Source organism: Alligator mississippiensis, chromosome 3, assembly GCF_030867095.1.
Source record: "Alligator mississippiensis isolate rAllMis1 chromosome 3, rAllMis1, whole genome shotgun sequence".
Classification (NCBI taxonomy): domain Eukaryota; kingdom Metazoa; phylum Chordata; order Crocodylia; family Alligatoridae; genus Alligator; species Alligator mississippiensis.
In genome coordinates, this window is record NC_081826.1 from 119,240,875 (window position 1) to 119,312,963 (window position 72,089).

The window sequence follows — 72,089 nt, forward strand, 5'->3', positions numbered from 1 at the left end:
CCGTCTCTTCTTTAGCGGGGGGATGTGGCCAAGCCCCAGCCTGGGACCGGCACACTGATGCCAGGGGGAGGGAGGCTTTAAAGCCCCCTCCATGTCCCACATGAGACTCCAGCCTATGGCCAGTAGCGAGGGGGTGCCTCTGTCAGGCTTATCCTCCCTGCTCCCTGCCCCTGGCCAGGGCCACCATGCTGAGGGGGGAGAGGTGGGTTTAAACCCCATCCATGGCCTGCAGCAGACCCCAGCCAGGGTCTGCCTGGTGGGCAGGAGGGGCAGCCCCTGCCAGGCTTTTGCCCCCCTGCTTCTGTGCCCTGCCTCCCCACTTCCCACTCAAGGCAGAGGGAGGCAGCTCCTGCCAGGGTTTTTTTTCCCATGCGCCTCACTCCCCGCTCAAGTGAAGAGCAGGGTCCATGGCCATGCCCTGCCCAGGGCTGGCAGGCTGAGGTGGAGGGAAAGGGGTTTAAGCCCCCATTCTGGCTGCACAGGATCCCAGCCAGAGTCTGCATGGAGCTGCCATGCTTCTGCCCCCTTTTCCCCTCCATTCAAGCAGGGGAAGAACGCAGCTCCCACCAGGGTTTTCTCCAAGTGGAGAGTGGGGGGCATGGACACACCCCAGTCCAGGACTTGCATGATGAGGTGGGGGGGGGTGGTGTTAAACTCATTTCCTGGCCCACATGGGACCCCAGCCAGGGTCTGCTAGGGTTTTCTCCCTCTCTCCTCACTGGAGTGGAGAGTGGCAGGCATGGTCATGCCCTAGTCCAGGGCTCGCACTCTGAGGTGGGGAGGGAGGGGATTTAAACCCCTTCCCTAGCCCGCATGGGATCCCAGCTGGGGTCTGACAGGGTAGGGCAGCCCCTGCTAGGCTTCTGCCCGCTCCCTCTGTGCTGGAGCAGAGAGCATGGCCAGGCCCCAGACCAGGGCTTGCATGCTGAGGTGGGGGGCAAGGGGGTTTAAACCCTTTCTCTGGTCTGCACAAGACCCCATCCATGTCTGCCTCGGCTGGAGGGAGTGGGGAGCGGGCAGAAGCCTGGCAGGGGCTGCCCCTCTCTCCCTGACCCAGGCAGATCTGGCGAGGGTCCTATGCAGGCATGGTATGGAGTTTAACCCCCCCTTTCCCCACTCCCTCAGTGTGCCCCCCACTCTCTGCTTAAGCAGGGAAGGGGAAAAAACCTGGCAGGGGCAGCCCCCCAAACTCCTAGAGCATGGGGAGAAGAAGCTTAGCAGGGGATGCCCCACCCTGTCAGACCCCAGCTGGGATCCCATGTGGGCTAGGGAAGGGGTTTAAATCCCCTTCATCCCCACCTTAGTGTGTGAGCCCTGGACGAGGGCATAGTCATGCCTGCCACTCTCTGCTCCAGTGAAAAGAGAGGGAGAAAACCCTAGCAGGGGCTGCCCTCTCTCCCTGTTTGCATGGGGAGTGGGGGGCAGGGTGGGGGCAGAAGCATGGCATCCATGCATACAAAAGAGGGGGTTTAAATCTCCCTCCCTCACCTCAGCCTGATGGCCCCAGGCTGGGATGTAGCCATGTCCTCTGCTCCACCTAAGCGAGAAATGGTGGGGGGCAGCAAAAGTCTGGCAGGGCCTGCCCTTCCCAGACAAACTCCAGCTGGGGTCCAGGGCCAGGGAGGGGGTTTAAACCCTGCTCCCTCCCTGATTCAGCATGCAAGCCCCAGGCTGGGGCATGGCCACACCTACCCCCGCCCTCCACTCGAGCAGAGAGTTGGGGGACAGGCCTGGCAGGGGCTCTCCCCTGGACCCATGCTAGGGTCCCACATGGCCAGGCAGTGGGGTTTAACCACCCCCTCAGTCTGCCAGCCCCAGACAAGATGCGGCCACGGACCCTGATCTCTGCTTGAGCAGGGATTGGGGGAAACAAAACCCTGGCAGGAGCTGCCTGCCCCCCTCCTCAAGTGGGGAGCAGCTGGGGGGCAGAAGCCTGGCAGGGGCTGGGATCCCACATGGCCATAGAGGGCATTTAAGCCCCCTGCCCCCACTCAGCCTGCCAGCCCAGTTTGAGCAGAGAGCAAGGGGGGGAGCCAGAGGGGAGCAAAAGCCTGGCAGGGTCTGCCCCACCGCCCTGGCAAACCCCAGCTGGGATCCAGGGTCTCCCTCACCTTGGCCTCAGCATACCAGCCTAGGGCTGGCATCGGACCATGCCCTTTGCCCCCACTGCTGCAGTGACAAGCAGGGAAAAGTCAGGCATGGACTTCTTTGCCCCTGCCAAACAGACCCCAACTGGAGTCCTGTGTGGGTGGGAGAAGGAATCTAAACCCCTCTCCCTTCCCTCTGCTTCAGGTTGCTGGCCTTGCTGTCTTTTCTTTTAAACACATACACAAATCCCTTCAGAAGTATCTTATAGTAATTGTAGGTTCATAGGTTCATAGAATCATAGAAATTAAGGGCTGGACGGAACCTCAAAAGATCGAATCCAACCCCCCTGCTTTGGGCAGGAATATTGCTGAGATCAAATGATCATCCTGTGATCACCCATAACACCAAAGTCCCTTTCAGCCATTGTGCTGACCAGGACATCTCCTCCTAACCTATATTCATGTTTCTGGTTACTTCTCCCCTTTACTTCTTATTGTCCTTGATTTTGGCCACCAACCTGATCTCAGTTGCTTCCCTTGCCTTCCTTATCCTCTCCCTACAAATACAGGCTATACTTGTGTATTCCTCCTTGGTAACTACCCCTTGTTTCTACTGTCTGTAAGCCTCCTTTTTCTTTTTTAAGCACTCCTTGGCTCCTCTGGTAAGCCAAGAGAGCTTCCTGGCTCTTCTACCACCTTTCCTGCATACAGGAATGGACCTTTTCTGCACTCTGAGGATGGCGTTCTATTCTTTTTCTAGATACCTATACAACTGGATTTGGTTGCCAGCATGGATGTCCAAATCCAAAAAATGCCACTTATGCACAGGTTAGCATTCAGTTTCTAGGCATATATGTAGCCATTCACATGAGCAGGGTCAGAGTGCCAGCCTATGTATAAGTGATAATTTTGGCATCCAGAAAAGAATAGAATACCACCCCTGCATTTTCTTCCTTCAGAAGTGAGGAGACTCCTTTGGCCTGGTTTTAAACTTAAACCTGATTATATCAGTATTTTCAAATTAAAGGATTTTTACCTTCTTTAGTATGGTGTTCTAGAGCTCTTCTTACACTGAGTTATAATTAATACTCTTCCGGCTGTTTAATATAAGTAATAGCCAGATGGAGTAGGGACACAGCTCTGTATGCTAGGAAGGAATTATGGCTTCTCAGTTGAGTTGATCCAAATGCTAAGTAAACTCATTTTCACAAAACAGAAATAAAACTTATTGGGACATTTTCCTACTATTATTATTCTGTAAGCACTATGTAAGAACAGTGGGAAATGAATGGGAATATGACCAATAGGTGCTTGTAGGCACTTAAAATGCCTCCCTGAAGATAGTATGTGAGGGGCTGGCTGAAACCTTGTATGTAAATAGATATGAATAGACAGAGAGCAAGCCTGTGTTACAAGAGTTTTATGAATATTCCTCATTCAGTGGAAGCTTAATAAGTCACAGCACTGGGAACCATGTCATCCAGTTAGATGGAAGAGCAGGGAAAGAACCCAGGTGCCGGGGCTGCCAGCACCAAAAACTTCCTTGGCAGTGTCCCTTCCTGCTCTTCCTGCCCTTTCATTTTTAATTCTTATAGGTTTATCTTTTCTTGGGGGCCCATCTTTAAGCAGAGATATCTCAATAAGCTACTATTTGTTCGGAACTAATTCAGGTATCTTTGTACAGCACTGCACTGTGCCATGTTTAGAGTCCCTAAGGGCACATACAAACATTCAGGGAGTTTAGGGGGAGGTTAGATCAAGTTAAAAAAGAAGAGACAAACAGTATCTGTGGAGAGGATCAGGGGGGGCTAACAGGGTCCACAGGAGCTTGGGAGGATTGGAGGGGCTAGTGGGGTCTGCAGGGGGGGGGTTGCTGGGGATCTAGGAGGGTTTGGCAGGATCAGGGAGGCTACTAGGATCCATAGGGAGGCTTGTGGGGAAGAAGTGTGCTCTCTTTTGCCCAGGACCAGGGGCTATTTTTAGCACCCTGACCCCCACCTCCCGACACCCCCAGAAGAACAACCCCACCTCCAGCAAACCTACCCCCCAATCCTGCCTGCCCCCCCACCCCCGACTTACTTCCTTAGCTTCCAGCACCAGCAAATGCTGGTAAAACTAGCACTGGGAGCAGCTTGTGGGATGGGGGTTTGGTGGGTTCAGGGAGAACTGATGGGTGTAGGTTGTCCATCTGGGGAGGGGCTAGAGGCTGGGGAGCTAAAAATAGTCCAGTGCCGGAGGAGCTTGTAGGAAAAGTGAAGCCATGGGACTGGTGCCAGTAACTGGCCTTTCCCAGCCCTGGGGCTGCTCTGGGAACTGTACAGAAGTTCAATTAGATCAGTCTCACCAGACCCAATCTAAGTTAGACTTCCTCTGAGGTGTAGTTAACTTAGATCAGGTTAGTCATTTTGAGACCAATCTAACTTTGCTGAAATGTACAGTGCACACATAGATCAACCTAACTCAAGATCTAAGCGTAGGGTCTGCACCTGGACAAACTACGTTTGATCAGGTGGCCATTTTGCACATGATCTAACTTCCCCCTAACTTCCCTGAATGGCTGTATTTACTCCTTGGGTGCCTCAGCCCATTTTTTTGCTATTTAAGTAAATCTGGTCTGGCTATGGATTTCCTTTTCTGGCCATGCTATGAACAAGGCCATTTTGGCCTGGCCAAAAGGTGTTCAGCCAGCTGAAGGCCATGGGATGCCCAGCTGTTTTTAGGTCACTGCTGCTCTATACTGAGTGAACAAAGTTTAAATATACCATCTGTTGAGCTGTTGTGACAAGACATATCATTTAGGCTCTTTCTTGCCACCAGAATTTAGAAAAGGGTTAAAGTATACAACGTATTAAGTCTGCCTCCTCCTCTCTTTAAAACCCCATGAGGAAAAGAGTAATGTAAATTTTGCATTTTATTTTCTTCTGTGTCAGTAATTTTTGGCCAGCACACCCTGTTAAAGCAGAGGAAGAAATGGCATTTTCTCAGAAAGGGGGTATTGCATGTGCAAAGCACAGCACAGCACAGAGAAGTGTCAGCTCTTTTTCAGGGTGTTTGTGTGTGTGCATGGGTACAAAAGATGGAGAGAATGAGAATCAGCACTTTCTTGGGACATATGAACAAGAATATTGTTTCCAGGCTTGCCTGTAATTTCTGCTAGGCTGATCAAATTTGCAGTCTCTCCAGCTGGGACTCAATATCCAATGGAAAAGGGAAGGGGCGGGGAAGTCCTTCTTTGAAGAATTGGTTTCGGACACAGGGAACATTTCCATTTTATGGTTCTGAGCAGCAAACATCAGCTTTAAACAGACAGGACCCCAAGACTGTTAATTAGAAACTGACAAAACTGGGACATCTGGACACCTTATCAGAGGTTTATCAAAATGACTACTATGATCCATACAAAGTTTTAATGGAACTCAGCTGTCAAACAAGTGAAATAATTTACACAAAGACAGTGGTGGGGGGAAGGGGGGAAGTCATCACTACAGTGTAATTAATACATGTTTGGATTTTGGATACTGTCATATCTCACCTACATTTACTCATTCTCAAACACCCTGAGCCAGAAGAATGCCAAAATCAGAATTTGTCTGCCTGGTTGCCAGCCTCTGTTTGTTTGGTTTTTAACAACAACATAAGTTAGAGATTTGTTGCCATTGCAGTCTTAGTTTTCAAGCCATTTCCCACCTCACATTTCATTACTCAGCCAAAAGGAATATTCAAATAAGTTACGATAAGGAAAAGTTAGCTTGAAAAGCAAAAAGAACCAGCAACATTTTTGGTGCCAGATCCTTCACAGGTATAAAATCTAGCTCTGATGGAGTTCACACCAGTTTTCACTAGATGAGGAATGTGAAATGTGGCCCATCACATTTGAAGAAGCATACTAAATTCAAGCATCAGTTCAGATTCAGGGAGGCTGTAACCACATATAATGCCTCTTTTCTTTGCATAGGAACACATCAAGATATGTGTAGAAATATCTTGTACCTATGGCCTGAGCCCCAGAAATCAGAGGATGAAATCATAGAAATCTTCTTTTTAAGGAAATGCTCTTTCCATTTCCCATGAAAGCCAATATATACAAACTGTGGTGAGCTGCTTAAAAGAGGTGAACTGTTCTGTTCATGTTAGTTCTGAAGTCTGATGGCAACCCAAATATGGACAAGACCACTGTTGGGCCTGGACTGATACCCAATTAGGAATATGGCCAGGGCTCCCCTTGCTTTCTATTCTCCTTGTCTGGATCTCCATTTTGAGAAAACTACTATTATGCACAAAAAACCAGAGTAGATTCTGGCAGTTCCTTGGTGTATGAATGTGCTTCAGGTATCTGGGAGCAAAACTGAGCCCTAAATTTATAACACCGAGTGATATTGATACTATGGGGTTATCCAATATTGGTTCTGATGGCTAATTTCCCTTCTGTATAATTAGACTTTTCAAGGGAGCTGTGGTACATACTTGTCAGTTCTGTTAGTTTCAAATTAGCATCTGTGAATGTATTGTGCTTCTCTGGGGTGGGTGAGACCAGAGTAACGCAAATGGAAAAAAAGGACCTGAGTCATCAACTGCATGCAGACGTTAGTTGAAACTGTTATCAGTCCTTCTATGGGCATAAAAGAAGATATGACAACACTTCTCCCTTTGGAAAGATAGGACCCTTTCTCCTGCTTTAGAAATGCAGCATTCCAGACAAGTCTTTGGGGAGTACTAGTGCTCAGAATGTTCTGTTTTGGCAAGCTCACCTCATCCAAGAATTGTAATCAGTACAGCATCGGTGCTTTAAATGGGGACTTTGAGGGGGAGGCACTGGTAACGTTCTGATGAGATGGCTAGTTTCCATGCACTGCATGTGTTTTTTCTTACTGCTTACTTAACTGATTTTGGTACTGTCCGTATGTGTTACATTTTCCCATACACAAAATAGCCCATATCCTTCCACTCAGAAACACCTCTATTTTATATTAAGAGAGCACTAAAACAGAAGAGAGCATAAAAGAATGTTTCTGTGAAAGGGCACACATGATATTGTCAGCCTTGTTCTCACTTCTGCTAAAGGTCTTTTATGCTTCTCTGGCAGCATAAAGAGGCTTTTTAGTGGTGAAATGGACCCTTGAACATACGACTTGCCTATGGGGCTGATGTAGTGCTGACATGAGGGCTCTATTCCAAATCTCAGCTCCAGGCAAAGGGTCATGTTGCCAGCATAGCTAGATTGTAATTACTGTGGCTTCCGTTTCTAGGGCTTATAAGCCATGGGCAGCAACACATAAGTTGAAGTAGCCCTAGGGCTCAACTTCTTGGCTCCCTCAAATTACTGAGAACCACCTTGTATAGGTGGTTCATATACAAGGTTTCTTTACTAAGCAGATTATAGGCTTGTCTACAGAGAGCCATTGACTGGGAGGGCTATAGAGGTGTAATTATATTGGAGGTATAATTATAGATATATAATTATATATATAAATAAAATACTATTGGTAGGATGAGAGAACTCTTCATGTGGATGGTATATTACGTTATAATTGTAATTACGTTGCTTTGGGAGTGTTATTAAACAAAAATAAATCATTTACAAAATATGAAGAATAAATAAATATATTATACTTAAATTTGCAAACACACACATAGATCTGGCCCTTTCTCTGATCTTAAATTGAGTCAAAATCTGATTTCAAAAGAACATATAGTGGGACTAAAATTTGATCTTTCCCAACTAGAAATATTTATTTTGGAGCTCATCTTTTTGCTTTATTCCAAACTGGTAATTGATGTTGGAAAATATCTGAAAATGAATGTGTAATTTCTTTCTCTTTCTTTCTCTGTCTCATAAGTTTCTCATTAAGAAAGCCAAATGTTCAGAATGTGTGAATTTTCTCTTGGATTTGAAGCTTCCTCTAATATAAGAAGCAGTCAGGTAGTATCACTGAATCCGATGCAGCACTGGGTACCAGCTGGGATGTTCATTCATCAGTCCCTGTCCTTGAGCACTTTTTGAGTGGAAATACATTTTATCCTTCCTGTGGTTTCTTGGTTCATATGATGAATATCACAGTTATGAAGTTGAAGAATGTGAGCCAAGAATCTTGGCTCTAGAATGAAAGTATCTGCCATAGCAAGTTTAGTCGGATTGGACTGGCGTTGCAATTGTGATGATCCAGAAAATGTGTGAGAAACAAGGGGCCTTTCAGGGGGTAATATCTTTTATTGGACCAACTGAATAATTGGGAAGGATCAGTGCACATAGTCTCTTTCCTTTGATCTGGGGAGGGGTACTTTGTGCCCAAAAAGCTTGTTTAACCTCTCTTCCAACCATTCAACTGGTCCAGTAAGAAAAACATTCTCCCCAGAAAAGCCCTTGCTTCCAACATATTTAATTAGTGTTCTCAGGTCTCTTTTTCTTTCTTTTTGATTGTTGCCACTAAGTCCATAAATCCTATGTACAGTGTATGCTGCTTTCAAAACTCCTTTGTCTACATTAGAACACAGCTTCATCTACTAAGATGTTTATTCATGGCCTTTCAGCAGTTCCAAAGGTTGGTAACAAAGGGAACAGTTTGGAAGGGGGTGGGGGGGCAAGGAGCATAAATTACTGATATTGGGAAATTATCAGAAGAGATTGCAGGGATTTTATCAGCACCTGGATTTCCTGAGGGATAGCGATAGAATGTGGGTAACTCACATAGTAAAGTACCTACAAGGATGCCTCACGTTTTGAAAGACTGTGTAGTTTCCTGCACAGTGACAAGACCGCTCTGCAGGTATGTATATATATTTATAGATGAAGTATGCAGTAGGTGGGTGAGGAAGGCATCAGCCCTGGGCATCAGCTGTATTAATAGCATGGGTTGAGTGCCATGGACCACACTGAACCCATGGACACCCAGCAAGTAGAGGACTCATTGAGTCCCACCTTTCCCCCATGCCAGATCCAGTGCATGCTTTTACTGCACTGAGACAGGATTGCATGCAGTATCTGCTCTGAGATCTGTGCTGGCTTGGATCAGCTAGAACAGGTGCCATGTGTAGTGTAGTCTCGGACTGGCCAAAGTATGTACCACAGGCATTGGATTCAGCGTGCAGGGGGATTTCCAGACAGTACCTGTGCAGGGCCAGCACAAGAGGTCAGATGATGTGGGCCGTATCTTTGCCACCATGGGTGTAGACCAGTGGCCCCGTGGACCAGATCCCATGCCACCCCAATCTGATACCATGCCACCTGCCTACCAGATCTGGACATACACCAGCACAATCTACTATGCAAAACCCTGTTATCTAGGCTGAGGGGATCCCCACAGGTCCAGAAATTTTGCAGCAGAGGAGCAGCAATGAATAATGCCACCAGTCCCTTGACTCCAAGTTCCACACTTCAAATGATACTGCTCTGTGGGCCAAATTGCGGGGTGAGAACCCTGGTCTATACACTCTGCTTCTTGTTGTTTTGGAGGATTTGGGCTGTCACGACTTCTGATGGTTTGGTTATGCTGTGGACTTCACACCTCCCAAATCTTTCTGTGTAGAAGTTGGTGATACCACTTAAAGTGCCAAATATTAGCAGAATCTGCTGAACTAGGAATTGCAGAAAACATGAATACTGAGCATGTTCAAAAGAAGACCTGTAAGACAATGTACAGTAAACCATTTGTAGGGAGCTGTGCTTAATAAGTGAAATGTCAGCTAGAGTGGATACGAAGGGTAGGGCAATCAAATATCTTATCTTTGGGTTTACAAAGATTGCTGTAAGAATTAAGATAAGTAGGAGACCCCAAGTATGCATGCACATGCAGTACCCACCCCCCAAATATCAGGGACTGGCCCACCTGCCCTTAAACTGTGTACAACAATGACTAGATTCAGCCTGCCAGTAGGCTGATCTGATACATCACGCACACACTTCTACAATATCTCCTGTTGCCTCCACAAGGAGAGGGACTCATACCCATTTTCTCAGAGAAGTCTGCAACATAGTGGGGAGCAACTGTACTATTTATCTTTTGGGTCTGATAGTGCCTGATGGTCTTAGAGGCTTATAACTAGTGATGCAGAATTAAACCTGCCCACTCCCAGAATGTAGATAGAACACTTCCACTGCCTCCCCCTAGCGGGGACATGCTACTCCTTTTGCATTGCTTTTCTTCTTCCTCCTTCCTTTACTCCCTGTGACTGACAGGCCCAGGATGATGCCAAAAAATAAAAGCTGTATACGAGCTTTATAGGAGTAGGGCTAATGGAGGGATGGCACTAATGGGATCCATTCTGGTCAGATGTAAACCCTCAGCATATTTGCAATTGGGAAACTGGGAAGTGGTGCAGGTGCTAAGGCACACAGTTAATAACCCAGAGTTCACAAGTTTGAGGCTATAACAAAGGTACTTATGGTGCAGTCCCATCAGATTCTAGCTTATCTGTGAATTCTGCTAAATACTTTGTCACAAAGACATGAAAAAGGAAAGGACTTGGCTAGGTGTGTGTACAAATTACTGAGGTGCCACATACAGTGTGGACACAGTTCACATAGCTTTGCTTTTCAAATATTTTTTCATCTATTAAAGTGGTTTAAGAGCAAATCATGGCAGGCCCCTAGGATTGCCCTGGAGGATGTCATGTTGCCTATATTGTATTACTTTGTTTTACAGGTGTCCCAATTTAAGCCCTTTGTGCATCCAGCTGCAATCTTGTACTCAATCCTGTTAACATCCCTGTTATCCAGTTCAGATCAAGTCATGGATAAGGACTGTTTGGCTGAGCATCCCTGGGAAAGAAAAGAGGTGATGTTCATGGACATGAAGAAGCAGTGAAAAATACTATGAAGATTTATTTGCTCTTGGAGTGAGGGTATGTACTGATTTGCTTACCTTTTGCATTCAGGATTTGGGATTAGATACTCAGCTGCTGCTTAGAAAGTCAAATTGCAGCAGCCCAAGAGAGCTTATCTAGTATGGAGGTTAAATCTGTTTTGGATGTGGTTAAAAATGAAGCCTCTTTTCCAAAAGAAATTCTGTTATTTTAACATTTGGTTTTGTTTCAAATCAGAACAAAAAGTCAACACTTCTCACAGGACCAAATTAAAAAAATATATATTTCAATGATATTTGGTTCTTACAGAAATATAAGATCAAATGATAGTCTAAGATTTTCTTAATGAGTCTAAATCAATAATTTTCACTGCTCCCATTAGAAGTTTTATCAAAATTGACATTTTCCATTCAAGGAATCTGCTTAAACAACAAACAATGTTTTCCCATAGAAAATATTTCTGTCAAATGTTTCTATTGGGTCTAATCTACCTGAGGTTCATCTGTATGTGTGGCTTTATTATCAGATGTAGTCCTTACTACTAGAAACTGTGTCTTTGTCCCATCAAAACTAAGTTAGTTCAATATAGCAGGATGACTACTTAAAGTGTGCAGGTTTCCTAGGCCATTCAGTTATTGCTTTTCTTTGTTCTGGTGGTGCTCAGTAGAGGTGTTTAACCTGGTTCTCACCTTCTAAAAATCAGAAGGTGTTGCTAGTAAAGCATTGTGTGCCAGGGTAATTTGGGAAGCCCCTCTCCAGCCCCAAATACTCTCCCTGCTCCTGCCCCCACCTGCTAAATTGCTGTTCTTTAGAAGTTACTGAAAGTCTTCTTTCTTCCTCAGTTATCAAGGGGAGGAGAAGTGGCTTCATGTTAGTCTGCTCAGGTGAATAGTGGGAAATTTTAAAGGTTCTTATTTTTTGGTGCTTCCAAATTTAGTGTCTTAGATGAGGCAACCATAGGCAGATCTACGATCTGGTACAGGTGATGCCGTGCATAACATGACACACATTTTTTTGCAGTTAAAGAGAAACTAGAAGTTTTACTAATATGCTAGGGGCCTAGCAGTGTGTTATTCAGTTTAAGATCAAAGTAAATACCAGTGTAACTATTGGAATTTGCACTGATTTGCTAGACTATATATTAAGTTTAAAAAAATACAACAAACTAAGCAAAACATAGCCCACAGATGTTTTAGCATTAGTCTTGTAGTCATTATAGTTAAATCATAGAAACATAGAAAAGTAGGGTTGGAAGGGACCTCAGGAGGTCATCTAGTACAACCCCCTGCTCAAAGCAGGACCATCCCCAACTGGATCATCCCAGCCAATGTACATATCTTATTCAGATTTGTAAGAACTAGTCTTCTTGAGTGTCTTGACTGTGCCTCCAGTATTTCAATGACAGTCATTTCTACACCAAAGTTAAGGTTTTAAGCTAAAGCTAAAAACAGTCTGCAGGACTGTGAAACAGAAGAGGGACTTGGCCTGGAATGGCTAACAGATAGCATTGCAGAAGAAACAGTGGAACATCAAGACCAGTAAAAAGGAGATGGTCATTAGCACCTGTGGAGAGAGAAATCAGGGATCAGGCAGATGATAATAAGCCATGAAGTCAATTCATCCCTCCAGGTTGCCTGAATAGAAATACCAGTGCCCTCCCAGGTGGTTGGTTTTAAAGTCTGAGAGGAACAGAAATCAAATAGGGGTGCAACTGCACCACTGCACCCCCTCCCCCTGGACCCACCCCAGTGGTAACCTCCAGTGTTTTGCCCTTTCTGAAAATTAGGCCTCTTTACAGTGTTTGAACTTGGGCTGCCAAAAATGGAAGCACTCCGAAGTGCTATTCACTGGAAGGAATCCCCTGGTTCAGTGCAGGCAGCCATGTCATATCAGCCCTTTCATGAACTGATCAAGCTCCATCTTAAAATCAGTGTGGCATTCTCCTTGCCACTCCTACTGCAGAGTTGATCCAGACCTCTCTGTTCTAATAGCTAGAAACCTTCTTCTAATTTCCAGCCAAAAAGTATACATGGCCTGTTTATATATGTTTGTATTTGTGCCAACATTGTCCTTTAGTTTAAATAGCACTTTTGCCTCCTTCAGGTTTTCTCCCCTCCCCACCATCTATTTATATATAGCAGTCATATTCCCGCTCAGCCTTATTTTTGCAAGGCTAAACAAATCAAGTGTTCCTAGTCTTCTCTTAGCCAATACTCTCCCCCTTTCCCAAGTTCCCCAGGATCCCTTCTCTTCAACTGTTCCTCTTCTGGTTTGAACTTATCCTTGAATTCCTCATGGCTGACCAGGATCATACATCGGATTCCAGATGAGGTCTTCTCAGTTCTTTATATAATGGCACTTTGAAAATATACTCTCATCTTTCTTTTTTTAGTTATGGTTACTTATTTGTTCTATTTATATGTATATGAGGCAAAGAATAAGCTTTTGATTTACATATTTGTTGCATACATTTTTGTAAATGGCACATGGAGTAGGCACCTCTCATCTGCTTGCAGATGTTAAAAAACGAAAATGGAGCTTTACTTTAAACTCAGCATGCTCCAGCACCAAGCCCAGCACATGCCCAAAAAAGGTATCACATTACTTGGACCTAGCATGCCCAACATCTGTATAGATCAGGCACTTTAGTGGGGCTTTTTTGTGCTTTTATCTAATAGCTGATTGAATCAACTTGAGATAAAAGTGCCAAAAAGCCCTGCTAAAGCACCCAATCTATACAGATGCTGAGGAGCTGGGTCAAATCAACACATTACTTCTTCCCATAAAGTGAAGTTTTGTGTTTTGGGGGTTTTTTTCCACGTCTGTCAGCAGCCCTCGAGCTTATGTTTTAAGCTAGAATTTTTGAAAGAGCCCACAGGAGTTACATGCCCACCAGCTTTCAGTGGAAGCTAGGCCCCTTTGAAAATCCCAGTTCTAATTATTATGTATGTAGGACATGCAATGCAAATAAAATAAATACATTGTCCTAATATGAAATAAATTGTGAAATAGGATCCTAACAGTATCATTGCCCTGTAGCAGCAGAAATGACTGTGGTGTAGCATGGAGCTGCCCAAGTCAACTAAAGTACCAATTGGTAACTAATTGGGCACTATCCACAACAGCATAGAATTAGGCATGGTCTGCAAAAGCTACCCAAGTAGCTGAGTAAGTTAGTCACACTGGGCATGTCCACACAAGCACACGTGTGCTTTGTGGTGCCTCAAAGGCTTTTAAGGCACCGCAAAACACACCCCGTGCATGTGATTTGGTTCTCCGCGCTGCATATTTACAGCATGGAGCCAAACTTAGATACCGGGAAATCCCAATATCAAAACAAAAGCACTTCGAAAAAAAGTGTGGCAGCACATGTGACAACTGCGTGTGCAGCCTGAAACCGGAGCCTGGCCAGCCAGAGCTATGTTCCAGCTGCCAGCCAGGCTCCACGTGCCTGGATTGCTGCTGATTGCTGCCAGGATCCCAGGTTAAGGCTTCTGGGGCCAGCCCAGATGCTAACCCCAGCCTTCCCTACCCCACCCAGGGCAATTTACCTCATGCCAGAGCTTGTGTGCAGGGGCATTCCCTAGCAGCACAAATATGTGCCACTGCTAGTTGTCCCTGGGGAAATGCACATGCACATTCGTCTGGACATGCCCACTGAGTTGGACTGTTATGAATACCTAAGCTAGCTCCAATACTATTTCTCTCTGCTGCAGTAATGATGACTGCAGTGTAGACTTACTCTAGGTCTGTATGGAAAAAGTTTTGTAATCATAAGTAATTAGTCATCTAGGTACATCAGCTGCCTTTCCCTTTGACTGCCACACACCCTACATATTTCTACTGCAATGCTATTGAAAGCTGTTAAAATCAATGCTTTTTCCTTGACCTCATAAAATTATAAATGTAGCTAAATTCTAGTACATTCTAGTGCTGAGCTCTGCAGATGAAGACACATTTCAGCTGGAGCTGTTCCCTCAGCAAATCCCTGTAACACTACTGGAAGCTGTACACACACATCCAGGAGAGAGGAGTATGAGCCAAGGACGTGTCACAGGAGGTTCCTAAAAAGGTGTGGGGATCTTACCTCTACACTTTTTAGAAGTTCTTCTAGAACCTCTAAACTGTCTTCTAGATCTCAGGATGGTCTAGAAAACAGTGCTTTGGACTGGGAGTCAGGAAACCTGGTTTTTATTTCTATATCTGCAATATGGCCTGGGGCAGGTCATGTTGTGAGCTCTTCAAGATAGTGTAATCAGTAATCATCTATGTATTGTATGTTTGTACAGCACGTAACACAATGGGGTTCTGATCTCTTTGGAAGTTTATACGCATTGTGGCATTCTGCACCCTTCGTGCCACCCAGCCTGTCAGGGTGTAGCCTGTTGGGGTGTAGCCCCTCCCCTCGCCTGCCACGACTTTGATTAAAAAAAACAACTAGGAGAGGGGGTTTTTCCCAATAGAGATCTTCCCAGGGGGGCTCTCCCAACGGCCGGCAGTACTTACGGTTGTTTGGCGCGATGTTCCATGGGGCTCCGCCTCCCCTACACCCCGTCCACTCACCAACCAGGTGGATGTCTGTCAATAATGATCTTTGGCCCTGTAGGGTGGCCCAGGGCCTGCCTTCTTGGTTGTGGTGGCTTTTTCCCCCTTCTCAGGGTTTATCTTAATTAAAAAATATATATTCCCCTGAGGAAGAAAGGTCTGCAGAGCTGCCTCCTCTACCCCTGCCTCCTCCAGGGGGCTCAAATACTTCCTCCCTCCTGCTGTCTTCAAGGGACTCCCCTGCCTCCTCGGCCTCCACTTCCGCCGGGAGCTGAAGGGATGCCCCTGCTTTGCCCCCGGCAGGGAGCTTAAAGATCTCCCTGGTGTTGCCTGCGGGAGCCACGCAGGCTGTGTCGCTCCCTTCCCGCACTGGAGACACAGCACACCCAGTGAGCTGCCGGCCCGCACTCTCCTTCTTCGGGTCTCTCCCTGCCCTAGTTTTGGCAGGACTTTTAAACTTTCCTGCGGCAGCCGGTATGCTGATTAAACAGTGCCGGAAACAGCTGATTAAACAGCCGGCGTAACACCAGTTCACACGGCTGCGGCCGCGGTCACGACTCCTGTTCCAGCTGCCCTGCAGGAAGTGAGTCATCCCTACCGGGGGTCTGTTCCCAGGGTATGGGGCCTGCAGGGTCTGCTCTCTCCTGTTTGGGAGCCCGTGGTGGTGCCTCGCCGCTACACACATGCATTGGGAAGTGGGGGAGCGGGGGTGCTTTAATTACAGCACCCAGAGCATCATGCTTATTGGCATCCCCACACTGAAAAATGGTGGTGGGGGAACTTTAAAGCTCATTCAGCGATCTTTACTTAAAGTGCCCCCACCACCATTTGTCAGTGTGGGGACGCTGATACACATGACACTGTAGTCTGCTGGACATACACTGGAGTATGCTGGTAATTAGCATACTCCAGCAGACTTGATTAATCATGTCTGTTCCAACATGCTGTAATTACAGCATGTCAGAGCAGCCTCAAAGCACATGTATAGGTGCCCTTTATCTCAAAGTACTACTGCAATACAAATAACAATAATGAAGAAAACTTTGAGGTCTGTCAGTCTCTTTATGGGAACCCTAACAACAGGAGCCAAAAGGGAAGGATTTACTCAGTTAATCTATATCCCCAGCACCCTGGCACTACTTCCCTCTTTTTTGTCTGCAATGGCTGCCTGCAGCTCCCTTGGAAGAAAGAAAGGTTTGCCTCTCCTTTCCACCACTGCTTCCTCCACTCCATACTTCCCAGTAGGTTTTCTGCCATTTGCAGCCCTGGCAGCCAGCAAGAGCTAGTGGCAGTAAGCTACTAGTTATCCTGCACCTGTAGTTGTGGTTTATTTGCAGAACAAAGGAAGACTGTACTGTTTGCAGAGGTAGCAGTATTTCTATGGCTAGAGGTGGACACTTAGGGCCTTATTACACATTAATTTTAGGCAGCTCCTGGAGCTCTTAACCCCTGGATTTGTCCAACATTAGCATCTGAAACTAGTTTTAAGCGCACTTTTTGTGGCTTAAAGTTGCACCACTCTATGGCAGGTTTATTTCTGATCTGTGTTACCCAGCTTGTGTTCCATTGTGTGGCCACTCTCCGCAGAAAAGGCACCCAAGTTCCAGTCCTCCAGCACCCATCCCCGTCCCTACCCCCTGTTCCGTGTCAACAAACTTTCCACCCCTGAACTCTACTGCTCAGGGGTGGTTCTGGCACCAAGCCAACTCTCCCTGTCAACCCTCTGGGCCGTGACATTTCCACCCACAAAGGAGCAACCCCATGCAAACAGCCTGCAAAGCACATACCAGCTAGCCAAGTCACAGGGCACAGATGGGTCCAAGAGTGGGGTCTAGAGGAGGTGGGAGAACAAGGTAGGGGACTGGACCAGGTACCCATGAGCTGGGGCATCCTTCCCAAGGCAAGGGCAGTAGCTCCCCAAAAACACCTTCCCTCACTAGTCCTATCTCTCAGCCACTCTTGGAAGCATGACCAGCAACCCCCCACCCCAGTTTATTAAAACATGAGACCTTCTTTAATTTACTTTTGTATTTCTTTATAATTTTTTTACTTTCTTTTATTTTATCCTTCAGTAGCTGACTTCCTTCATTTTATCACCCTTCAACCACCATTTCCTTTCCACCCCCCAATTCATTACTGTCCCCCATCCCATTAATTCTCCACCTCCCAGCTTAATGATCTCATCCCTCCTCAACCCATCTCTCATGCACCCCCACCGAGGGCAGGGATAGAAACCTGTCCTGGCTCACCAGCCCTGTAGTGGCAACTCACAGCTACAGCTCCTAGTCAGGCCCCTGCTCACCAGCCCTGTAGTGGCAAGGCACATCTGTGCAGGTGAGGGACAGTCGGAAAAGATTTTTAGTCTTAAGGTGTGACTTCTCCAAACTCAAGCTAGCACTAACACAAATCAACATGTGAGCAGCTCTAAGTACAACATATAACAAGGCCCTCAGCTGTGTGACTGTAGGCTGATTTACTAAATCTCATCTCAGTGCTGTAGTTTTTCCCTTGTTGATAATGTGAACTGGTGTCAACTGGTATGATCTGATGATGATGATACTTATGTGTCCAACAGCGTTGGTGAGGTTTAATTGATGCATTAATGCTGTGAAGTCCTCTGGATAGTGGTATATTTGTGCACACTTCTTAATATAATATAAAATCAAACTGGTATAAAACCAAATTGGTGTACAACCATATGCTGACTGGGGGAAGAACAAAACAGGAAATTCCAGTCATGCAAAAGCAAGAAAAAATATAACATGTTAAGGCTTAAAAAATAAAGTGAAATGAAAGAGAAGGGCAAGAGAGAGAGAGAGAGATGCTGAGCAAAGGTTAAGGAAATCAGCGGTATCAATCCATCTCATTGTTACTGGATAAAAATGCATATGTTGGGTTTCACTGCTCCAAGGGTATGATGCCAGGAGTTGACAGTCCTGTTCAGCAATCAACCACTTGGATCTGAAGTGAGCTGCAATGTTCAGGTGTGTCTATAGTTTTCTGACAAATAACCAGTCTAGCTTCTGACATTGCTGAGCTGTATATGGCAAGAAAGCACATACGATTTTTATTTTCTTGGATCTGGGAGAATACATTCCAAGAGCTGGATAAGCAGAACAAGCTATTTTAAAGAATTTTATATTCTCTGGAATTGCATCATAGCAAAGCACACACAGTACACAAATTACAGTTTCATCTTAAATTATATTCCAAAGCAGAAAAAAAAATTAAAATGTCATTTCCATTATTTTTCATATGAAAGGCCAAATTCCAATCACTTTTTTGCATTCTACTACATTTAATGCATGTTCTTCAAACAGTGGGGTAATCTGTCTTAGTTAGAACAATCTCCCTCTGGCTGCCCTTTGTCATCCCTATGGAAGAAATTATCACAGCAAATGTATTTTACCTTCAGTGGACAGTGGAGGGTGCTGTTGTATTTGAGGTGTTTACAAAAACCAGGCATTTTTCTGTGTTGGTGCAGTTCTGTTTGGTTTTTTCCCCCCATTTCATGTGGTCATTTCACAGTCTGCAAACCATGGACTGCAGCTACAGAAATGACTTCTCAGTGTTGGCACTACTCTAGTGCCTGGGAGCCCTACTTATCCCAAAACCCCATGACTAGTTCAAAATGCCCAGTCTTCAATGAGCTAAAGCTCAGATTGCATGTATGACTGTACATCTCAGCACTTGTATTACACCTTGTCTTACTGTATATTAAATTTCAGGGAGGATTTTTAAGCATTTACTTCTTTTTGCAGTGCTTAGGGGTCCTGAGCTATCTCTTGCAAGCTGTTGGCTAAACCAAAGTAGTATGCAGTTTGTGTAGAAAAGCCTGATTTTCAAACTTGAATCATTGTTGGGACACTTGAATTCTGCATCTCGTTTGGAATCTCTTTGCTCAAATCAGTACAAAAATGTCTGGATTTAATTGGATTAGTTAAAGTTTAAAACAAAATCTAACATGAACAGGTCAACAAATAAAATTAGTTTATGCATTTATAACATAGCCCTTGCATAGGAAATGCATCAAATATTAAATTGACAGTACATTTGATTCTAGCTAAAAGGGCAAGAGGGGAATATATATTTAGTTATATGCTATGCTGTCAGATTATGTATATTTCTAAAAAGTAAGGAGTAGAATAGAATTAAGAAAAATTAATTTTGTTCAAGCATCTTTGGAGACACAGTACAACTATCCTAAATACCAGCATCAATAATTCTTTGCCCTTTTCTACTGCCTTCCATTAAAAAAAAAATCTCACAGAAAAATATTACTTAAGCTTCATACCACAAAATGGTTATAGTACAACTATACACTACACCACAACTATGATGGTAGGAGTACTCTTTTTATAAATAAAGTAGCTAAGAGCAATGAGAGCTTGATCAGTCAGATACTGACTGGGGTATTTATTTAACTCTTAATTGAGACTCTCTAAAACACATGGAAAGGTGATAGCCTTTGGATGCAGGATCCCCTGCCCCACAATATTACTGTGGAGCAAGAACAAGACAGCCCAGAAGGAATGTTCACTCTGCATCCTGTGGTGGTTGCCATACCCAGGGGCTTTGGATGATGTAAAGCCCATGGGCAATGTGACTGTGTCTGTACAACGTGGCCCTCAGTATTTAAAAATTGCTTTAAAGATGCAAAGCATTTTTGGACAGATGTTACATGTAGCTTTCACCCCACCAACTTAGTTTAGCAATGAAAATATATTTTACTGCTTGTTACTCATTGCCCAGCAAAAAAAAAAAAAAGAAAAAAAGCTCTGCTCAATAAACATTCAAACAAAATAAATCTTTTCTCGTAAGAGTTCTCAGAGAATTCTGAATAAACTGAAAACTTGTACCACTTTTAAGGGTTTGGGGTTGTTTGTTTGATTGTGTTTTGTCCTTAATGCCTTTGACTTGAATGTGGATGACACCAGTGGGTGAGAATTGAGGCTTTTTATAGAAAGTTCTTCAGAATTTGTGTCCAGCTAGTCTGCTGAACACTGATTCAGCCTGTGGGAAATATTCCTGTCTGACCCCCTATAATTGAGTTTACTTTCATTTAATCTTCTTAACTAGCATTGGTAAAAGAGGGTATGTTTATGTCTGTATCTAAAGAAATAGTCCTTACATATGCACATAAAGTTTACTTTATCTTACAAGTTTATTTTCTTTTTTTCCCCTCCCATTACCATGTCACTGATGTTGCATTTTATTAGACCTCTGGTTTTCATTATGCAAAAAGTCAAAACTGGAACATTGTAAATCTCTCTTCCCTTTTTTACTTGCTGTTCTGCAGCTAGTTCACCATTCCGTGTCTAACAGCTTCCACTACCATAGCATACTATTCCAGGGGCTTTGGGGAATGGAAGGTGAGAATGGGGGTAGGGGTATGCGGGGGCGGGAGAGAGAGAGAAAGTGGTTTGCTTGCCCAAGGCTTGTTAACTTGAGCGCACACTCTTTTTCTCAAATTTGTTTTCTCAGCTGGTGGCACAGTCCCTGCCCCAGCACCATCAGTGTAGCAGAGAGTGGTTTCATACAAGATCTGAAGGTAGATTTTTAAAGAAGTGGTTGGGGCAGAAGGGGAGCAGAGCTTAATAACAGCTTAGAGCCTGGCTCTCTGTGTTTTCTTAGTATATTGAAATATGAACTGTGTAAACACACTGCATTCCACCTGCTTAGGCATCTGCCAAAGAGCTCACAAATGTTCTTTGCTCTTTTTCCATCCTTCAAGCTTGCTAGCCCACTCTGCTAGCCTTTCACAACACCCTGCTATCCTGTCCTCCCACCTGACCTCCACAAACGTGCACACACTGTTTCCGCTGGAAATATGTTTTTTCAAAGCTTCTCTATACCTGCGATTCTTTTTAATCCCCCTTGTTCTTAGATCTCTGGACCTTTTCAAGTCCTGGAGCCCTGTTATGATGGTTTGCATTCTTCCAGCTATTGGGAAGATGGTAGGAGACACTGCAGAGTCCGTGCAGCTTTCACACAATATAGAATGAGAATGCTACATTTTCCCCAGAATCAAACACACAAAGTATGCACTGCCATGGTCTGCAATATGAACCACTTCTCTTGCCTGGAACAAACAGGATGGCAAGTTCCATCTACAAGTCAGACTATCAAGGGGGCTGACACTTTTACACTTAGTGAAAAGCTGAACAAAGAAGTCCATTTTTCATCGTGCTTTAAAGAGAGGCCCAGCTCTGCTTGGGCTTCCTGTGAGAGCAATCTTAAAGCCGGGAGGGATCCACCACTTGGAAAATTCTGCCACCAGCTTCCAGGAGTGGGAAACTGAGACCTAGTGCTGCCACTGAACCTGGGTATCAGAGGAGGTCCTGGGAGGAGAGGTCAGGGTCAGCCTTAAGGGAGGGCAACATGGGCAACCGCCCCAAGTGCAGCACAGCCCAGCCTCCCACCGGAAACAGCCCGTTGCAACTGCAGACCCAGCCGATAGCAGTAGCCTGCTGTCATCCTGCATGCAGATCTGGAGGCACAAACCCCCCAAGGAAGAGCCTGGTGCAGCCCCCCAGCCCGCAGCCCTCCCAGGGTGCACGTAGCAGCAAGAGTCATGGCCCTCTGTCCCACACCCCGCACACATTGACACTGCGCTTCACTCCCTGCTGCAGCCCGGGGAGCAGCCAGCACCACCTGCCTGCAACCGCCGGGCTGTGCTGCTCCCCTCCCCCCGTCCCTTCCCCTACAGACTTACCTCACATATAATGAATTTCCCTCTCATATAATGAATTTTGAGTATAAAAAGGGGCATTACATAAAAGTGATTTCACATGTAGAGAACCCACATAAAGCAAGGGAAACCTGTACTACATTCAACCAGGTTTATCTCAAACCAGTTTCAGCCATTTTCAAACTGGTTTATGTGCACTGAATGTCTGTTCTGTTACAGATTTAAACCAGTTTCTGATCACTTACACTGGTTTATATGTAATGTCTGTCCCTAGCTGAGGAGTCAGGCCAGGCAAGTGCAGACAGGGTGGCACCTGCTCCAGTCCATCCATCTTGATCCCCACAGCAACAGTGGTGCCTGCCCATGGGGAAGCAGATCTCCCAATTAAGCCCAGCAGCAACCTCCTGGGGCTTTATTTCTGAAACTTTTTCTAATACTACTATATACTTAAAGTCAAAGAACAGGCACCAAAATACAAGTTTACCCAGGGTGCCATTTTTCCTAAGACTGGCCCTGGGAAAGGTAATCCTACATAATTAGATAATTAACCTCTATTAATTGCTTGACATTTTTAAAGCACTCTGAACATGTTAAATGCTATCATTAGGAATTTTGCAGACAGTGCACAGAACTTTGGACTGTTCCTGGAAGTGAACTAGCAGTGCAGGTTAGAGAATTGTAATACAATATCAGTGCAACATTAGCTAAAATGGTCTTCAACAGCAGCCATAGCTGTGTTAGGCTGCAATAGACCATCCTGGAAAAATGGGGCATCTGAGTGGCGAATTGTGTATATCAAAGTAGAAAGAAGGCAACCTTTGTAGCTGAAAGCCCTTAAAATACAATTAGTATTTTACTCAAAGGCATCCTTTAATTTCTATAGTGGTTTTATTTACGCTGAGCACATCTAGACGAGATGCTTTACTCTGATGTAGCATAATTTACTGCACAGTAAGCATGTGCGTCTACACATGCACATGCTTACTGTGTAGTAAACCTCATTAATCATGAGTACATTTTCTACCTGCAAATGCAAGTAGCAAATTTACTCATGATTAGTAATGGTGCAGTAGCACTCATATAGACACTTGACCAGGGGGCACCAGAGCCCAGGTAGGGACTATGTCCCCCTACCCCTGCAACAGGGAGATCCAAGCCCCACTCTGAGATCAGTGCCTGGGAGATAAGGGTTTCCCAGCCTCAGCCCCACAACCACAGTGCCAGCGCTAGGAGATAAGGTTCTCCCAGCCTCAGACCTGTGACAGTGGAACTCAGACTGGGAGATAATTGTCTCATAGCACCAACCCCGTGGTTGCAGAGCTGGCAGTGGGAGCTCCCTGTTGGTGGGAGCTGGAGAACCTGTCCCCTGCTCAGCTCCATGAGCATCAAGGTGGGCGGGGAAGAGGCTGGGGAGCTTGTTCCCTGCTCAGCTCCGTGAGTGCAGAGATGGACAAGGAGCAGGCTCCTCAGCCTGTTCCCCACCCAGCTCTACATTTACACAGCTGAGGAGAGAACAAGCTCCCCAGCCTCCACCCTGCGGTCATGTAGCAGGGACTGTGAACTGTCCCAGTCAGGAGCAGGTCCCAGCCCTATGCTCTGATTGGGTGATCAAGGCACAGGGCTTGGAAAGATCTGTAGGGGTGGGGTAGATCCCAGCTCCCTGCCACAATCCTCAGCAAGCTAGCTGCTAGCTGCCCCACCAGCAGATGCTGCAGGGGGCTGGGACCTGCCCCTCCCCTGCAGTTCTTTCCAAGGCCCCTGCCCCTGCCCCTGCCCCTGCCCCTGCCCCTGCCCCTGCCCCTGCCCCTGATTGGGGAGCCAGGGCCAGGAACGCCCTGCTACCAGTGCAGGGGAACACTGTCTCTGCCTCAGCAGCAGGCAGCCCCTCAGGGGCAGGGTGCAATTTCCCAGCCCCAGTGAATAGACAATTGTTTCCTGGCCCAGTGCTCCCTGCCAGCCCTTGGGCTAGCACCCAGCGGGGGGGACCTAGAGCTCTCCCTGGTGGAAACAGGGGCCCATTGTAGGGTCTTAGGACACGGGAGCAGTTTGCTACCATTAGCAGTAAATTTTCTCCCGTGTTCCTGCATGTGTAAACACCTGCCTGGGAGCGTTTACTCATAAGTAGTTTACTCGCAAGTAAACTGATCCTGGATCAAGTTCATGTATAGATGCACCCACTATGAACAAGAAGGAATACTGCAGTATTCTAATAGTCAGAATTCTTCAACAGAGAAGTGTGGGAAACTGGGTTATACATACTAGACTATCAGTGATCAGGAGATATGCTACTATGCAGTATTCTGGAATTCCTTGGGAATTGGTATGAGGTTCAGGCTGGTGGCAGAGCATGTTGGGAATTGCTATCCTGCAGAGGTATTTAGATTGCCATTTCTTCACAGCTGATAGACTCTGCTCTTCCTAGTAGGGTCCATCTGTTAGGCTATTAGCCTTGGATTCAGGACACCCAAGTTCAGTTCATTGGCCTTGTTGTTCTCCCTTTGATGTGGACAAGCCACTGAAGCACTATATACACATAATTCTAGGAAGGTTTTAAAGTAAACACTGTGTCACATCTCTCGTGACATCTTGTGATACCTCTCTACTTTTTTACTCTAGTTTTATCATAGAAACTTACTTTTTTTTGTTTGTTGGTTTGCTGCACACTACACTATCCCTCTATGACAAGGGTGGGCAAAATACAGCCTGGGGGCCAGATCTGGCCCAACAAGGGATTCATCCAGCCCACAGTGGGTTCCTTGGCCCCACCCAGCCCAGGCATAGGGGGCAGCCTGGGCTGGCACATGTGGCTGGTCCTGCTGCCCCCAGGCACACGGTGGGGCAGGGGCAGGAGGGCAGCCAGACTCCACTTCCTAGAAGCCCCTGCAGCAATGGCTCCTTCTGGTTGCTGCCACTAGTGTCTCCACCACCACCAGACCCAGTCCTGCTGCCTGGGCACCCTGGCTCATCCACCCCGCACCCACCACCAGGGACACCAGATAGAGCAGGTAGGCAGGTGGGTTCTCCATGGAGACCAGCCTGGGACATCCACAAGCAGGGCACACTCAGCCAGGCAGGTGGGATGGGGCTGCAGACAGGTGAGGAGAAGCAGCTAGGAGTGGGACAGGCAGATGGGGCCTAGGGTCATGGGGTGATGACAGAGTTGCGATTGTGCAGGGAGCAGATTGCAGCTCTGCACCAGGCCCTGCACCTGTGCTGTCACCACCCCATGATCCTGGCCCTGGTCTTGGTGTCTGGCCCCTTCCCACCCATCTGCCTGCCCCCAGACATTGCTCCCTACCCGCCCGTGCCTCCATCCCATCTGCCTGGCAGAGCACGCCGTGGCCACAGAGATTTCCATGGAGAGCCTGCCTGCCCACTCTGCCTTGTGCCCCTGGTGGTGGATGTGGGACAGATGGGCTGGGGCTGGATAGGATCAATTGCCCCTCTCCCCTCTCTACCACACCAGGCTGTCTCTGCACTCCCCGCCCACCCCCTGCAAGGCCGGCAGCAGCTCACCAAAATTCCTAAAGTGACCTCCAGTCAAAATAATGGCCACCTCCAGCTCCATGAGGATTGTGCTGCCACAGAGGAGCTTGCCATCATATTACCACATGTTATACTCTCTCAGGGAAACTTCCCTTTGGTCCTATCCTGTTTTGGTACATTTTCATATCCTACAGCAGGAAGTGTTTGGTTTGACTAGACCTACAAAAAACACCTAACATTCTCTGCTGTAAAACAATACCATTCACTCCTACTTCTGTGCCTGAAATTTCCATCAAAACCATTTTTCCCTTCTATCATTTGTTCTTACACAACATCCCTGCCTATAATGTGAGCCAGGCAAAATATCTTTTTCAAATCTTCTATTTTTGTCTTATAAATAAGATAACATCCATACAGACAATTAACAGCAGAAGCAGAGAAGGAGAAAAAAAAAGGAAAATATTCACCCCCACCTTTGCAAACTAATAGAGATCTAGCTGGAGTGATCAATCAGATGAAAGAAGGTCACAATAAGGAGAAGGCAAAAAAAAAAATGTTCCCTCCTGCCCCAAACAAAATCAGAGAGAAATGATGGGTGTAACCACATATACAGAGATGTGACTTGCCAGTACTAAATAAGACACATGATAACATGTGAGGAATTCAGCTCCCTGATGGTTTTGTTGTTTTGCTATTGAAGGTGCCATGAAATCTTCATCCTCAAGTTCAATTTTTTGTTCTGTTCTACAGTTGTCACAATTCATCTCACTGAAGAGAAAACTTGAACATAACATGTAATCTAGTTAGGAAACACTGTACTATCTCCAAATAATTTTTTGGAAGGTCGATGTGAAGGAGCAAGCAATGGAGGGTGTGTGGGGGTGTGTGTGTGTGTGTATCCACTCCATGAGAGAGAAAGAGTCACTAAAGTGGAACATCTAGTATGCTTTTGTAAGTATTGCATTACACCAGAAGGAGCAAGAAATAAGATATCATTTGTTAACTTTGTTAATATATTAAATCTACACTGGGCAAATGGACTGTTATTTGGAACTTGCTGCTATATCTGTCATAACAAGGAAGCTATGTCCTACTGAGCTTAAGTGCGGTATGTTCTAAGAGCACATAAAGCTTTGTATGAAGCTGATTTGGATGTTAGGTAACAGCACATATTGAATCACTTGGGGAAAAAAGTCCCTAAAATCTCCTAGTAGTAAATTATCTGGAATTCCAAATAATACCTGGATATTTTTATCCTATTATCCCAATACTTACGGGTTTTCATGAGAGAGAGAGAGAGAGAGAGAGTGTGTGTGTGTGTGTGTGTGTGTGTGTGTGTGTAAGGGGGGAGGGGAGAGGCTAAATGTATACAGTCAATCTATATTCGTGATTGCAAACCAAAATGAGCCATTCTTGCATTTTTTATGAATGGGACATCATTAGAAAAGACTTCTGGCTGAAATCAAAGATGGGTATACTTTACAGAAAGCACCAGCACAGAGGTTTGAACAAGATGCCTTACTCTTTAGTAAATTGAAAAGAAGACATAAAATCTAATGTGAAAGAGTATTTCTCATGGTTTAATGGCATTAATCTTTTTTATTTCAATTGAAATGAAGGAAGATAAGAGCTCTATGACTATATGGTTCTTGTAGGAACATAATAGCAAAAGCATGATGTACTGAGTCTGTAAAGATTTCATTGGTTCCTTACTGTGGCTCTGAAATGATCATGGTCTTAACAATGATATTGATCACCAAAGTGGCACTTTAAATGGCACTAGCTTTTTATGTCTTTTAAAAACCTCATTACTACTACATATTGCCTTCCTGTTCCCCCTGCGTTAGTATAGCAAAGTGACATTGACTATTAGGAACTTCTTGTAGAATAGGTGCCAACACATGCCTCATTAATGACTATACACAAAACATATCCTAAACAGATAAAAAATAAGTATAATTACATTAAAGCCAGAATCATTGTCTATCTTGCCTAAAACTAGGTTTCTAAGCCCATATTTAAAGATTAGGCACCTACATAAGTGACCTGATGACCAAAAGACCTATGACTTCCACTTACATCAGTATGAGCTCTTGGTACTGATCCCTTTGTGAAATCAGGCTTCTCATGTCTAGGGGCTTAGTATTAGATAGCCATAGTGCCACAGCAAAGGGAGGATGAGTGAGAGGACTGCCCCAGGTGCCGAAGCAAAGGGGCACCAACAGGCACTGCCCAGCTGAGACAGGGCGCAGGACAGGCTGCAAGTGTCTCATTCTGGGGAGTGGGGAGCAGGGACAGGGGGAGGGCAGTTCCCACTGCTGCATGCACTCCTGGGCAAGCATGGGGGGGTGTGCCCCCTGGATCTGTGGACAGGGCGAGGGCGGGCTGCCGCTACAGGCTTTGTCCTGGGTGCCAAACTTTCTTGCCATGGTTCTGAATAGCCAAGTCCAAATTTTCAAATTTAATCGGTCTGCCTCAGGAGTGAAGATGGGTGTTATTCCCCTCCCTTCCAACTGAGGACATCAAAGTGCACCCTGGTGCCACAGTGGAGATCACCCTTGGGAACAGTAGACTTCATTTGTGGTCACTTAGCCACCCTGAAGATTCCACAGAGAGATGGTGTCTTTATTTAGGGTAGCAAAGGCTAGTCAAGGGTTGTATTGTGTGTCCTAGCCCCATTCCCATCTCTGCTCTGCACTCTTCACTCTTGTGATACCATAGCTGGTTACAGTTGCCATTCTGAGTATCTTGTGGCACTACAGATTCCACCAGCCCCAGGACATATGCATTGTTTGGACTGTGAAAGGTGCAAAGTATTATGTGCTTTTTTAAATGTCATATTTATTACTTCTGAGCCTCCCATCTGCTGACCTTTGGCCCCAATCCTGCTTCAAAATCTGCTGCAAAAGGTCCCTGCATTTGTGTTCAGCCCTATGGGGGAGGTTAGCAGCTCCCTTTGCAGAACAGGTAGCTGTGTATCTGGTGCTACATATTATTATTAGTTTTAAATGAAAAATGAACATCCCTTTTAGCTTTTGGTAAAAGCTTGCCTGGTTTAAACTGAAATATTACCTCTGCCTTGAGACATGTTAATTATGACTGTTGAAGTAAGAATTCATTGTGAAGCCAGCAGAAGCTCTGGTGGGAGGATTTTGAAACAAACATAACTTCTGTTAAAATATCATTAAAAACAACTGAATAAACCATGTAGGTAAAGGCATTAAGAAACAGTGAACTTTGGTCTGTTACTACTTCTCCCTCTGGAAGATGCTGATAAGAGTTCAAGAGCAGGACAAAAAAGAAAGTAACAAAGAAAGGATGGGCCTTTAGCTCTCTGTGACTGCCCTCAAGTGAAATAACTAATCTGTTTCACTGTTAACTTATTAATCAGTTATGAAATTATAACACAAAGGACATACCAGCCATAAACTCTGAGGGGAAACAGCTACTAGAATCATGGTTTTCCAATGAGCTGTTTCCGACTTGCAGGCCAAAGGCTCTTGAAATGCAAGCTGCAAATGAAACAGATCCTACCTCTCATTTGTAGCCTATCTTCAGGCTGTAGCAGGGGGTCTGCTGACAAGCCTATGTCCGTGCTACTAACATGCAAACTTACACAGTTAGCTTCTTATAGAGAGACACCTCTTCCCTTACATCTAACCCAGTGCATCCCCATTATGAGACACCTGCCTCCACCACATTTTGCTTCATAGGATAGCTTATTCCTGCCAGCTCTGATTCATAGCCACCCTCAGACAACTCTACTCCTGTCTGAGGTGTCCAGCAACCCACAAAAGGAAACATGTGGCAGGGCACTGTTTGTGCCGGCCACTTTAAGGGCCTGAGACAGCAGCTGGCAGGTGCCTGATGAGGGCAGCCGTTTTAGATTCAGGGCTGCCCATATAAGCAGGGCATTTCACTGCTGGGAGCTAGGCAACAACACTGCCTAGCTGCTGGTATCATGTGGAGGTAAGGGAGGAGCTGTAGGGGATGGTCAGGAGGCTCCTGGTTCTGGATATGACCTAAAACTGCACCCTGCCGGGAGTGGGTGGCCTGGTGGGGCTCACAGTGGTGTGGTAGCCCCCAAGAAATGCCAAGCCAGCAGCCACCCTGGTGAAAGGTGGGTCAGGGCACCTTAAATCCAGCTCCCGCAACTGGGTGGGTAACCCCCTTTGTACGGTCTGGAAGGTAAACCCCAGAGAGAGAGTGGGGCCATAGACTCAAACCTGTCTGAACTTCCCCTGACTGGTCCATGCTGGGGCCAGACCAGAAAGGCTGGGGGGCCACCGTGAGGAACACCCAAGAGCTGAGGGCCTGGGGTGGGCCAGGGCTCATAGCCAAAGGTCCCAGGGAGGGACCACACCCGGAAGGGGGAAGCGGTTCAGGGAGCTATGCTGCCTAGTATGAAGGTGGATGAGACCGCCTGAGGAGAGGAATCCAGGTGGGGTTCAATGAGGAGGATTCTGGGGCCCAGTGTGGGGCCAGTGATATTGATAACATCTGGATGTCATCTGCAAGTCTTGAGCTGCAGTGTAGGGGAGGAACGGAGCCACAGATAGCACCCTCTGGCATCAGGGCAGGAAATGGGCAGCCTTCCGCTTAACTTGCATCAATTAATTAATTACCAACAAGGCATGGTGGGCAAGAAGGCGGGCGGTTAGCCTAGAAACAGGTGGGCGGGCCACTGGGAAATCGGCCCTGCGAAGGCCCCCTGTTACAAAACACCTATGAAAAACTTCCCTCAAAATCTTCTCATGCAAGACCTTCAGTAAGCACCCAGCCCATGAAGATTCATTTCCCACCCCGCACTTTGAGGGAGTGATTTTGGAAACATCAGGGAAGCAATCCTGAGGTTTTCCATTTGTTTTGTGTGTTGATTAGTTTCCAGGTAGTGTGTCCATACATTTATGGTCTCTTCTGCATTGAATTTTTTTTTCTGTCAAATTAGTCTCCCCCACACTTCAAGCTCATCAATATGACAGAAATTGGGGGGGGGGGGGTGTTGTTTGGAGTGAGCTGATCTGCACACAGCCAGTCTTATGTATGACCAGACTCCTAAAAACAGTAGGGATGAGAATGCAAGAGAAAAGGCAAGAACTTAGGAGATAAAGAGGTAACTTATTAATCTAAAAAAGTAGGATCTTTTTCTGGACACTGCTGGGTTTTTCCTAAATTTGTTTCCCTTTGTCCTGCTCTTCCAACTATTTGTCTGCTCTGAAGAGGAGGCTCAACTTCAGCAGACTAACACATTCAAATGTAGAGCAGAACAGAGAGAGAGAAACTTGGGTTAAGGCATAAGACCTTCACAACTAAACTTCAGAGAAAACAGCACTAGCTCCAGTTACCTGAAATGTAAGTGGACGCTTTGTTTTATCATGTCTGTACAGAAGGAGTTCCAAGATCCTCTTGACCATTATTTCTCAATGATGGCTAGATTTATTCATGAAATATAATGTTGCTTTTGTTGTGTTTGCCATGTTGCTCCATTAAGTTATATTTTTCATAGAAATTTTAAAACATAGAAACTAGAGAGAAACTGAAACTGAAATCATAATTGACTGAAGTTGAGTTTGTACAACCATTCACAATTAAGATTTATGGTATCAAAAAGCATTTAAACAAAAAGATCCTGATGGTGCCATCAGATCGGAGGGGGGACAAATGTTTGCCTGTAGGGATCTGAGTGTCAAGTCTTATAAAAACAAAAAATGATCCCCAGCTGTGCCCATCACTGTCAGAAAAAGGAATTATAACATAATAAATATTTGGTCCATTCCTGCTCTCATTGAATTTCCTGCAAAAATCTCATTGACTTCAAAAGTAGAAAGAACTAGGCCCATTAAAAGGTCCCATACACGGAAGCCCTGAATCACGGGAATTTTTACTCTTTCCCACAGCCTTTTTTGCGCACACAGTCTCCCATATCCTCTGTCAAATCACTTGCTTTAAAGAAAAAGGAGGGGAAATAGCCAAGGAAACTGATAACAAATTAGTCAGTGAAGTTGTTCCTTTTTTTATTTAAAAAAAAAAAAATTTAAAGTGGTGGTAACCTCTTATGTTTGTATGCTTCTTGAGATGAAATCCTGACAAAACTCCTGTCAACTTCAACAAGGCTGGATTTCTGTCTGTTGCTGATACATCCTTACCAAACTAAAAGATAAACATAGAAGGAACTAGGAAAGAATTAAAAAATGTATGGGAAGCATGCAGCATAGTTAAGAACGTAACAATTTGTTTGCTTGAAAAGTTTGACTGACCTTGATTCATTTCTAACAAATGGTTTCTTTGGCCTCAATCCTGTGTGGTTACATGCATACTTAACTTGAGGCACGTGAGTAATCCCATATCAGTGAAATGGCATACTTGTATGTCTAATGTTAAGTATGTATATGAGTATTGGCAGGATTGGGACCTTGAACTACAACATACATTTCAACAGTATTTCAGAATGATTGTAGAACATTACTTGTTGCAAGTCCGCTTATAGGGGGGAGCTTTCTTAAAATCTATCTTCTGAATGAAAGGTGCAACTCTTTGACAAAGAAAAGAATAGAAAAGCAAACTTGCTTCAGAGAACTAAATAAACTAGAGCAAATTCTCTTTCCTAAATGTTGTTGTTTAGTTTCAATAATTTTTGTTGTGTTAAGCCTTTACGTGTCAAACAAAGAAACCATTGTTTCTCAGCTCTGAAAATGTGTGACCTGTAGTGAAAAAAATACCTTGCGATCTGACTGCTGGAGGCAGTGTGTGCCATCAAGTCAGTCAGACCAGGATTTCTTTCTTGTTATGAAAGAATTTGTTGCATGAAGACACCCGTTCACAAAAAAGGAAAGCACTTTAATATGAGCTGATCTTGAAGTCAGTAGAAATTAGGCATTTGCCTAATATTAAGCAAATGCTTCCAAGCTTTCTTGAATAAGGACCAAAATGAATCTGTGTTGCTGGATTAGTTGAGGAAGACTATGGTGAACCAGGCTTGCAAACATGTTACTCTTAGCTATGACCCATAAATATTCTCTGGGTGCCTCAAGCAAGTTTGCCAGGAATTATGGGTTAAAGCCAAGATCTTGGAGAGGGTAAAAGTGAATGCACAGCACTGAAATGTGATCTCTTTTATGTTACTCTTTTGTATGAAGAAACAAAAAAACTGTTTTGTTTGGCATTTTTATGAACAAAGTCATGAATAGCACACTTCTAATTTCTTTTATAAGGTTATATACAAATTAACAGTTTGAAAGTTACAGCTTAGCAGTTTTTCATATCATGCAAATTGGGCAATCTATCGCAATAATAAAATGGGAATTTTTATGCTGGCACACTTCTGAGTATTCAACAGAAATGGGGAAAGATGGGGAAAACACATAATATATCTTAGAAGTGGTAATGTCCTGTTATTGTTTAAAAAAAAAAACTGCTGGGACCTCATTAGTGACTATGAAAACATAATCTGTGAGTACTGTGAGGCAATAAATCTACTGTGTCCAAGGAAGAGAAGCTGGGGGCGGGAGAAAGAGAGAGCAAGAGCAATGTGTGTATTTACCTTTTTTTTTCCCAGCTATGAGTTAGTAATTTCCATATCTTCTTGCCAAACAGCTTCCAGAAACTGTTAGTGAATTCAATAGTCTGCTAATGAATGATAAGATAATTAGTCTGTATTCAGGAATACAGGAGACAAATAGTTATTTACATATCAGAATGCCCTTTTTCTTTCTGTTTTTTTGGTTTACACTTTTTAGGCCACAATCTCAGCTAAGGATTTTTCCCTTAATGTCACAAAGCTGGATTGATCTATGCTGCTTTCTGGAGCATGCTTTTCACAGATGAACATCTTTCACAGCTTTAGATAAAAAACATAGGGCCTTACAATATTTAAAATAATAGTCATAGGTTGAAAGGTAAATATTTTTAATAATTATATTTAAATATCTTCATATTTACATCCCATATTTGCAAGATTTAGATTAAAACTCTAAAATAGCTTGTACTATATACCAATCAGTTCTTGTTCTATGAATGATACTCAATAACACTATTAAGCCCCAAATTATTTTTAACCTACAGATATAGTGCAACCGTGGTGTAGGCTAGTGCAAATCCATTGGCACTGGAAATGTAAACAGTTGCACAGTGGATGAATTTGGCTCTATATATGCAAAGATCACTTTGCCCATCATTAAAATGTGGTTGCTTCTACTGCAGAAAAGCAGCAGTGCCAGGAAGACATTTTTTTTAAGCAGGGAAAGTACAAGATAATATAGTTAATGGAAATGGCCTGTAGGAAGTAAGACCGTACAGTAATTATATAGGTGGAAATTTATTTAGGGCTTTGGGGCTATCCAACATGCATTTATGAGAAGTGCTGTGAAGTCTGTAATGTCCACAAGAGGCAGACCAAACAAGTGGAAACTACTTATTGTCATGAAAATTACAGATTGGCTTCACATATAATCCCACTTTTTCTTACTATGGGATTCTCTGCTCCAGTCTTGTTTTCCATATTTAGCACTATATAGGGCATCTCATTAAAAATAAACTCCCACTTCCCACTTTGAAGAAGAAAGTAGGTGGTTTTTGGAGGTATGCACCCTTCAGGTTGTCTCAGTAATTAATAAAAGGAATTACCCATTTATCACAGAGATGTAGGATGGGAACAACTGCAGAAGTATCCTACTATATAGCATTATTGACTACATAGTAGATCAGGGTTTACAGCTTGACACCTCTGTAACTCATACATACACAGGCACTGAGGAATTTATGGCTGCGCCCTAAATGTAGTAAATACAGTAAGTAATAATAGCATGTTTCAAGGACTTTAGGCCAGGTACATTACACATAAACTGGTATAAGTGATCGTAAACTGATCTAAACCCGTAACCATACAGAAATTTGGGGTATATAGATAGACCAGGATCCACATTTTTAAGTCTAAGACAGAACTGGGTCTGTCTTAGAAGTGAACTGAAGTGAAAGTAATTCACTTTTTAGGATTTTAGTAGAGTCAGATAATTGTTCAAAACTATCTCAGCTCCTTTTATAGAGCCTAGATAAAACTAACCTTTCACTTTTAACACAATTCTATTTTCTCTTGAAAACTTCTACTTGTGTGGTATGGCCAAATACTGTCAGATTCTACAATACAAAGAGACAACAGAAAAAAATGGCAACTGAACACGCATGCTAGCCTCACCCAATCTGTGAGGTGAATATCACAAGGGACTGTATTGCTCCTGTCTTACAAGGAAAAGAATAAAATGATGGTTGGGGATGAAGAACAAGCTGTCATTCCTCAATTAAATTAAATGTATAGCGTAAGATTTTTCTCAGAAAAATCAGTGCCATACTTAACTTCGCTAAGTTCTCATGGCTCATTAAAAAGGAGAATTCATACATTATTTTCTACCCTAACAATCCCACTCAGGTGATATGTTAACAAAAATGCCTTCCAGATTGTCATGATAGCCAAGTTCCAATTCATTAGTTCCCCAAACTAGGCTAAGTACAGACATTCAAAAATCCTGAGGCAGAAGTGACTAACTTTAAGCACTCAAAGTTAGGTCAGGAGTGAACAGAACGAACATTCACCCTTGGTGGGGAGGGGAGTATGCACGCTGCCTGCAGTGGTCAAGGTCAGCAGGTTGGGTCAGCCTTCCAATAGGCTGTCTCTGTTCCCCTACCCCCTCAGCCCCTCCACCACCACTGATAGCCAACCACTGGCAGGGGGGCAGGACTGGGAGCTGGCCATCTGGGCCAGGCATTGGGGGAGGGGGGACAGAGAGGGGAGGCCCCCACTATGTGGCCTTCCCCAGCAGTGCAGTCACACACACACCCTTGAGACATGCCATGCATGGCCCAGAACTGGGCAGCTCCTCAGTCAGCAAATGCACTAGGACAAGGGCAGGTATGGCTAGGAAGCGCAGTGAGCTATGGGTGGGTAGGGCTGTCCTGCACCTCCAGGAGTTGGGATAGGGCAGGGGCAAAGCAATGAGACCTGGTTCCAAGGATGCCGAGTCCCTCCATGCAGACAGCACTCTGCTGCCACCCACCTTGCAGTGCCATCTGGGCACCTGGCTCTGCCCCACGCTACCCTGCCCCACCACTTACCCAGTAAGGAGTCCCACAGCCACACCAGGAACACTCCCCATGGGGAAGGAGCTCTTTACTCAGTGCACCACTCCTTGGGGACCCCTGCCTTGGCTGTGACTCAAGTCGGTGCCCCTTGGGGTGGTCCTGCTAGCCCTGGGTAGGGGGCAGGAACAAGGGCTGGGGCCAGCACCTCATGAAGCAGAAGTCACTGCAGGGGGGCCATCCACCCCCAAGTCACTGCCTTGCATGTCAGTGGCCCACAGAGTGGGTGAACTCAGAGATGGCCAGGCACAGCAGGATAGATTAAGGCAGGGCAGGGCAGAGTTGTGAAGCAGGCAGCAGCAGAGAGCTATCTGCATGGAACGGTTCATCATCCTTTGAGCCAGATCCCATTGCTTTGCCCCCACCTCGCCCCTGCCCCCACCCCATGCCCCTGGAGGTGTGCATCAATGACAGCCCTGACCCTGCGTACCTGCAGCCCACTGTGCTTCTCAGCAATGCCTGCCCCTGTCCCACTGCCTCTGTCAGCCAGGAGCTGCCCAGCTTTGGGCCATGCCTGGCATGTCTTGGGGGCATGTGTGGCTACAGCCAGGCTCAGATACCCACAATGCCCTGTCCTCAGCATCACATGGAGGGTCTGCCTGCTAGGCCAAGCCAGGGTCCCGGGTTACAGGTACCTTGGTGTCACTGGTGTCTTGGCTGCAGCCCCTGTCCTATCCCACCCATGTCCCACTCCCCCATGCTCCCTGCCCTGCTGACAGGACCCCCAGATTCAAGCCAGCATTTCTGGAGGGGGCTGTGTGGTAGGGGTTCCCTCCCCCATCCTGCCACCATAACAGCAACTGGCAGGGCACAGCCGAACACAGGCTGTTCGGCTGTGCCCTGCCAGTTGAGAGGAAACTAGTGGGGGAGCCTGCAAAGCAGGCTGGGATGTTGGTGGACTGCAATTTAACTTGCACCAGCAGGGGATGTAGTACAGAAGTTCGACAGACCGGTCTAGCCTAAACTAATTAAGTCTGATACCATATCAATCTAGTTCTGTCTTAGACCAGAATCTACCATTTTTAAATCGGTCTATGTGCCCCAAATTTCTGTATGGTTATGGGTTTAGACCAGTTTACGATCACTTATGCCAGTTTAAGTTTAATGTACCTAGCCATAAAGTCCTTGAAACATGTTATTATTACTTAATGTATTTATTACATTAGGGGGCAGCCAGGAATTCAGCTTCCCTCTGTAACTGAGAACACTTTGCAGGAAGCGTTCTGAGTTACAACAATCCCCCTGACCAAACAGAAGTGCACTGTTGGTTCCAGGGGGGAAGGGAATCTGGCTGCTGGCCAAGAGCCTGCAGTTGATTTCCCTTAGCAACAACAGTCCCTCCTTTCTCCCAGCCTGTCCCTGTTTCAGAATGGGAGCAGAGCAAAAAGGAGGAGAAGGAGCTCATTCTAGGGGTTCCCGAGCCAGCACTAGAGGGTGGGCTGGGTGAATTGGACACCCCCTGCCCAAGGTGGGGGGTCTCCAATGTACCCACCCTACCCCAACCTCCAGTAGGGGCTAAAAAAAACCCATACCAAACTCCCTCCACTCCCTTCCCCCCCTCCTATTCTGAAAACAGGCTGGCAGGCAGTGCAAACAGAAGTTACAGAAGATGCTCTGTTTTGAAACATCTTCATCTGACCCCTCATGCAGTGTGGGTTCAGATTTTCACCCAATCAACCATTTTTGAAGCAGTTTGGAACCATGAACTTGAGTTTACTAATGGCTATAGACCACTTTCTGTGGCCAGAATGGGTGAAAATTGTCACTTCTGTCTGTGCCCTTTGTGTCCCAAGTGAGAGACACTAGAGATTCTTTTGTAATGAATCTGAAAAATCATCTTCTTGATTTTACAGAAGTTTGAAACTATCTAATGATCAGTAAAGTGCTCTGAATTTGATTATAAACTATGCTTCCAAGGCCACTAGGGTGGCTCCATTGTCTTGAAAGAGTTATTCTAAACTTACAACAAACTACAAAGATCAGAAACCACTCCTGAGCAAGAACTGAAAAAACTCAAGCTCTACAATAGGATCCAGTCTTTCAGAGATGTTCATCGTCCTGAACTTCTTTTGAAGTATTAGATCCCCATGTTTGGCATCCCAAGAACCAAAGAACCCAAAATTAATGGATCTGATTAAAAATATTAGGCTAAGAACTTTTTTCCATACATTTCATTGTCTTTTATCTTGTCCTTTTATCTTGTCCTTGTTCTAACTTCAGTTCTTTAAATCAACATCAATCCTATGGACAGTTTCTTCTTCTGTGGCCAATAATAGAAACTTTTTAGCTCCCAACTAAAAGAGAAGAGAGCTCCAGCATTAGACCATAATGCAGAAAGAGCCAACAGCAACAAAAATGAAAGACAAAACTAACCATGTCCAATCAAAAGTCATCTCCACCATCACATCCCATTTGTCTGGCGGAAGAGATTGTCAGATGTGATTTACTATAATCGGGAATCAAGTTCTTGCCTTGAAAGATATCACCAATTTTATAATGGATCTAACAGAACTATATGTTAACAAGGTCTGTATTAATTTATATTTTGTAGATACAAAAAGCCAACAGACAATCAGTGAGCTCCTGCTGAGCTGTATCTTCAAGAACAATTATGGCATTGTGTTAGACTAGATCTCAAAGTCAATAGAGAAATAAAACGTTGACATTTATGCCCAAGGGTAAGCAGCTTCCTTCTCCTACTGAAGGAACCTTCTCCTACTCCACAAGCAGCCACAAATGTCCAACTAACCTGTATCATGCGTGCATGAATGAATGATTACCAAGCAGATATAATAATAGTTACCAGTCTGGACAAAGGCTTGTACGCATGAATAATCACACTGCTTTACAAAAATGAGGCTTCTTGCCAGAAACGCCTACTCTTTACATCATATGTCTGATAAGATGGAGAAAATGAGTAGTGTGACCTTTAGAAACCAGTGTCACAAAAACATCTTGCTTTTTTTTCAGTCTGACCAGAAGTGTAAAGTAGCTAGCTGACTTTTTAAAACAAGATCAAAACAAGTATAGATAAATAATGTTTTGATAGAGATCTCAGTCCATCTGGTAAATGGCAAGAAACGGGTAAATATGAAACAAGTCAAGGAAAAATAATAATATATGCCATATCTACATGTTATGAATATGATTAGCTACATCCTTACAAGATCTCTGGCTGAATTGTCTAGTATTTGAGTTTTTGGAGGGGAGAAGGAATGGTTTTTAATTTGTTTGCCTGTCTCTTTTTTTTTAATCTAATGTTTTAAATAACTGTCCATAAAGTGTGGTGAGAAAACCAAATGACTGTTTCTTTTTGTATGAGACTGTGGTTGGTTACTGTCTGGGGATTGGCAGTATTGTCAAGAACTCCTCAGTCAGTCATGGTGCAGCTGAGATTTGCAAAGCCAATTAAGGAAGCTGAATACTCGATTCCCATTAATTTTAGTGGGACTATTCATCTGTGCCTTCTAGACTGCTTGGAAAGACCCAGCCCACATGTACATTACTCCACAGTTAACCATAGCATACTAATGGGCACACGTAATATTTAAATTCCTCTAATCTAGATTCATTTACTAAATTGAGTCTTTTTAATATGGGGGTGAGGACTGTTGACTTTATAATTCCAACTTCTATGTTAATTTATTCTATCCCTTGGTCAGAAAATAAAAAGATGGTGGCATTTTGCTTTTTCTAGTTGTGATTTATAATCTTATAATCAATTTATGGGCAATAGAGTAATTATAGAACCCGTTGTCTGTAAGTCAGAGACAATAAATCTACAATATTGAAAAGCGTTGCCAGAAATTTGAGCAAAAAGCCATCTGAGTGGAACTGGAAAGTTGGTCCAAAGATTAAAGATATTAGTTAGACCTTTGTGCCAGTTAATAACTTCATCAATCAATCAGAGTTCTTGGAGTAAATGAACATTCCTGATGACTGCCAGAGTTTTCAATCCATCTTCTGGCCATGCCCAGGTGCATATGTGCTGAATCTGCCATTTTAGCCTCAGATTCAAAGACCTTAAAATATTCCTTGTGCATCAGTATTGTCATTAGTATACTAGGGGTGGGCAAGAGGGGAGCAAGTCCCAGGTGCTGACATAGAGAAAGAGCCTTCAAGTTCTCCTCCACTCCCCTCCTCCCCTCCACTCAGTGTTTTCCAAACCTTGCAGGCCCTACATTGTGCCCTCCTAATAATCACCTTCACCTGCTGTTCCATCCCTGGGGCTGCCCTGCAGCTATGCAGTACTCTTAACTCTTTCTCTGTACCTCCTTCCATAGCATCCCATCCCAGCTGCTCTGTCACTTGTCCTTGCCACTAAATTTGTAAATTGCCTCTTAGTATACATTGAAGCAGCAGAGAGAGTGAGAGGGGAAGACAAGAGGGACTTTCCTGCTGCAGGAGCAGATAGAGGTGACCATTAAAGAGGCATTTGGAAAAAGCTGGCCCAGGGCACAAACAAGCAGGTAGAGGTGGTAATTAATGCCCACCAGCTTTACCCAAGGGTGCAGATCTTAGGGCCTCATTAACATTCCACAGATTTAACACATATTATGTAATATTAAAGTTAAAACATGTTATGAGCAGTTGCACAGTAAAGTTTACTAGGGCTGTGTGAAGTTTTGGTCCCTGATTTGATTTGGCGGAGATTCGGCCCACTTCAGTGGCTGAATCTCCAAATTCGAATCAAATCAGGAGACCTTTTAATCTCTCCAAATCAATTTGGAACCCTCCGAATTGATTTGGAAAGATTCAGAAACATTCGGTGATTCAGACATAGACACAGCTTTCAATGTTTTTTCTACATACCTCAAGGTAGCAGGCTGCTCATGAATGCAGTGATGGTGGGGCGGATGGAGCATCCCACAGGAGCATGGGGGGGTGGGTCCCCAGCACACTCAGCAGCAGACCCAGAAGTGAACCAGAAGCACTTCTGGTCCACTTCCAAGTCTGCCAGGGAGCATGCAGTTGGCTCCCCCTCCCCCCCCCCAACCCCCTGGCTCGGTGACTAGTGCTTCCTGGGTCTGGATCCCCCCACGGCTGATCACTGAGCCAGGAGGGCATGGTGGGTGGGGCAGCATGCTCGGTGGCAGACCCAGAAGCGGACCAAAAGTACTTCCGGTCCACTTCTGGGTTCACCGCTGAGCATGTGGGGTCCTTGCGCTCCTGTGGGATGCTCCATCGACCCCACCATCACAGCATTCACAAACCACACCTGGTACCTCAACACATGTAAGAAAAACATTTAAAGCTGTATGTATGGCTGAATCACTGATTCTCTGAATCAGCATTGAATCTTCAGATTTGGATTCAGCCAAATCGAATCAGGGACAGTGATCTGAATCAACTAATCGAATCACTGTCCCTGATTCAGGCCAAATCTGAATCGAATATGGTCTGTTTTGCACATCCCTAATATTTTCTATAATCTCTCATATGCATAGCCCATGCTCTGCCACTACAGGTCCCATAAACAGGTGTCCTGGCATGCTTTTCTGGCACACCTTGTTCACATATTTCTGACAGTGGCGGAAAATTTCTGAGCACAGAGGAAAGTACTGATTTGCTGACCATCTCGCTGAGGATATGAATTCCAATCCCTTCTTGGCCAGTGAGGAAGAGATCTTCAGCCCCTCCCTGATCAATTGTCCCAACTGGGATAGTGTCTCTAGCAGATTCCTGGAGAATGGCAAGTGGCAGAACCAAGCAAATCATTGCCTTAGCTGCTATAATCCACAGGCACTCTGTGCTTCGGTGACACAAGCTCCTGGCCTGGGTGAGGCACTACTTTGAGGACTGTTATCATGGACATCAGACTGACCCACTTGCAAAAGACACAACATGATGCTATCCAAACCAAAGCACTGTCGGCCTGGTATTAAATGCCACCTCAATGCTGCTGGGCACTGCTAGTGAGCACTGACTGGTGGGATAAACTCATGCTTGAAACTTGGGACTTGCCATGGAATATTCATAGACTTTTGTGCTGAGTTGTGTTCTTACTGTAGTACAGTGACATCAGGCTTCTATGCCTCATGCCTGTCAAAAGACACATGGCTCTGGTGATTTGGAAGTTGATGCACGCTAACAGCATCTGTTTCATCACCAAGCAATTCAGAGTAGGGTGAACAATGACCTATTGAGGAGCTGGGACCTCAGTTCATTGGGTCAGGGATCTTGCACAAGGTCAACACCAGATTTGAACAGATGGGCTTCCTTAATTGCATGAGGGCCATTGATGAGACCCACATACCCATTCTATGCCCTCTTCATCATGCCTTAGATTATATAAACAGTAATGGGTTCTTCTCAGTTATACTCTAGGCAGTTGTGGACCATGGGAATGCTTCACTAATATCAAGTTTTGGTGGTTGAGTCACCTACCATGTATTCAGGAACTCTAGTTTCCTGGAGAGAATAAAGTGTCAGGCTTTACCCCAGGGCTCACCCTTTAGAATCATAGAAATCATAAAATCATAGAAAATTATGGTTGGAAGGGACCTCAAGAGGTCCTCTAGTCCAACCCCCTTTTCAAAGCAGGACCATCCCCAACTACATCATTCCAGTCAGGACTTTGTCGAGCCCAGCTTTAAAAACCTCCAAGGATGGAGATTCCACCACCTCTCTAGGTAACCCTTTCCAGTGCTTCACCACCCTCCTAGTGAGGGAGTTTTTCCTATCCAACCTAAATTTCCCTTGCTGCAACTTGAGCCCAATGCTTCTTCTCTGTCATCCATGTTCTGCTCCTTGTACTCCAGATTCGGGCATTGAATGCAAAGTACAGTTCCTAATCAAGATTCAAAGGACCAGCATCTAAAGTCAGGCTGTAATTTATTAACTCCTGCACTCACAACATAGTAAATAAGAAGTCAGCCACAATGCAAAACACTAATATTGAGACCTAAAGGCCCCTCAGTAAGACAGAAATTTACCTCAGGCTATAATGGGTGCACCTTTTTCTAAACCCTATGGGAAAAGAAAGGGAGCAGCCTTGAGGAACAGTCCCAGAACTATTTCTCTCATGTTTATTTTTGTAACATGTAGACCTGAGGGAAGAAACTGTTGACCGATGGCTTTCTATCAGGATGGATAAAAATCAACAATTTAAAAAAATATATATCAGATTTTTTCTAATTTAAAAGATTTTTTTATTTAATCATATTTTTTTGTTAAGATGCTTATTAAATTTTAATTTAGATACGTTAGACTCAAAGATATCATCATGGAATAATAGAGGTGCACTGATACATCGGTGCCATATTGGATTCGCACCGATATAGGTAAAATTGACAGTACCGACAACCGGCTTTTTTTGTCTGATATGGCCGATAACGTTCCCGATAAATGTCATTGTGCATGTGTGCAGCTGCAGCACAGCATGCAGACAGCTAGGAGCACAGCCCAGCAGTATGGAGAGCAGCTGGGTTCAGCTGGCAAGTCTGTTGTGAGGGAAGGGGCATTGGGGGCAGGGGAAGAGGAGCAGATCACAGCCCCAGCGGTGGGGGAGGGAGTGGGACTGGGGCTGAGGCGGGTGGGGTTGGGGCAGGGGCAGGTGCTGCACACCTGGGGCAGGTGCGGGACAGAGCCATGAGCAGCTCATGTGAGGGGCATGCAGCGTGGGGGGGGCCTTTTATATTTGAGGCATGGGGGGGCCTTTATATTTGAGTTGACTAGCCATCCTCCCCCTTGATCATCTGGGACCTGGCCTACTGACTTCTCCCCTGGCTTATGAACCCATACACTGGATAACTGGACCCCAGGAAGGAGTTCTTCAAAATTACAAGTCGAGCAGCTGTCAGATGGTGGTGGAGTGTGCCTCTGGGTGCTTAAAGGCATGCTGGCCATCCCTGAGGATCTTGAATTCAGGCTGAGGGACATTCCCAGTTTTGTGGCCACTGACTAGATCCTCCAAAATTTATTTGAGGTGAAGAGTGAAGCCTTCCAGAAAACTGGGACAGCTCCAGATGGACGCACAGAGGAGGAAGCCCCTGGCATTTGGACAGTGGATGAGCTGAAGTGGTGCTCCCAGCCGAGTATCCTGAACATAACCACCAGCAGGCCATTCCAATTAGGGATGCCTTGTCTGACTACTCTCTGGGACAATGTTCTGCCAGGCAGGAGGAGGTACAAGGAGGCCTCTGAGTGACTGTGAACCCTTCATTCACTACAGTGCACCTTTAATAGTGTGTCATCTGCTTTTTCAGAACATCTCAGTAAATATCTTTCATGTTAATCATTGGATTTGACACTCCCAGACCCCCAAAAACATTACCAATCACCCTTTCCCCAGTGTTGATGAAACTTACTAAGAGCTGGCATGGTGTTGTTTCTTACTGCTCAATGAGGGTCTCACTCAAGTTGTCCCCACCTTGTGTGTCCTGAGTCAGGGTCAGAGTAGTCACAGCTTTGCTGGAGAACGAGTCCATGGTTTAAGCATGCTTATGCTTCTCCACAGCTATTTCAGGAGAAGGCAGCAGAGAGGCAAAGCCATTGGTGTTTTTGTCACCATTATGCTGCCCCAGACCTATGAGTGTGCAGTGCAGAGTGTGGCAGGGAGCAACAATATGGTCCTCCTTGAGGATTCTGGATAGCTCCTAGTGGTAGGGGACCATGCTCCTCTCAGCACAGGAGACCTTGGCATCCATTTCCCAAAAGTACTGTGACATCAGGCACTTTTAGTGTGGGTCTCAGCCAGTTCCATTGGTGCCCCCAAGGCACCATCTGGGCTGCAATGCATTTGTAGACCACTTGGTGTTGTTGGCTGCCCTTCATGCCCCTGGTAGCAGTAGCAATGGTTCTCTCTACTTCTCAGATCATGATTAGGTTCAACACCCCATCACAATTCTAGTTCAATTCCTGCATGCTAGGATCTGAGGAGGGCATTCTCTGGTGCAGTTTGGTTCACAAAGCTAGCTGACTGCTGTTCACACCAGAGTGCTTGAGAAAGTGATGGGCCTCAGCAAACCTTGAGAGTGTCAATGGTTGCTTGAGGAGGTGCCATGTGGGCCGGGTTCACACCCTGACGGGGCAGCTGGGAGTGTCACTTTGGGGTTGGTACCACCCCCATCGGGGCATGTATCACCCCCCCTGGGCAGTAGAGTTCTGGTAGGTGGATAGACCACCCCATAGAGCTAGAGTGGGGGGCTAGGAGTGGTGCAGCCTGGGATCCTGGAGGATTGCAGATTGCTATATATCTCTGTGGAGTAGTCCAATGATAGTTGAGCATATGTTACTTAATACCATCCAGAAATACTCCTCACATGAAAAGTCATAACTTTGCTATGATACTACCACACTTAGCACATCTTTTACTGCTTAAATGCGCAGTTGCTTCCATCTGAAGTACATCAAACACATACTAAGTATAACATGCGACATGGCCCTGGCTGTCTTTACCTTTGCTTATTGTTGTTTTAGGCTGTTGACTGTACTAATGATTTAAAGAAATAGTCTTCCCTGCTATCATTGCAAATCAGATGCTTCACTGAAGTCAGTGGAATTCTACCAGTGTGTAAAATAAATGAGCGTAGGGAAGCACAGAAGCTCCCATGATTCTGGCACTCATCAAATATTGGCATTATAGGTGACTTAAAAAGCTGTTCAGATTCCTGAGGAGACTGAGACTTCTGGACTGAAAGAGGTGACCCAGAAGGACTGTACACACTTCAGAAGAATATGGAAAACACCATGTAACTCCCCTTTACACTGAGAAGAACACCTCATGGTCTCAGTCCCATGAAGATATATGACCTGAGCTGCCATCAGGAAGTCCTGTCACATACTGTCCTCTCCCCAGACTTACTGAGGATTCTACATTGGATTGGTGCTGCAAGCAGCAGATAGTGGTGACTGGTGACCAAGACCCCCATGCTGCATGATGCTCCACATAGACAGGCTCCTGAACCTGCTTGGAATACCAACTAAGTCAGCTGTGCCTGTCCAAATAGAACAATTTACAGATTTGGGGCCCGGGTTTCTACAAGTTTGCAGGTACCATTTTTAAGTTAAAGTCTCTGGAGTGATCTGTTTTTAGCATTTGTTAAAAATAATAATAAAAAAAAATGTGGCAAAGCCCTCTGCACTTCCTAATATCAATGTGCATTCTATTTGCAGAGTACATAGTTGGTAGAAAGCCCATATTCCTGGCCTTTAGCAAAAGGAAGAATTTCAATTGCTCCATAACTTTACAGAATTGGGAGGCACTATGGGCAAGAGCAAAGGGTTGTCCTGGTCCATACATGGGGGTAACAATTGCACAACTAAATGAAAACCACACACATGTTATAGGGGGAAAACAGTATACAACTAATACAAACTGTCAGGGGATGCAGTGGCACAGATGCAACCCCCTTTCAGTTGATGACACCACAGAAGCAGCAACTAGGGACTTTTTTTATGTCCCTGAATTGGGTATGAATCCTCTCCTCCCCACATGCTCCGCAGTACCTTCCCTCTCCTCCCCTTCTCTCCCCGCTATCCCTGTGCACCACTGTCACTGTCTTTGGAACTAGGGACAGACATTACACATAAACTGGTTTAAGTGATCAGAAACTGGTTTTAACCTGTAACAAAACAGATGTTCAGTGCACATAAACCAGTTTGAGAATGGCTGAAACCGGTTTGAGATAAACCTGGTTGAATGTAGTATCAGGATTAACTGATTTGGTTCAAACCATTTTATGCCATGTCTGTCCCAGACATTTAAGATCAAGCAGACACCCCCGGCATCCTGGTATGCTCTCTGGGCTGGGCAGGGCTCTCTGCTCCACAGGAGGCCTGGCTCTCCCCTTGGCTTCCTGGCTCCAGCTCCAGAGACTGTGGGCTGCTTCCCCCTCCCCTCACCAGTCCCTGGTAAGCAGGAATTCTCCCCTCCCCTCTGCCTTGCAGAGAGGTGTCTGTGTATTATCTAGCAGACCACATGCTGGCTACAGTCTGTGCTGAATCAACAGGCAGAATCAACAAGTAGCTGGTAACGTCCCTCTATTGTTTTCTTAACTGGGTGATAAACACTGCTATCAATTCCCTGCTGAGCTAATCAGAGTGTTCTGCCAGAACCTGGCCACATCCCCATCAGCTCCATATTGTGGAAGGAAGGGAGGGCTGCTCTAGCACCCCCCAGCTTCTAGCCTGAGCCACTGCAGGCATGTACCTGCATTTCTGGGATGTCTGTCCTGTTAAAACTGATTTAGCATAGCCAGGTTATACTAACCTGCAAAGATTGAATCAATTCAGGCTCAAGCTTTTTGAATGTCTGTCCCTACGCTGTCTGCCCTGGGTGGGGAGAGCAGAGGGAGGCTCCAGACCTGCTTCTGTCTATGCCAGCTGGGCTCTGTGGAGAGCTGGGCTCAGTGACAGACAGGTTTCCGCTCTGTGTCTGCTACACTGTATGTTCCCTGACAACTGGGGAGCAGGCATCGAAGCAGGGAAGCTGCCTGTTCCTGCCACTGCTGCTGCAGTCCCTCATCCAGCGTGGATCCACACGCAGTCTGGCTTGAGCAGGACAAGAGCAGCTCTAGAATCTCTCTCAAACCCTGAACCCAGAGTCACCCCTGCTGAAGACAGCAGCAGTGGTGGTCAAAGGATGGGGGAAATGGGAGGGGACATTCATGACTGGGAAGGAACAGGGAAGGGAAGATTCTTACCTGATGGAGGGACCCTGTCTTCTGGTCCCATGGTGCTGGAGGAGCTGGCAGGAGAGAGGGTACTGGGAGCGAGAGGTGCAGCGCCGGTCAGTGCTCCCACACCTCCCTTTGCAATGTCCTGGATCCACCCCTGCCAACTGTTTGGTTTTTTTTCCCTTAATTCCTCTGTTGTTATAATCTTCAGGCATTAGCATTATCTTGCAAATAGCACAATGCTAATACCTAGGTCCAACTTCAAAATGTAGTTGAAAATGAACAGCCCATATGCAGGGGGGGAGTTTAGCTGCATTCTTTTCTTTTTTTTTTATTGCCAAAAATCCCAAAGTGGGCGATTATATAAAGGGAAGGGGAGAGGATTTCTTCCCACCTCTATTCTGATGCTAGAAAAGAAAGAAGGAAGGAGAGAATGGGCTAAAATCACCAAATCATTTCAATGTTCTGTACTTCACTTTCTGGTCCTACTTGATTGAATATGCAGAAACCAATACAGCTGCAGCAGAACCCAAAACTCAGCTACTTTTTTCCATTATTAACCCTGAAGTCTTTTCATTTTGAAAGGATTATTCTTACTGAACTTTGGAATGTCAACCAGCATTACTAAATCTGCACACGTATTGCAAATAATACTCATAAGCATTTGTATATATAAAAGTCAGGAACTTGTTATAATGATAAATGGGTACCCCTTCTTTACTTGCTTTACCCAAACATTTCTGGGACTGAAATGTCATTAAAAGGAAAATCAGTAGAAAGAGAAAATTCACACAAATTGTTAAGACATGTGCATGCATACCAGAAGTGTGGTCTTGAAAGCTATCTTAGTTTGGGAGTCATTTAGTTTTGCCACATGCAAAATGGGAGATAGAGGAAGGGATAACCAACCGCCTGCCCTCCCTCAACCCCAAATATCACATAACTCTAACAATCCAATCAAACCATGCAATGAAGTGAATTATAAAGCAATAGTCACCATAACTTGTTTGGAATAACCATAGAATGAGACATTAATATAAACCATGTACCTAATCATTAATATAGACCATTTATATTGAAATCTTTGGCTAATTCATGCAAACTATGGCTAATAGTTTTGCCCACTCTAACCATGATTGCTTATTGTATCCTTCACCCAACTTTGACCTTTGCCTATGATGTCACCATCAATATTGTCAGTCCATGAATACCAACAATTAAAAATATTCAGAAACTTAATTTGTATTCATTTACTCTTGACACAAGGCACTACCATTATTTCTGCTTAGGCAAGCATCTTTACTCCATTATGGCCCTAATTATGCCAGGCACTTGAGCATCTGCTTAACTTTAAATATGTTCTTAATCCCACCTGACTTCAATGAATTAAAGTGCTCCTCTGAAATGGGGTTTTAGGCCCAGATCCAAAAAGGTATCTAAACTCTCACTGAAATCCATGGGAAGTAACTCACCTAAACACTTAATAGAATCTGACTCTTAGTCTTCTGCTACATTTCTTATAGCCAGCAAACAAAGCTACTCCATTTTTATCTCTTGCAGCCCTCATAACGCACTAAAGATGATTCATTGCAAGCATAAGAATGCATTATCTGTGGTCTAAGCCAAAATGTATCCATATTACATAGCGTTTTTGCCATGTTATCCCTATTCTTCCTGTTCTCATTATGAAAAACATACAAAATGATTGTGACATTCCTCTACCACTCATTTCCTCTCTATGCTAATTGAAAATGACTCAAATACCCAGTGAAGTGCCTGTGTGTCAGAGCTATAATTAAGCTTGCCTAAACGTTTCCATTCTGAGGGCCCAGTTTCAGTTATTCATAACTTTCTTAAACTTTCACCTTTTTGATTGAACTTTTTCTATAGCTGGTTTCTTTCCAAGAGTCACTATTTTTGGAAAGTCTGAGCATGAGTTGAGTGAAAATAAAAGTCCACTTTTCCCCATTATTAAAAAAAAAAACCCTGACAACTTGCTACCATCTTTAGAACAGACATAACTGTCAAATGTTTTCAGGTAGAAAGCTGAAATTTGGCAAAGAGATGTTCCCTAAAGAGAAAGAGTGCCTTTCAGTGTCATCCTGGAAATTGATTTTGATTTATCCAATTTATGTGGGCTTAAAGATTTAAAGGTCACTTACATGGAATTGTTTTGCAGTAATGATACCTGATTTCTCTTTTTCATGACTAAATCACAAAGTAGTTTGCAGAGGAGGCCAGTATCATTGTCCCTATTTTATCAACCAGCAGGCTTTTGTCAGAGTTAGGAGTGAAGCCCAGGCTTCCTGAGATCTGGTCCAGTGGTCTGTCCCCCTGGGTTCCAGCTTACCAAGCGCTCTAAATGGAAGTGTAATGCACTGCATGTATACACATCTTGTGCCAGTAGAAATTTTCATATGTAGTTAAAAGAAAATCTTCAAAAATGTTCAACAAATATTATATGTAACAGGCAAGGTCATGAGAAGAGTTTTATTTAGTCACCGTAGTGAAAACATAACTTAGATAATGTGTAATGCACAGAACAAAAGTTCCTTCACTGAATGGTTAGCATACAATTTGGTGCTGGAAGTAGTGTGGCAGCTTTCATAATCTGTTCTAATGAGTCGTTACAAATAATAATCTCACACCTGTTTTGTTCACTTAGTATTATTCAGTCTGAATATTGTATAACAGTTTGAAGGCCTGCAATTGAAAACTCTCTAGTAGGCCTCACCAGGCAGGCAGGAATTAACACAAGGGGGTTATTTTCTCGTATTGGGTTCTTGGATCTTAGCTTTCTTAGTTTTCTTTGAAAATCCCATCAAAGGTTTAAAGTGCATTTAAATTTAAATAGATGAGAAGTTTCATTGCTGCCAATAGAATTACTCATGTGCGTAAGGTCAGGTGCTGGATTGGGACCTTGGTACATACTGTATTTACTTGAATAGATGATGGTCCTGACTATAAAATGAACCCCAATAGTTAGTTTTTATACATGTAAAATTTATAAGTTTGTTATAATTTTCCAGGTATAGAATCTAATTATTGGAGGTTCGCCCTGAATTTGTCCCCCTCCTACTGCTACAGCAAGGAAAATAAATCTAGGAGTCAGATTGCTGTCTGCTTCCCCCCCAAATTTTGCCTTGGCAGCCCTTCCTCCCTCTCCTTACTGTTAGACCCTGCTCTCCCTGAGCACATGGAATTGAAAAGCAAATTTGAAAACAATGATCTTGAAATTAGGTCAAAAGGTGGAAATGAACCATGCTCGCCCTATTCTTTCCAGTAGCTCTCCTACCTGGGGCATAGGGAAAGCATCAAACTGCGTTATGGCGTTTAATTTGCAGAAATCAATGCATAGCCGCTACGTCCTATCTGCCTTTGGGACCATTACTATAGGGATGCACCACGGGCTTTGAGATTCCCTGATAATCCCTTGTTTTAACATCTTTTGTATCTCTTCTTTTACCACCGAATATCGGTGATACGGTATTTGCCTCCACCTTTCTCTGACTATTGCTCCCTTGGGCATTACAATCTTATGGACCATGCCTTGGGCTCTCCCCGGTATTTTGCTAAATATATTGGCAAAATCTCGCACCAGTCAGGCCAACTGTCCCTTCTGTTCAGTCGTTAAGTCTCAGCCTATAGATATCTCACGCCCTGCTGGTTCATCTTGGAGCCAACCCAGTTCCTCCCTCTCGGACACTGGCATGGCTAAGAATCCTTCTGGCTCCCACCACTGCTTTAGCAAAGTAACTTGCTAGATTTGCTTTTCCCGCTGGTGGCCAGGCCTCAGGACTTCATAATCGACTGGGCCCACCCTTCGAACAATCTGGAACGGTCCTTGCCAGCAGGTCAAGAACTTACTCGTGGAGCTGGGGAGTAGCACCAGTACTTTCTTTCCTACTTGAAACTCCTGTCCGACAGTAGTCTCGTCAAACTGCTGTTTCTGCCGCTCTTGGGCTTTCCTTAAATTATTCCCTGCCATTTGGTTTGCCTTACGCAGGCACTCCCTTAAGGCCTGCACATACTGGGAGGAAGGGGCTCCTTCCCCTTCTGTTCTTTCCCATCTTTCTCGAACCACATCCAGTAGGCCCCGAGGGGTATGCCCAAAAACTAGTTTGAATGGGGCGAAGCCCAGCGATGTTTGGGGGGGCTTCCCTATTGCAAACAAAAGTGGGGGAATCAGCAGATCCCACCGTTAGGGGTCTTCTTGCATACACCACTGGAGCATGGCATTAAGGGTCTCACTGAAATGCTCCATGAGCCTGTTCGTTTGCGGGTGATATACTGAAGTGCATAGGTGTTTTATATGCCGGACCTGACAGAGACCCCCCATCACATGCAACATAAAATTTGTGCCCTTGTCCATGACAATCTCCTGAGGGAGTCCTGCCCAGGAGATCCATTTGAGGAGTTCCTCCGCTACCTGAGGACCCATGACCGACCACAATGGGACAGCCTCCGGGTAACAAGTTGCATAATCAACCAACACTAGTATAAACTGGTGGCTGGTAGAGGACTTGGGCAATGGGCCTATAATGTCCAGGGCCACCCATGAAAAGGGGTTTCTGACAACCAGCATGGGTTGCAAAGGGGCCTTGGGGGGCTTTCTTAGGTTTACCCGTTGGCAGTCAGGACAAGTGGTGCAGAATTGCTCCACATCCCGATGGAGATGCAGCCAGAAAAATCTTCCCATTAGCCAGGCTACTGTCTTCTCTCAGCCCAGGTGTCCCCCAAGGGGGTTTGTATAGGCCAGCCGTAACAGGTGTATCTAATAGTCTTGGGGCACCAGGATCTGGGCTACTGGATCCTCTCCTTCCTGTCCCTTTGTAACACAGTACAGGAGCCCCTCCTCACCTCACAATGGGGTAGCTGGTCGCACAGCTCTGGCCGCACCATTTGCTGGTCCTGTCTAGTGATTTCTGTTTCCCAGAAGGCTCGGAACGTCAGCTCTTCTTGTTGTGCCTCCTGAAACTGAGCCCCACTAGTGAGGGACTCCAGATCCCAAAGGGCTCCTTCTGCTTCCCCTTGGTCTTCATTGGCTCCTTCTCCTAGGAGTCCTAGGTGCCAGTCTTCCCTGGTCCTTTTGTCTTCCAGGATCTCATAAATCCTCGGCCAATCCCAGCCTAGGATCATCTGGTAAAGTAGACCTACCACAATCCCCACAGGCATCTTTCTCGTGACCCCTTGCACGGTCACCAGGACTCTCAGTCTAGAATAGGTGGAGGTTTGTCCGTGCAGGCAGAGCATCGTAATAGGGTTCACTTGGGTTCCTTCATCACCTGATATCAACCCATCCCTGACTAGCGTCTGATCATACCCAGTGTGTAAGATAGCGCAGATGGCTCATCCTGCCACCACTGCCATCACCATTGGTTTGTCTCTTTGGGTGGCTTCTGCGGTGCTTCCTAGGCTACAGTCCATCATATCCACTGGGGATGTATCTCAGGGCATGTGGTGGCTGCCTCAGCTATCCCGTCGTCCCTCCATCTCCTGACCAATGAGCCATGGGTTTGCCGGGCATTCCCTCAAGAAATGACCCCTTCTTCCACATCAGAAGCACATTGATCCTTACAACAGGGCTCAGATGGGGGCTCTACTATCCCGGTCCCCCTGTCTCTCATTAGGTTTAGTATTCCCGGACATTCCCACCTGGTTTTGGGGTAGTTCATTCTGGGCACAGTCATAGTCTTCCACCAGCTGAGGCACCTCTTGGGATGTTTTGGGGCAGTGGCAGCATACCCACCTCTGGGTATTCTCCTCTAAGTCTACTAGGAACTATTCTAGTAGGGAAGCGTCCATGATCTCTTCCCTAGATGCTCGGGCAGGTTGTATCCACCGCTCTTGAAGGTCTTTCAACTTCTGTAGGAGGATCCAGGGAGCTTCCTTCTTCTTCTTGACTCAGAACATTTGTCAGTAGCGCTCTGGGGTAATATCCAGGCAATACAGGATTTGTTACTTTACTCGATAATAATCCTGTGCTGTGAGTCATGAGAGAGTCCTGTAGGCTGCTTGGGCAGGGCCCACCAGCAGCACCCCCACTTTGGCAGCCCACTGGGACTTACCTAAACCTGCAGCTATGGCCGCCTGCTCAAAGCCCTCTAAAAACACTTCAGGGTCGTCCTCCGCCGTCATCTTCAGATTCCTGAGGTCCATCCCCCTATGACTTATCAACTCCTGCTGCTTCATCATTTGTTCATCTTGGGCCAACCTCCTGTTGTCTTGCTGTAGTTTCTGCTGCTGGATCTGGGCCACGAGATTCAAGGTCTGCTGCATGGCCTCCATCCTGACTAGTGGCCCTGCCTGGGCTTCCATCTGTGGGGCTGACTCTGGACCGGGTTTTAAATTCCCAGCCAATGCACCACTTTGTTGCTTGAAGGTGTTATATGGCTTCAGCCTTCTCTTACTGGACGCCTTGCCCCCAAGCGATGTCAGGGTGGGGTTCGAGCTCGGATGTCACCTGGTATGGGTGCTGCCCAAACTCACCTGCCACAACTTTTATGTTCTGACTGGGGAGGCAGTTCCCATCAGGTAGCTCCTCCAACCCGAGGATGAAGGTGCCTCAGTCCCTGCTCTTGCTTTGTGGGGCTCCAAACCTCCCCTTTACCCCACACTTATCACATCTACAGCTAGAATTGATACTATCTTCTATTGGCATCTGCTTTGGATGGCTCTTCCTCCTCACTCAGCTTGTCCACCCCTGATCTGGGTCAGGCCATCCCGGTCAGTCTGCCCTTCACTGTAGCCAGTTCCTTGGCTTCAGGCTGACTCGTGTATCTGGGCAGGCCGTCTCAGGCCAGCTAGAGCTTTCAACAAAACTCAACAACCATATTTTCACTGGGGGGACCCCCTGGGATCTTGCCTCCCAATGTCCTTTTCAGAGTCCAACATAAAGGAGAAACTTAGAAGAGTAAATAAGGGACCCACGCATCCCAGCGCCCCGGGTAACTATGGGGGTACACTGCTGCTACATGCCTTACCCTGGCCCGGCCTCTCAATTTGGCTGGCCCTGGCCCCCGGACAACCTGGTGTTGTTCCTGGTCTTCTCCGGGTTGGAAGAGTGCATAGTTCCCACGCAGGGTTGCTTGTGCCCCCACTGTCATGCCCCCGCTGTGGGGTACCTGCTCCTGCTGGTGCCTTCCGCCTCCTGTGCCAGGGCCCTCGGCTTCCCTCCTCTTGCCTGCAGCTGGGGAATCCTCCTTCTGGCTGCTTGTGTGTCTGGGTCACCATCTGTTCTTCCCTCCGCTGGCGTCCCTGGATCAGTGCTTTCCTCTTCCTCCAGCAGTATCTCTAGGTCGGCATCCTCCTCTTCCTTCCCCAGTAGCTCTGGTCAGTGTCTTCTTTCTTTCCCAGCATCTCTGGGTCAGCATCCTCTTCTTTCTTCCCCAGCATCTCTGGGTCGGTGTCCTCTCCCCCCGCCGTTTGCTGCCCAGCTGCTTTTCTGGCTACCATTTGAGCAGCCTGCAGCTTCTGGAGGCTCCGCCCCTTCCCCCACCGATACTCAGCTGCAGGCAGGTCTGGAACTGTGGGGCCGCCACCTGCATTTCCTCCAGGCTGCTGCTCTCTGAGATCCCTAAGGTGAGTCCCGGGGTGCATGGGGTGGGGGTCCAGGACCCCTTAGAGGGGCTTCCATTGCCCCTCTCACAGCAATCATTTAAAATAAGGACACAGCCATAACTCCTGAAAGGTGGGGTATGGATTTCCAGGCATTTTGTTTTAAGCACTGGAATTTGTAACCTTATTAATGTACTTTTAATGTAATTTGTTATATGTAATTTCCTGATTTTTTTAATCAAACTGAAAAACAGAAATTATATCATGTTGTATCATACCGATAGCTATACAGACTGTAACAGTAGGACAGTCAGGGTCGCCGTGCTCTCCCCTGCCGTCTCCTTTACCATGTCAAGTTGCCGATTAGCACCCTCTGATTCTAGCCCACCACGATTTTGATCTTATATTTTATAGGGAGGCTGCCCTTCGTCTGCTTGTCCACAGTTCTCCTGCTATCTCTAGTTCCTCTCCAGTATTGAGTATCCTGTACACTTCCACCTCATGGGCTATGCGTGGCTCCAACCACCCCTGTACCACGCCCCAAGCCTTGCAGATGTGCCTGACATTGTTAGGTCTCTCTCTCACGGCGCCCTCTCTAGTGCTCGGGCTCTCTGCAGTCCCGTCTCTCTGTCCAGGTCCCTCTCAGTAATGCCACCCTCTCTCAGGACTCACCACACCCGTACTGGGGCTTCTCAGCAACGCCCCCTTCTCTGGGGCTTCTCAGCTGCCCTTCTCTGGGGCTGGGGTCTGTGCACCCCGAATACTGCACCCTTGCTGGCGCTGGGGTTCCCACACTGCTGTGGGCCCCTATGAGGCCTCCTCCAACCCCTAATAGCCTCACCCAAACCACCAGCAACAAAAGCAACACAAACACAAACCCCTGGACTATAACACAAACAGAAGCTGCCCAGCTATAATCACACTCAAGCCTACCAGGGTTTCTTCTTCCCTCAGCAGTGTCAGACGTTGCTCCTGCCTCCGGCTTCATCTTTCTTTCATGACCAAGAGCTCTTTCTTCCTTGGCTGCTGGTAGGGAACTGCCTCTTGGCCTCCTGCCTGTGATTTACATAGGAGCCAGGCCCTGCCCCTTCCTTCAACTGGCTAGGCAGGTGGGGATCATTAGTTCCCTCCAGTTACCTCAGCAACCGGCACCTGAGGAGTTATCCCGGCTCTCTCAGTAGCAGGCACCTTAGTGCCCTGCTACACAGACCATCAGCAGGGCTGGGACCCTATAGGGTAGATCTTGGCTACTTGAGCTAATGCAGTAACTGAGAGCAGTAGTAGGATGTTGTTATCCCCTATGCAGATAAATAACAGTGAGTGGCAGGTAGGGAGGGGGCAAGCAGTTGGCTATTCCACAGATATTTGCTGCCACCGGAGGAACTATGGAGATAAGAGGCTCAAGCCTCTGGAGATGTATACTTATATAGGTCAAAGCCTCTTCTATTCATTTCCCTCAAGCAGGCTTCCTTTTGCCAGGTCTCTGTTCCCATCCATATTTTATCTCACCTCTGGCTTCTTTTCCCGTTCCCATTCTGTTTGCTAAGAATAGTCAAAATACTAAAGAAAGCAGTTTCATTAGAAATAGAGAAGACATAAGTCTGGCATTTATTGCTTAGATGCAACATTTTATTCCCTGCTTCAGACCAGTTGGGCTAAATGTAACTTTCTCACTCCAGCAAAAAAGTCTGATGGGAAAAAATATCTGGTCCTGCTCCAGTTCCCAATACAAACATGACAAAATTATATCACTGTTGCAAGGTCTGTGTTTACCATTATCACTAATTTGCATACTTGTTAGATTGGTGGCAAGAACTAAATGAGCACATAGAACTTACATGTTTAACTACTCATACACCCCTGATCAATTTAGTATCTAAGCATCTCAGCCGTAGGTGGGTTCCTTCCAACTAGGACTTAGGCTCAGTAATAGGGGGAGAATGGCAATGTCTGCACTATACTCTGATCCTCATGGCTATCAGTCTAGCACCTCTGAAGAGCAATAAAGTCTCACACTATAAAATAAAATAAAAATAAAATAAAGTCACACATTTCTGCCAAAAGAAAGAAGCAGTATTGGGAAAGAAACTGTCAAGTGTGATATATAACACAGCCTCCCCAATACTTTTTTTTTTTCCATCCTCTGCAAGGGTATTGCTAGTCAACATTACCATGAATCTATCAAAATATTTTAGGTAACAGGCTCTTGAAAAGTTGAATTTAAAATAAGAAGGAGAAAAACATATCTTCAAACCAGATGCCACAAGTACTCAACAGGCACTCTATAATTCAAACCTGGATACCCTCAGGCATGCCATACATGCATTTTATATTTGAAGGGCAATGATCCCACAATAAAAATACTGTGAGTGATTTTGCCTTCAGGATCCTGTAGAATTTATGTCCATGAGGACTCTTTCACTTGTAAATAGGGTCAGGAACCTGCTTGGGTGGAGGGGGCAAAGCCAGTGCTTTCCTGAAGTCTTTCCTTATGCCAGGAAATAACCACCACACCCAAAGCTCCCAGCTTTGCGCCAAGGTGTTCTAAGGACACAGCCTGTCATAGAAGGCACGCCTGTGGAAAATAGTTTTATAAAGCATATCCCATTTCTTTCATCTTTCATTCCCACTTTCTACAAGAAATGAGAAAAAAAGATCAAGGTAGTAAGTTATGAGGGAGGTGAAAAAAGGAGCTTTTGTCCAAACCTCAAAGATACAAAAGCAAACTTTTGATTTTTTTACAAGCTCTAGGTAGGGTTTATTCCTACTAGGTTAAACAACAGATAATTAACATTTGACACCATTGGCATAAATCAACCCTCTTGATGGAGTAAAGGAATAAAGAGGAAAATAAAGAATAGTGAGAGGCTCCTATGCCAAGTTTTACCTGGCAAAAAAACCCAAACACACACAAAAATTAATCACTGATTTTTTTTCTGAGAGATAAATTAATTTGTGACCAGACATCCCCATCTGTGTTGGTTAATCAACTGTTATTTTAAATTAGAATTAAATGTATTTAACATGTGCTGTAAACAGCTTATTGTGTTTTCTTACCTCACCTCCAGTCTAGTTTTCTTGTGATGCAAGAAGTCAGACTTATAAAATTGATATACAGTAAAATCTCCGGTAACTGGCACCTTACAAGCTGGCCTGCTCTGTAACCAGCATGCCGGCTCGTAAGGAAAAGTGAAACCACGGCACTTGTGGTTTCTCTGAGCCCCCATGGCCTGGGGGCATAACAGGCTGTGTGGAGCCCACCTCCCTGTCCCGTGGGGGTGGTGGTGATGCCACGGGAGGGGCGACGATGCTCTAGACATGGTAGGAGGGGCGGCAACTCAAACAGGCAAGGATGCCTGTTCGGGCCACTCAATTAACCAGCCTCCACCAATGGGACCCCAAGCCTTTTGGGCTCAAGATAACAATCTGGACTGCCAGTGAGCCTGACAGCCAGCCAGCCACACTTGTGTTTGTTTTGACTGTGATCAGGTTCCTATTCTTCATATCATAAGTGAAGACACTGGGTAGTTGTTCCTTGCCAACAAGTGGTAATAGCATCCGTCAAATACCTGCTGCCTCAGAAAATGTTGTTTCATTTGATTTTACAATCTATTAAGTCTCTCAAATTCTTGAGCATCTGCTTGCTTGCCTCAAGTGCATTTTGAGATCATAACCATACACTCTAGGATGCCACATTATTCACTTCCACTGGAGGCTGCTGACATCTGAGAGTGAAATAGGCAAAACTGATACATAAAAGTATCATCAGAGACAACAGGCAGCAGTGGGTAAAGATCACTTGACCATGACTCCTGCAAGTTGGCAGGTTAGTTTATGCACTGCGAATAGGAGCAACAATTATTTTCAAATTAAATACACAGGCACGCATACAGGGAGCTGGGACTAGAATCTCCATATCTGAGCCTCAAAAAAACCCAACAAAACACAGGCCTTCTATCAATTCTATTAAGAGTGAATGCTTGTAGTCACGGGCTGCAGCAGCTAATCTCTTATCCTCTCTACAGCTTAGCCAATAGAGGGCAACATTACTCAGTCACTCATACCTACAGAGTGAATTAGTTGCATAACTTCAGTTAGATGAAGCTCAGCCAGCATTTCCTAGTTCCAGGACTACACAGTCCAAAAAATGTATGGAATGTAAGCAATATATTGTAGAATGAAAGCAATTTATTATATATTGGGAGTGGATTCATTTCATATTGGGTCTTCGACATATATATTCATTGTTCAAACCTCTCTCAAAAAGATACACAATGAACTGGAAACAGAAGCCTGTTGAACTGTAGATATTCAGGATTAGCTTTACAGCTTTAACTAACCTGTTGGGTAGAGTGCCAGCTTCCCATCTTTGCTCCTCACCCCTTTATTCTGGTAAAAGAGCTGGAGTAATATAAAGGGGCCCTAAGAGCCCTGGATCTAGCTGGGAGTAGATTCCTCTGGTAGAAGAGCTGTGGAAAACAATAGTTACACCCAGGCAATTATGCAGAGAAAAATTCAAAATTATGTAAAATTAATTATTTTCAGTTTGTTTTACAAATTAAACTAAAAATAACACTATTTGAACCTTCTCTAGCAATATATGCAGATACTTTATATGGTTGGGGGTAGGTATGAAGTGTATGACTGGGTATGTGGGGGGATTTGTGAAGGGGTGGGGGTGGGGTTTGTGGTGGCTTGTGAAGGGTTGTAGGGGGTGTGGGTGTATATGTGGGGTTTGTGGGTGGGTGTGGGGTGTGCGAGGGAGTGTGGGTATGGGATTGTGTGGGGTTTGTTGGAGTGAGTGTGGGGCTTGTGGGCGGGCCTTGCTGTTGTTCACATAAAAGTATATATTAAAACAATAATGGTAGTTGTTTTAAACAGCTGGAAATTATTGTCCTCTGGAGAGAGTTTACCTCCATTGTGAAATAATTTCTGAAGCTGGGTATCACTATTTCAAATTCCCTTTTTGTTACAGAGGCTATATAGAGTATAGTGCTTCTACACTGAACAACTCTAGTTACTTTAGCTGATTTCAGAAATAGTTACTATATATATGCTCCGATTCAAAGCTCGTCAAAGATAACAAGAACCTTTTTATTGAATTCATTTGACACTGGATAAACCCTAGAGTTTGTCATATGCAGCACATTTTAAACATTTGCTGTGTTGATGGCAATAACTATAAATAACTGAGGCAATTTCAGTTCTGAGAGCACCATTTTCCAGCTGTTCCTTGACAATAGCTATCCCCATTTTTTTATTAGGTTTCTGCATGTGTATGTGTATGAACAAAAGTGTTAAGGACATGCTACATTGCCAGCATATTTGTGAACAAATTTTTCAGGCAATGATACAGAAAGATCATATGGTTTTATTTTAGTCAGTAATAAAATGATGTGGATGCATTTGTGTTTATATCCTTGGTTTTCACAGTACTCAAGACACAGTCCACTTGACATGTCATATGAAGTAAAATAATGTAATGCTTTTGCTGACTTGAAGAATCACTAGTTTTTAACTATTGACTAGCCACTAGTTGACACAGAAAAATACCATATTCTAAAATAAACAGGGTTTATGACAGAGTAATTCTGGAAGCACTGAATGCTTAGGGCCAGACTTTTAAAAAAGTTCAGCTCCCACTGAGGCACCTGAATACACTCTCAAGTTTTCAAAACCATCCTGCACATTGAGTGCTGAGTTCTTTTTGGAAATCTGTCTACAAGGTACACAGTATATGCTGCAGGATGCTGAGCATGTTTGCAAATCTGGCACCTATTCTAAGTGCTGACCACTTGAAAAACTGCCCCTGAGCCTTTTTGACAACCTGAGGGACCTTAATTCTGCAAGATTTTAAGTGAAGATCCTGTTAAACACTGAGTTCCATCAACTCTTTCACTAAGAGTAAGTTATGCTGACCAACCTAATTTCTTTCCTATGATAAGATGACAGACTCTGTGGATGGGGTGAGCAGTGGATATGATATACCTTGACTTTAGCAAGGCTTTTTTGATACTGTCTCTTGATTTTCTCATTAACAAACTAAGGAAATACAGACAAGACAAAAGTACTGTAAGGTGGATATTGGTTGGATCATCATATTCAATGAGTAATCATCAATGGTTCAATGTCTAATTGGGAGGAGATATCAAGTGGGGTTCCCCATGGAACCTCTGGTCTGGGTCTGGTATTGTTTAGTATCTTCATTAATGATTTGGATGATGGGAACGAGTGCATGATTAGCAAATTTGCAGATGTCGCCAAGTTTCAGATAATCTGGAGGCAAAATAGGATCCAGAATGACCTGGATATACTGGAGAAATGGTCCAATATCAATCAGATGAAATTCAACAAAACAAGGGAAAGTCCTGCCTGTGGAATAGAATAGTTGCATGCACAAAAACAGACTGGGGAATCACTGGATAGACTGCAGTACTGCAGAGAAGGACCTGGGAGTTACAATAGAGCATGAGATGAACAGTAGCCAACAGTGTGTTCTTGATACAAAAAAGCAGATCACATACTGGGATGTATTAACAGGAGTGTCACTTGGTGAGTCCTCATGTGGAGTCCTGTGTCCAGGTTTCAGCCCCACACTTCAAGAAAGATGTAGGCAGTTGGGAAAGAGTCCAGTACAGAGCAACAAAAATGATTATGATCTGGGAGGCAAGACCTATGAGGAAAGGCTGAATGAACTAGGGTTATTTAGTTTGGAGAAAAGAAGACTGAGGGGGATTTGATAATAGTCTTCAAATACCTGAAGGGCAATTATAGAGAAGATAGAGATTTGCTTACAAGAGGGGGCCCTGAAAGGAAAAATGAAACTAAAACTCTAGATGTGAAACACTGGATTTTTTTTCTTTGTGATGCACCTGTTCAACTCTGACTACAGTGAAGTTAATGGGTACATTTCAAAGCAGAATTTGGCATACATAAAATTATTCCACACTCCAGGTTAAACCCTTACATCACTTCCACAGGGTGGATCTCAGCTAAGTAACAGAAATAAAGATTTATCTTGGCTCCAGTGCAAGAACGCAGGATGTTTCCATACTTCATATAGTGTTTTGCATCAGCTGCATACTATGTCTGCGTTATAGCAAACTGATCTCTGAAAGGGTAATGTTTTGGCCATTAAAAGGGTGTTTCTAGCTAGTTCACCATCACAATACTTCAGAATCTAGTGTACTAACACTGGCTGAAATTAAATCCATATGAAATGCACAAATTATTCCACCCCCTAGGTGTAAAGAATTATACGCCGCATCCTCTTGAGCATTAAACCCATTAAGGAGAAGGGTTGATGTTCAGTATGTGCTGTGTATCCTTACATACCCTAGATTGGTCAATGTAAAGTCCTAAATGAAAACAATTACAATCCAACTCACAGCAAAGGTTTAGGATGGTCCCTAACCAACTAAGAATGTTTGGCAGTTATAGCTTTGCTCTAACATGTTTCATAAAATGTTAGGAGAATTTATACTGACATTGCTTAGGCCAGCACTCTAAAATAATCTGAAGATTAGAGTTGTGTTTTACCAGAAATAAAATCAGAAATAATATATAGGATGAGTAACTTCTTTTAGCTGTTTTCATACACCACATGGGAGAGAATCCGTTTGTGCAGAAAACTCTTCACCCACAACATGGGAAGGTCATCAGCTTTTGTTCACTCTGTTGCACTGAAGTAAGTTAAATGACAGATAAATTAGAAGCCTGCTTTTCAACTGCTAGGTGCCACCTGCAGCATGTGCCAGGTCAGATGTGGCTTTCTATGTTGAAAAGGAGTATGTGACTTGCATGTAATTTAGCTGAAAATATGCAAGAGGTCAGGCATTATGCAAACTCCAAAGTGTTTCTTTAAAAAGGCTCAGAAAATGGGTGGATGAAAACCTGATGACATTCAACACTGAAAAATGCAAGGTACTCCATCTTGGGGGGAAAAAAACCCCACAGCACGCTTATAGGCTCAGTAGTACTGCGCTTGCTAACAGCACGGCTGAAAGGGACTTGGGGGTCGTGATTAACCACAAGATGAATATGAGCCACCAATGCAATGTTGCAGCTGGTAAAGCAAGCAAAACTCTGGCTTGCATGCTTCTCAAGCAAATTCCAAGATGTCATCCTCCCCCTGTACTTGGCCTTGGTGAAGCCACAGCTAGAGTACTGCATCCAATTTTGGGCTCCACAGTTTAAAAAGGATGTGGAAATGCTTGAGAGAGGCCAGAGGACAGCCACGTGCATGATCAGAGGGCAGGAGAACAGGCCCTATGATGAGAGGCTGAGAGCTATGGGACTCTTCATCTGGAAAAGCGCAGGCTCAGGGGGGACCTGGTGGCTGCCCATAAGTATATAAGGGGCGTACATCAGGATCTGGGGGAATGCCTGTTCACCAGTGCATCCCAAGGGATGACAAGGTCAAACAGTCACAAACTCCACCAAGATTGTTTCAGGATGGACATTAGGAAAATCTTCTTTACTGTCCGAACCCCCAAGGCCTGGAATAGACTGCCTCCAAATGTAGTGCAAGCACCTACTCTGGACTCTTTTAAGAAACATTTGGATGCCTATCTTGCTGGGATCATTTGACCTGAGGTGACTTTCTTCCCCTGGGGCTGGATTTGATGATCTTCTGAGGTCCCTTCCAGCCCTAATGTCTATGAAATCTATGAAATCTTTATTCTGACATAAACTTCTTGGGCCAAATCCACCACTGAAAACCCTGCAAGAGTAGCTAGTTTGGATTTGGGCATGGGTAGTGGCGATGCGTAGCAGGTGCATGTACACCCCCTGAGAGCGCTGGTGCACCCCGGGACAGCTAGCATTCCCTGCTTACACAACAGGCAGGGGGGGCAGGCGGGAGTGTTGTTGCCTTACCTGAGAGTGCCAGCCAGGGAGTGGGGGTGCACCACTGGCACTTCCTGGTGCACCACTGGCACGCCGCTGGACCCTCCCCCATAGCTCCCCTGTTTGGTGCAGTCGGCCACAGGGGAACCCCCTCCCCCGGGTCACTGACTGGCCACTGGGGGGGCAAGTGCCCCCCCCCCCCCGACTCAGGAGGCACCAGTTGCCCATGGCCATGGGGGACCTTGAGAGTAGCAACCACAGCAAAATAAGCTCCTATCATAAGCCGAAACTACAATTTAGCACACACTTAGCACACACTTTAAGCACACACTTAGGTTAAACACATATATACATCCATGTCCATTCTGAAAAGCAATTTAAGCATAGGTTTAACTCTGTTCAAGTGCTTTACTGAACCAGAACCTTAATGGCTTCCCTTCATAGGGGTTAGGATCAAAATAGCAGCAGGTCATCCAAGTATGATAACCTGTCATCAATCGGCAACACCATCATCACTTCTGCTTTCAGAAAGCTATTTCACAGTTATATAGCATGCATGAAATGTAGCTCACTGACACCACAATTGTGGAATAATCATTTTTTCTTAATATGGTGGGTGCTATTAAAACTGGACATTTATATATTTGGCAAAGTGTACTATAATGTGTCATTTCTCATTCCAAGTGTAGAGTATATTCCAAATTCCAGTCAAGATAAGAGGAAGTTTTCAAAAGCATAAATGGCAGCTAAGCTTCAAATTTCCATAGGCTAGGAGTCTGACTGTTGTTTGCACTTTTAAGTTTCCCAAAAAAACTGTTGTGTGGTAAGGGTCCATGTTCAGTAGGGCCTGGTCTACATCCTCACAGATAAAATAATGTTTGGAATAACTGAGGCTGAACTTTATAAAATAAACTGGAGTCGGTGGCACAGAGTATGACAAAGTGTTTATTGTATTGTCCTGAGTCTGGAATGTCTAAATTACTCATAACTCAATGACTCATAGTAGTCTTCCTAAACAAGTAGTGCATGAAGAGAGGCAAGGATTTAAGGCGTATGTAGTGCAGTTACTAGTATACTTTTTGGCTAAATTGTTCAATTGAAACACAGCCCTGCATTGAGGGCAATTGTACCCCACCCCACCCAAGGGAGCATTCAATTTAGAGTACTCTGGAGTACACCCACTGTTGTACCCCTTGAAGAGGTACAGAATATACTCTCTTGAACAGAAGGGCAACTCAGTTAGTTATTAAGCCTAAAAGAAGGCAAATCAATTGCTTCTTTTTACTCTTCTCCCCATTAGGAATGTCATACAGCCCAAAGGAAATAGCATGCAGTCTCTACACTCCACAGAGCTCAGGACTGCAATTGTGTCCCACCTTATGGGTTGTTTCTCTATTCTGTCTTCCTATCATGTATACATTCAAGGCCTAGGTGGATTCTGGCTACATATCATGTAATGAATTCAAGAAGATTTTTTTTTTACTTCAGACTTAAATCTACTTACAAGTCTCTTGCATTGCCATAAATCTTGTTAAGATCTGAACATTTTAACTGAAGTTTTGTACTAATCCTGTCCAAAAAATAAATTAACTTCCTTCCCATTACTCCCGTTTGGTTTAAATCTGCAACATAAATGAAGTTATTTTTTATTTGTATTACTGCTGTGCTAAGACCCACAGTCACAAGCCCAAACTGCACTGTGCAAGGTGTTATACATCTTGTCAAATGAAAATGTTTTTGAGAGGAAGAATCATCTACGCCAAAATGATTACCATCTTGACAAATTCTGGGCACCACACTTCAAGAGGGATGTGGCTAGCATTGAGAGGGTCCAAAGGAGGGCCACTCACATGGTCAAGGGGCAGATAAAATGAGAGTTGCCAAAAGTCAAGCTGAGTTAGACCTTGCAAAGGAAATTAGAAGATGTACCAAATGTTTCTTCAGCCATATAAGTAAAAAGAAAATAAGATGTGGAGTTTCTGTGCAATAAGGTTGAAGTAGACTAGGGGTTAAAAAATCATCTAGGTATGACCCAGAAACTAAGTGAATACTTTTCCCATGCTTTCTCTAAGGATGGTGAGGTGGAATATGGTGGCAAAGGCAGGAAGGCTAATGGAAAATGTGAAATCAAAATATAAATTACCCCACCTATTGTTTAAGCAAAACTCCAAGATATCAATTCTCTCATTTTAGGAGGATTTGAATAATCTTCATCCCAGAATTCTGAAAAAAAACTGATGCTTGAAAGCACAAATTCAGTAGGCAGGGTTTTTAAGCCAGGGGTGCTAACAGGTGGCTAGAGAATAGCAAGCATTGCTCCTATATTTAAGGACAATGAAAATGTGATTTGTGTAACTACAAACTTGTTAGTCTGTCTTCAGAAGCATGTAAAGCTTTAGAAAAAAACTGTACAAAATAATTAAAAATCCATGGAGATAATGGAAAATGGAACAACATGCAACATGGTTTCACCAACAGTAGATCTTGTCAGACAAACCCTTCTTTGATGAGGTAAATGATTCTCTAGTCACAGGAAATAGGCTAGATCTCATCTGTCTGGACTTCAGGAAAGCAAGTGATACACTGCCACATGGGAAGTTATTGTCTTAGTGGGAGAAAAAAGGGATTAATAGAAGAATTGGAAGACACATAAAGAACTGGTTAAAGGGCAAGCAAAAACTGAAAAGGGAAGTATCAGGCTAGGGGCGGGTGGCTGCCTGGCTGGTGGATTCCTCAAGGGTCTTGATACTGATCCTATTTAATATTTTCATTTATGACCTTGGCACAAAAAGTAGGAGTGTGCTAATGAAATATGCTGGTGACACAAAGTTGGGAGGCATTGTCAGTACAGAGGAGGATTGGAATATTACCCAAAGATTTGCTGGATGACCTTAAGGACTGGAGTAATAGAAATGGGATGAAATTCAATTGTACAGAATGCAAGGTCATATACTTTGGGACTAATAAGAATTTCTGCTATAATGTGAGAGCTCATCAATTGAAAACAATGGGACAGGAGAAATCTTTAATGCAGTCATCCTGACAATAGTCTTGCAAGCTACAGAAAATGAAGTTCTCCTCAAATTACAGGTGCATAACTGGAACATGGAGACCAGCCAAGGTCAAACAAGAAGTCTGTAGCACATCAGGGATATGAAACCCAGTTTCCTAAATCCTAGGGTAGCACCTTAACCATTGGTCCATTCTTCCTTCCCTGAGGAAACAGATTTCAACAGTGTGTTTTTATATTTATTTGTCCATGCTTTCTTCATTCATATGTGTTACAATATCTTTAGATTAAAATTGAAGATGTCATGTGCAAATAACCACGGTGAGGTCCTTACCCAAGTGCTGAAGTTCTCTGGCCTAATTATTTCTTCCGGAAATGAATTTGCAGTTTTGTTTCCAAAGTACAACATATAATACAAGAGTTGGCAGGGATCCTCTGACTTCGGACAATAGCTGGATGTCAGAGTTTAAAATTAATTGCTAGAGAGACTGTTTCCTATGTATCCCTCACCCACATGGTGACTAACAATTGAGTTATGGCTGGCATATTCTTGTCAACCAATGATTTCACCATTTCCTTACTTATGAACATTAGGGATAGCTACACTAGTTTCAGGAGTGGTGAGAGGCAATCTGTAAGAACTAGACTATAATACTATACTTGATTACTTTTAGAGTCCTGAAAAGTTATGCTCCTTACACCCAATCATTTTTTTCTTGTCTCCAGCCTGCTATAATGCTGTCATAAAGTGAGTAAGACTAAAGAAGCACTTCTGCAATGATCAGAGATAATATGTGCTGGTCTTTGGTAATCTCTTTGGCTAGGGACAGAAATTATACATAAACAGGTATAAGTGATCAGAAACTGGTTCAAAACTGTACCACAACAGAAGTTCACTGCACACAAACCACTTTCAAAATGGCCAAAACAGGTGCAAGATAAACCTGGATGGATTTAGTATCAGACTTAGGTTAAGTTGGTTTATTGAATATCTCCTCCAGATCTCCTCCAGATTCAAGTTAACTTACAGTCTTCCAGAACCCCAGGATGCTTTGTACCTCCCCCACAAACCACCCCTCACAGAGTGGGTGGGCTAGCATTGGCCCAAGCTGTCTGGTTCAGCTGAGCAGAGAGCCATGCTCTAGCACCTCCCCCTCCCCTCCTCCCCCGCCTTGCATCTGGCTTGAGCCATTGCAGGCATGTGGCTGCATTTCCAGAATCAAAAATGAATGTCCGTTCACTCACTTCTTCGTTCAATCTACGCAGCTCAGACTAGCCTGAGAAGTTTAAATTGATTCAGCCTTGGGCTTTTTGACTGTCTATACGTAGCCTGTAGGCCCCTGCCTTAGAAACACTGCTTTAGATCCTGCTGCATTTGTCTGGAAATTTAAGTTTCAATCACACTAATGAGACTTAGCACAGCTACAGTGTTATATGTCAAGGAATGGGAGAAAAACATTAAGAGCTAGAAAGAGCCTGCAAGCCTCCAACTGACACCTTGTTCCCATTATTCAGTATTTATGTGTTGAGTGTATGATGAGAGACAGCGTTTTGGCATTGGGAAAATGCAGTAGGAAGAGCTAAAATTCACTCCACAAAATAAATACTTGCAGGGGTTGATTTCCAGCTCACTTTTTAACACAGTGCAGGTTTTATGTGTTATGTGTCTGTGGAGTCTGTACAGTGAGTAATGGCATCATAGTACTATTATCAGCTGTAAATCTCTGAGAGGTACATCCAAATATCAAGGAAAGCACATCCAAAACATTCAGACCTTGACCATTTGATTAGCAGCCCAGGCAAATATCATACCATGACCACAATTCAATTTTTGTTTGGGCTGCAAACTTACATTCTGCTTCTTGTAATGTTGTTCTGACAGATCTTTTTCACCTGTTTAGGTTTTGGTGAACCCTGAGGCACAGTAGGGAAAAGCCAATGTGCTCAACCTCTTTTCAGCCATAGTGAATTTCTTTTGGCACATATTGGAGTCAATGGAATTATTTGCATCCTGGATGGGGAAAGGTAGGCTGCAGGATTTAGGTTCAGGCCCACCTATGTAAAAGCACAACTAACAAAGACTCATTATTAACATTCTGAAAACCATGAATTAGGAGGGAAAAAATTGAATCTGAGCGCTCGGTTTTGGCTAAGTGAATTTAATTGGGTCATGAAATCTTTTTCATGGATCTAATTTAGGTACATTTCCCAAGGCATGCATTTTCTTCTTGTTATGATTCCACACACACCACAGAAAATCCTTCTTGACTAATAAAACAGCCCTTTCAGGTATGTTTATTATTGGACACTTTAATTTGCATTGTTTAAATCATAGCACTTGACTACCTAGCTTTGTAAATACACACTGCTGTCATTTCTCAGGACCTTCTTGAAAAAAATTGTTGATGCATTTGTTCCTGAAAATGTTCAGCTGGTAATATATTATGAATAAATAAATATACAAATGGATAGTCCTATCATTACTAATAAGTTTACTTATTTAGCCTTTTTCCCTTAAATGATTCCTTAACTGTTACATGGGTGGGTAGACAGATGTTTGCAATTATGTCCATATATGTGGTCCACAGGTATGCCAGAGCTGAGGAATCTGGCTCTTTGTGAAATATTTTCAAGTAACCAGCTGCCACAGTTCTCCATGAAGCCAAACCACACCAAGTGGAAATGTACTAAAAGGGATGGGTAAAGTGAAGTACTTCTTTAAAAACAGAAAAATGACTCATGCTCATAAAATATAATTACTGTAGTAATTCTTTAAATATACTGACCAACTATGGGGGAACATTTCAATTGACCATTCATTAGAGTGATTTTTTCCACAGAATTTTGCATCTATAATTGCTGTGGCCTACAAATAAGCTGGGACTAAAAGGAAAGATGAAGAGGACCTACTTTGCTTTGAATGGGGAAAACACTTCCTGAAGCTGAGTATCTTATGTCCACTATAATACTGCAACGTCACCTATTCTACACATCTGCAGTCATCTATGAAAATTAGCAAGCCTTTAGATTAATTCTTTCTTTCCTTCCTGCTTTCTAGGCCAAATACATTCTAATGACTTTTGACCTTTAGCAGTCAAGTCATGAGTAAATGTCAAAAACCCTACCTGAAAAACAAACATGTTATGAAAGAAGGAAAGCAAAGATGGAAGTTCCCAAATTTTAAAAATATGCACTGTGTACGTATTTGTGAGTGACATCCTTCTGTTTGGTTTGCATCACAAGCTACTACACAGGTTTTTCCAGTATCTTGCAATAGGTTATATTTCTCTGAGCCATTTTTTTCTGCAGGGAAACAATCCTGAAAGAACATACAACAACACAGTATGACATATTAATGTAGTTTTGTTTTTTTTCATATTTCTCTGTGATTGGTCTCCCCATTGCTGTACACCTTATCTAGTTGTCTTTTTACTCAAGTGCAGCATGAGTATTAAGTGGGTGTGAAAAGGTACTAGATTAGAATGGTAGCATGTTGTACTCATTTTGCATGGTTGTAAATGCAAATAATCAAAGACCCATAGAATGATTCAGATATTTCCATGCTGTGTATTATCTCTGCTCTGTGTGTGAGAGAGAGAGAGCGAGAGGGAGAGAGAGTGCATTGAGTCTACTTTTTCAAACAAACCCAATATATCCACATGATCGCATTTGCCCCAAAGACTTACATGCATTTGTGTGCTTGTACAGGATTGAGAAGGAACACAGACAGCATGAGGTCTATCTTCTATTAGTTGCTCTGTCAAATTGTATTTTTAGAGGATTACCTATTTAATAAGTAGCTCACTCCTGAAGGGGAACTTACTAGAGTGCCTCTGGGTATTTTTTACTTTTCCAAATGCATGGGTACAGAGTGTCTAGGAAAGTATCTTCTTGTACAGTCAAAATAATCTAAAGAAATTGATATCTAAGTAAAACAACTTAAAACTATTAGTGAAATCAATTGATGGTAGCAAAAGTGCTTTGTGTTTGGCTCCTTCAGCTTGGCCAGAAAGCTAAAAAGGGAATAAGGAGCCAAAAGATGTAGTCTGCAGACTTTTAGAGTAGCACTACTTGGCTGAGGCAGAATCCACTGATATATATATATCTTTAAACACTACAGCCATCTTTATCAAGTGTTCAAATTCCCAGAGCTGCAGAAAACTTATGCTAATAAACTGGATTTATGCTGACCTTCCATTCTCAAGCTGTCAGTTTTAAGGTTCTTTGTCTTCAAATTTTGGGTAAAAATTTTATGGCTTTTATAAATGGTGTCACTCCCATCAGCTCCACTGTGTTGTTTCATATGGCTCTGAACAGGAATTTAGGATCTGAGCCTGAAACACCGCTCCAGGGGGTAGGACAATGTAGCAGGAGGGGAGCTGGGCTGCCCACACTGTGCTTACAACAAGGACTCTAGGATGCCCATGCTGCATGCATGGGGTAGGGGGGCTGGGCAGCTCACACTGCATGCATTACAAAGGAAGGAGCCAGGCTGTGTGTACAAAAGTCAGGAGTTGGGGTTAGGGCGGCTGTTCACCTGCTGAGTAGCCCATGTAGTGTATAGCCCCTTAGTCTCAGAGCATCCTGGCAGCCCAATAGTGGGGGAGCCCAAGTTTAAAGTTTCTACTGAATTTGAGTGTCCAAGTTGAGATACCTTTAAAAGAGTCCTGAATTTTCAGAGGATGACTGCTTGGTACTTCCTGAAAGTTGGCACTTATTATGGTGTCAAGCGGAGTGGTCAAAGTTAAGCTTGAAAATTTAGGCCAAATATATCTTAATTGGAAACAAGGAAAAAAGAATGAAATATTTCTAATGAAAAAGGGATAGGAAATATTTTGGAATCAACTTCTAATTATTCTTAAAGGATTCTTAAAGGCTACAAACTAGTCAGGGGGGACCAACAGATAATGGGGGAGTCCCTGTTCCCCCGAGCACTACCAGGAGTGACAAGAAATAACGGTCACAAGCTGGCAGAGGGTAGATTTAGGCTAGATATCAGGAGGCGCTACTTCACTGTCAGGATCTGGAACCAACTTCCAAGAGAAATGGTGCTGGCTCCTACCCTGGGGGTCTTTAAGAGGAGGCTGGATGAACACCTCGCCAGGGTCGTTTGACCCCAGTGCTCTTTCCTGCCATGGCAGGGGGTCGGACTTGATGATCTGCTCAGGTCCCTTCTGACCCTACCAACTATGAAACTATGATTCGTACCGTTATGTGAGGCACCTAAAAGACTAATATATGTGGTGCTATAATAATAGTTATAATATTAATAACACATGAAAAATGCTTACTTTCCTTTGGATTTTGAAAAATCCAAACTC

General features: G+C 44.4%; 1 long non-coding RNA gene across 1 annotated transcript; it reads right to left on the reverse strand.

Moving 5' to 3' along the window:
• Positions 1–31,622: 31,622 nt before the first annotated feature.
• LOC109283833 (uncharacterized) lies at positions 31,623–55,979 on the reverse strand. The gene is made up of 3 exons (XR_009460494.1): positions 55,845–55,979; positions 33,149–33,234; positions 31,623–31,758 (listed from the first exon to the last, which is right to left on the reverse strand). It is a non-coding gene; the product is annotated as an uncharacterized LOC109283833 (long non-coding RNA).
• Positions 55,980–72,089: the final 16,110 nt, after the last annotated feature.